General features: G+C 46.7%; 3 protein-coding genes across 15 annotated transcripts; 2 read left to right on the top strand and 1 right to left on the bottom strand.

Annotated features, from left to right (window-relative positions):
- Positions 1–3,384: 3,384 nt before the first annotated feature.
- RAB15 (RAB15, member RAS oncogene family) lies at positions 3,385–26,232 on the top strand. 3 transcript variants are annotated; one of them, XM_036843763.1, is made up of 7 exons: positions 3,385–3,721; positions 19,681–19,741; positions 20,678–20,738; positions 21,236–21,313; positions 21,992–22,081; positions 23,313–23,378; positions 23,537–23,724. In XM_036843763.1, the coding sequence occupies exons 2-7, from the start codon at positions 19,695–19,697 to the stop codon at positions 23,693–23,695; spliced, it is 501 nt and encodes a 166-aa protein (XP_036699658.1). In that variant the 5' UTR covers positions 3,385–3,721; positions 19,681–19,694; the 3' UTR covers positions 23,696–23,724. The 3 variants fall into 3 exon arrangements, with proteins under 3 accessions (XP_036699658.1, XP_036699656.1, XP_036699657.1); XM_036843761.1 differs by lacking the exon at positions 3,385–3,721 and adding an exon at positions 3,728–4,274 and having other exon boundaries at positions 23,537–26,232; XM_036843762.1 differs by lacking the exons at positions 3,385–3,721; positions 21,236–21,313 and adding an exon at positions 3,728–4,274.
- On the bottom strand, positions 7,258–55,406 carry CHURC1 (churchill domain containing 1). Of its 10 annotated transcripts, none has more exons than XM_036843774.1 (5): positions 55,281–55,402; positions 45,035–45,170; positions 43,410–43,483; positions 28,313–28,368; positions 7,258–7,291 (listed from the first exon to the last, which is right to left on the bottom strand). In XM_036843774.1, the coding sequence occupies exons 1-5, from the start codon at positions 55,398–55,400 to the stop codon at positions 7,273–7,275; spliced, it is 405 nt and encodes a 134-aa protein (XP_036699669.1). In that variant the 5' UTR covers positions 55,401–55,402; the 3' UTR covers positions 7,258–7,272. The 10 variants fall into 10 exon arrangements, 8 of the variants coding, with proteins under 8 accessions (XP_036699669.1, XP_036699661.1, XP_036699662.1 ...); XM_036843766.1 differs by lacking the exon at positions 7,258–7,291 and adding an exon at positions 10,392–10,566; XM_036843767.1 differs by lacking the exon at positions 7,258–7,291 and adding an exon at positions 10,392–10,566 and having other exon boundaries at positions 43,410–43,480.
- Positions 28,384–32,425, top strand: GPX2 (glutathione peroxidase 2). Of its 2 annotated transcripts, XM_036843765.1 has the most exons (3): positions 28,384–28,996; positions 29,092–29,362; positions 31,750–32,425. In XM_036843765.1, the coding sequence occupies exons 2-3, from the start codon at positions 29,141–29,143 to the stop codon at positions 32,098–32,100; spliced, it is 573 nt and encodes a 190-aa protein (XP_036699660.1). In that variant the 5' UTR covers positions 28,384–28,996; positions 29,092–29,140; the 3' UTR covers positions 32,101–32,425. The 2 variants fall into 2 exon arrangements, with proteins under 2 accessions (XP_036699660.1, XP_036699659.1); XM_036843764.1 differs by having other exon boundaries at positions 28,992–29,362.
- Positions 55,407–56,312: the final 906 nt, after the last annotated feature.

Genomic DNA, 56,312 nt, shown 5'->3' with positions numbered 1-56,312 from the left:
TTTCTTTTAATTAATTAATTTATTTGTTTTTATTTTTGGCTGTGTTGGGTCTTCGTTGCTGTGCACGGGCTTTCTCTAGTTGTGGCGAGCGGGGGCTACTCTTTGTTGCGGTGCACGGGCTTCTCATTGCGGTGGCTTCTCTTGCTGCGGAGCATGGGATCTAGGCACATGGCCTTCAGTAGTTGTGTCACGCGGGCTCTAGGCGCACGGGCTCAGTAGCTGTGGCACACGGGCTCAGCAGTTGTGCCTCACGGGCTCTAGAGCACAGGCTCCGTAGTTGATGGCACATGGGCTTAGCTGCTCCGCGGCACGTGGGATCTTCCCAGGCCAGGGATCAAAACCATGTCCCCTGCATTGGCAGGCGGGTTCTTAACCACTGCGCCACCAGGGAAGCCCAGGAGAAATGATTTTTAAAACTGTTGAGAGGCAATGCTAGACGTGTACACTCCAGAGCCAACCAGTGACTCTCAAACTAGTCTGTGCCTTTAAAAATACAGATTCTCCTGGGTGTCAGTGCAGGCCTACCCAATCAGAATCTCTGGGGCTGGATCCCAGGCACGTGTATTTTTTAAAGCTGTGATGGTGATACACAGTCAGGGTTGGAAGCCACCCCAGCCTTCTTTTTATGTGGCAGAAATGCTGGCTGTTCACTAGAAGTCTGATCCCTTTCCATAGGGGGCATTGCAGCTGGGAAGTGACAGCCCATCAGTCCCCCTTGCATGTAGGCAAGGCCTCCTGACTGAGTTCTGGCCAATGTAACGTGGGCAAAAGTGATGTCCACCACATGCAGGCCTGGCCCTCTGCAACCTTCTACTCACCCTCTATTTCCTCTCTTCCCCTCCCTGCCAGCAGGCGGTTGATGCCTAGGGCAGCCCTCCCTAGGCTGTAGAAATTGAGATTTTTAACTTTTTAGGTCCTCCCTAGAAAGTTAAAAGTCTCAATTAACATAGAGATCTTCAGTGTTTTACTCCACTGGACAAATGGTAAAATAGATTCAAAACGATTTTCTGGACAAATGTTTCAACATCTTCCAAATGTGTATTATTACCACTCTTTCCAAACAGTATTTTTGAAGTTTGCTAACTTATCACTACAGGGTCAACTTTCCCCACCCCTGCTGAGTGTCCCAAAGTTTCATCTTCCCTACCCCAGTGTCACAGAGCCCCTCCTTCCCTGCTGTCTACAAGGCAACCTCAGAGGGGGTATAGGTGTATATGCACTTGGCTCAAAAGCTTGCCCTCTCCCCTCTTTCCTCGTCATTTCAGAGTCTCTTCCTTTATTTATCAGAGATAGAAAAGAAAAAGGATGTGAATGGAAGACAATACTGTATTGACATAATCAGGGCATGCGGGGTTCCATCTGTTTCTCCTAATCCTGAGATAAGGAAGAAATCCTTCTGCTAGGTGAGCACAGTACTTACAGTCACCCAGAGTTGGAAACCCAAGTGAGAGTCTGGAAGAAGCATAGCGTTTTGCTAATGAGGAGTCCCACGGTCCAACTGTGCTGAGTCTTGGCAGTGGGCTGCCTGTTGGCGCATTTCTCCAGTTAATTTAGCTGTTGTTACAGTAGATCCCACAGTTGTGCCCTTGCTGGCTGTTTAAACAGGGAGCATGCTCAGTGTGGCTAGGCTGTGGGTGGCAGGGAGCAGGGCAGGCACTTGTCTCCCTGGTAAAAGAATCAGTATAACATACTGGAGAGACTGATTCTTGGAGCCTTCTTGTGGGAGAGACATCCAGCAACCATTCCTCGGATGGCTCCCAGCTCTACTAAAGACTGCCCCAGTCCAAGCTGACCTCCACTGGGGAGGATGCCAAAATGTCCCACTGAGTGAGTAAGGTAAGGGGACGAAATTAAGTATTTCCTTTACAGAGACGCTGGTTAAAGCAAACTCTGTTGTCTCCACTAGTTTATGTGGTTCTTTTGCTAACATTGTCCCCAAATCTCTGCTTCTCAGGGGCACGCGCACACACACACACACACACACACACACACACACACACACACACACGGAAAAGGAAAGAGAGAATATCTCCCTATGATGGCTCTGAAAGTAGCCAAGCCAGGATGAAAAAACTAGAAGCTTGGGCTTCTAGACTATTTCGTTTTTGCTTTTGTTTTGGTTTTTTAAGCAATGTAAGCTACTGAATTTGAAGTCTAGTATGATGAAATCTCTTCCATTTTTTATACGTCTGAGCACTCATTTCCCTGGATTTGTTCAGGAAACCGCACTCCCTTTCCTGTCTTACCTAGGGAAAGTCATTTCCTTTAAAGCGAAGTTCCTTCTTGGACTAGGAACTTACCTCAGGTTGCATCTTCTTTCCTGTTCCCCTGACAGAAGCAAGCAGAGAGCCACTAATGGTCCCAGTAAGGAGGCCTGTGGAGAGTATTGACCATTACAGTGCTGACCGATGGTAAAGCAGCTGCAGTGCCCAAAGCGGGGCAGGCTGAGCTGAACCTGCACCCTGGCCAGCCGTGTATGGAGGTGTGGATGAAAATCACAGCAGGACGGCGGGAGTCCCTTGAAAACACCCCTGACCATCTGTGGGAAATACTTACCACCCACATACGCATAGGGAAATCACTGTGGGGTGATTTCTGTCCCTCAGCACTGAGTACTGGGGCTCAGTAACATGCTCAAGACTGCACAGCTGGTGAGTGGAGGAGCTGGGACTGGAACCCAAGTGGGCCTGACTCCAGAGCCTGCGGCATGCACCTGAAACCCAGTGTAAAGCCGTGAGCAGAAACACACCTGGAAATCTTAGTGGAATCCACAGGATCGTTTTCCTTGGCTTTTAATGCCATCAAAGTAACTATCAGGTTCAGGATTTTCCCCTCTTTATTATAAATTTATACACTTTGCCTGAAATATAGCTCTTCAAGCAAAGTAAATGGACTTACTGCTTTCCTTGACCTACTACTGAAAAATACATTCTCCATCAAATACTCAGCCTGAAAACAAACACACACACTTTTTCATCACTTTTTAAAGATTTAATGGGCTAGACTTGTTCTCCCTTAAAACTTATTCTCAGGAATAGGCAATTTTCTAGACTCCAGAGAGCATTTATTTGCCTCTCTCTTGTGCTAACACGTTCAGTGATAGTAAATTAGGTCTTGAAAGAGGCCCATTCATTGTTTGGTGCCACTGGTGTGCACCAGCAGAAATACTCAGTGGGCTGAAATAATGTATTGGCATCCTGAGCACCAATCCTAAGCAGCTTAGATCCAAAACAGAGACTTGCTTGCACAACACTTCCAAAGGATTGTGCATCTGGAAACGTTTTTATGATCAGCTATCTTTTCAGCCTGGTGAAGGAGGTTAGTAGACATTTTCCCTGTTTAAATGGGATGGGGGGGGGCGCGGTTGGAGGGAGGCCACAGTCACACAAGGTTATGGAGAAGCCAGATGGCAGAGACGGATAATTCTAGCAATAACTCCTCAGGGTTCCTGGAGACCGCGACTTCCAGAGTAGACCGGTGCTTGAATCGCGATTCAGATCAAGGCCTTCCGACCCAGGGGTGAGCCTAGGTGAGGACCAACCACTGCCCCCTCCCCCGCCCAGTAGGCTTCCTCAGGGGCGGGGTGCTCCGCTGGGTTGGAGCTGGCAGGGCCAGGTTCGGCATGCGATTTGGAGAGAAGGGACGAGACCCGAAAGCCGAGTTTGGTAGAGGTGAGCTGGGTGGGAGCTCATCCCAACTCCCCCATTCAGAAGGTCTGCAGGTAAACAAAAACGTTCCCCACCCCCCTCACCGCTCTGTCCCGGGTCCCGGCGTAAAGAGGGCGGGTCCCGGGGCGGGTCCCTGTCCGGGCTGCGCACCCTGGGGGCGGGGAGCGCGCACCGCCCTCGCCCCACCCCGGCCGAGGGGTCTCCTCCCCAGCGCGCGCTCCCCGCCCCCTCTCCGGGCGGCGGCGACGGCGGCGCAGGGGAAGGGGCGGTCGGGGGCCGGCTCTCTCCTCCCACCGCGCTCCCGCCGCACACGCTTCCCGGCACCGAGCGAGCGGCGGCGAGGCGGCGCGGGCCGGCCCCGCTTCCTTCTCGCCGCCGGCGCAGTTCTCGGGCGGGCGCGCGCCGCGATGGCCCGGGCCGAGCGGGGCTGAGCCCGCCGCCCGCCCGCCCGCCCGCCGGCCCGCCGGCCCGCCGGCCCAGCCATGGCGAAGCAGTACGATGTGCTGTTCCGGCTGCTGCTGATCGGGGACTCCGGGGTAGGCAAGACCTGCCTGCTGTGCCGCTTCACCGACAACGAGTTCCACTCCTCGCACATCTCCACCATCGGTAAGGGGCGGTGGCCGGGGGCGCCCCGGGCGCCCCACCCTCCCCGCCGCCGCCCCTTGTCGGGGCGGCCCCTGCCCCTTCCCCAGCCCGGGAACAAGGGTCCGCCCCTCCGCCTAGAGGCGGTGTCGTGGGAGGCGAGAACGAGGGGATGAGTCCCGGGGTGAGGGGCCACCGGCTGGGGATTTAAGCCTGGGTTCCTGGAGGTGACAGGCTCCCTGCTGCTGTCCGTGACTATGGAAGCCGCTCGGGCCTCACGCTGGGGAGCCTCCCCGTGGAAGCCGAGACAACAGGGTGGCGTAGGCCTGGGTACCCCAAGCTGGGGCAGTGAGAATCAAAGCCACCGATATGACATCCCCCCACCCTCAGGTGCAGAGGGGGAGGGGAAAAAAAAGCTTGTGCTCGGGGAGAGGGGTTCGCTGTGTGGGGAGCCGAGTTACTGAGTCACTGGGTACCCTCAGTCCAGGGGCGACCCAGTGTGGAGCCAGGAGGGGGAAGAGAGGAGGAAGGGAGGAGCCAAAGGGATTGAGTTGACAGGGCACAGTTGTGGAGGGAAGCCACAAGGTGGGACACCTGGGAGGAGGGCATGGCTAAGGTGAGAGCCAATGTGCCGGTGAAGGGGGCCTTTACTAGCCAGCTTCAGAAAAGCAGTCAGCTGAAGCATCTGTTTTGAAGGCGGATGAGGACCAGGAGGATTACTTGCCAGGCAAGGGGGTCAGAAGGCAGGCAGGACTCACCTTAGAATAGATCTCTTTGCTCTGGCAATGCTGGAGCCTGTGCTTATAGGGACGAGGCCTTGTGGCATCCCGGACAGGACTGTTATGGGCTCACTCGTTCTGGGAAGGAGTGGGTGGCCTCCCCTCTGAGAGTCCCCTCTTGGACCCTGAGTGGCCTCCTCCTCTGAGAGGTCTGAGTGGAGGGCATTCCACTCACATCTAACGGGTTCCCTGAGTGATGTCCTGGAGTGGCTTCAGCACCGCCCAGGTCCCCTCTCCTGTCAGGAAGGGCCCCAGACTAGGCTTCCACTTGAGACTTCCGCCCTCCCCCCCCCCCACAGACTCCTTGCCAAGAGGAAAGAGGGAGCAGGTAGAGCCAGGAGGACCAGAGCCTCATGGTTCAGAGGCAGGCTTTGTTGTCAGACAGACCTGGAAACCTCACTTTGGGGCAGCGTGACCTTGAATATCACTTAAGCTTCCGAGCTTTAGTTTCTCATCTGTAGAATGGGAATGATAACAGTTCCTACCTGCCCAGCTGTTGTAAGGATTAAATGAGATAATGTTTGTAAAACACTGCTGCTATTACCGTTGTCATCATCACTGAGCTCCTAGGGTCTCATTCTCTTTTTGCTTCACTATCTTCAAGGGGCTCAGGATCAGGGGACAGATAGATGCATTCATCTTCCTCAGGGGAGCTGGAAAGCTAGCTCCTAGGAGGCTCTGGAGCTTGGGCTGAGCTGCTGTTTGAATGAGACACATCTCAGGGATGGGACAGGTCTGGAGACCAAGGGAGGGCTGCGGGCCTCTGGAGAAGGCTCAGGGAAGAGGAGATGTTGGGGAAACGCCTGGGAATGGCTGAGGAACCAGATGGGATATGAGGACAGGTTGCAGGCTTGAGGACAAAGGGCAGCAGGTTAGCACTTTCTCTGCACTGATGGCTGGGTCCACCTTTCCCCAGGATAGAGAGGACTTTTTAGGAGTTTAGATTCCATGGAAGAGAGAGAAACCTGCCTTTCTTCACAACAGCCTTTTAAAATCTGCCCCACTGGGTTTCTTAAATGCTTTCCAGTTTAAAGCTTTCCACAGCACTTGTGACTCTGCCTTGTCTTAGGCGTGTTTTTTGGCTGCAACTAAGACTTAGGAGAAGAGTTGGATGGTCAAGAAAAGCTTTCCCTTCTGGGATACAAAAAGTTCCCCAGGGAGATGGAAGGGGCAGCCAGGAGACAAATCAAGGAGCCAGGAAAATGGGTACTACCAAGTCCTATTCATTAATTTATCTATTCCAAAAAAAAAAAAAAGTATGTCCTGTATCTGGGCTTGCGACCTGAAGATTCCCAGAAGAATAAAACCCAGGGTCACCTCTCCCAAGCTGCTCCTTATCTGAGACACATTCTTTTACCATCATGGACATCGATCTCTGCACCTTTCCCAGAGCTGCTTCTGTGGAATAGGGAAAACAGGGCAATTCACCAGTTACTACCAAGACAGAGCTCAGATTCTTGGATCATGTCAATTTGTGATTCACTGTTTAGGCCACTTACTGTAAGAGCATGTGACATTCCAGAAATGGGCCTGCAGGGGGCAGTGAGGAGACCTCCCAGGTAGGTGGAGGCACTGACCGCCCCTCTTCTTTCTGGTCAGCAGGTGGGCAGGTGGCCCTGAGCTGGGTCCGTGCCACCGGCATTTATTTCCCATGCAGCTGTGCTGACCCTGAAGGGGCCCATGCAGAGGCGGGCAGTCAGCGCTGTGATGTTTTCTGCTGTTTCTTCAGCTGTTAAGCCAATTAATTAAGCATTCACTACAAAGTACCGTGCCAGGCATGTTAGAGACAGATTGCAGTCCACCTTTTCCTGCCCACAGAAGCCTGTGATCTAGTTGGGGAAGCAACACAGGCGAAAAAGAGCCTTGGCCACAATGAGAGAATCTCTTTGCGAGCACTTTGTGAAGCACTCTTCAAATGTAGGGGATGGATGATGATCCTTAGTGTTCCTAGTAATGAAGGTATTACATTCGGTATCAGCAGCTAAATAACCACGCAAGACTGGTCTGAGGCAGCCCGTGAGTGGTGAGGGGCCCGTGCACGTGTGCTAACGCTACACAAAGCGCTAGATGGGGGAGGTCGCAGAAGGAGAGGGGCCCTGTGGCCGGAAGCGGCAGGGAGGCTCAGCGAGGAGGGCAGGCTGGAGAGAGGGCTTGCAGTGTGGGCTGCATCTCAGTTCCTGTAGGGGAAGGAGCAGATGGAGCGACGGGAGCAGAGCCGACAGAGGTGGGAATTCAGTGGGTGTTCATGGAACTCTGGGCAGTCTGGCTGGAACAGAAGGGAGTTTTTAGGGGAGGAGAACATTCCTCTGTTTATCTCTCTGTCTCCCAAACTATACTTCACGTGCCTTGAGGGTCAGACCAAACCTCATTCCTCTTTGTTTTCATAGTCCTAGAACAGGGCCGGGCATGCTCTCCATAAATGTTAAACTAATGAACAAATGAAGGCAGAGGGCACTGAGGGCCTGGCTGAGGAGCTGGAACTCCAGCCTTCGCAATGGTGTCAAGGGTTTCTTGAGCAGGGGGATGAAGATGGCACTTAGGATGTTGGCTGGGAGAGGGGCTTAGGCCTTGGGGCAGGGAGACCAGTCAGGGGAGACCAGTGGTAGTATGTGGGCACGTAGGACCCACTCAGCTCGTCCCTTCTCTATCTTCCACCCCTCGCCCTCCTGTGACACCAACACCAAACTCCACGCAATCACCTGTTCTGGTTTCCCTCCAGAAGCAGCGAGTAGTTCAAATCTGAGAGGGCCTCACGTGGCTGGCGCTGCCTGCCCAGCAGGGAGATGATGTCCCATCCTAGTGGACATCTACGTGCAGGGGACCTTTGATTTCCTTTCTGTGTGGCGACCACGTGTCAGCCGTTCATGCAAGCTGTAGGGACTGCCCGTGAGTTGGTTTTCTCCCCCCAGTCCTTGGTCTTCCCTGAGACCCTGTCATCTCTGTCCCTGTTCTGGGGACCTTTTTGTCTTAAAGGCCACCTTCTGGGCTTCTAGGAGGCTTCGGCCTATAATTTTCTGGCTTGACTGGTTGAACGGCTGTGGCTTCAGGCTTGGTTCCTCAGGCTGGGTTTGCTGCTGCAGTAGCATCTTTCTCAGGAAGTTCTGTTTGAACTGGCTCTCCTTGCCTGGGGAAAGGGCTTGTGAGTAACTGAAGATGGGGGAGTGGGCTGGGGAAGGACCAGCGGGGAGAGATCAATAGCCTGCAATCAAGTGGCCTAACAAACATGGGGGCCAATGCTTGGGCACCGTGGTCCTGAGGTCTGCGGGCCCCCAGACCGTAAGGCACTGTGTATACATGCTGTGTACCCTGCGGGAGGGTCAGGTGGGTCTGTGTTCCCCACCGTGTTGGGAGGCCTGCAGAAAGGAAGGGGAGGTGAGAAGCTGAGTAGAATAGAAGGAGCGCAGACCACAGGCCTAAGATTCGCCGTGGCCTTACAGACACTTAACGTCTCTGCCCTTAATTTCCACATCTGTAAATGGAAGATAGTAACAGAATCTTCCTTAATGGTCTTTGTGAAGATTACAGAGGCTAACAGATACAAAGCACTTGGCAGAGCTCTCAAAAGAAAAAAAGGCAGCTGCTCTCATTGTATTATGATTATCCCTAGCTCATAAGAAAGCTGGAGATGAACAAACTGTCGATATGTGCTTTGAGGTCATCCCGACCATCACTCGTGCATTCGGTCGTTGGGGCACTCTGCAGAGCACCCGCCGCTCTGAGCCGGGCAAGGAGCTGGGGGGACAGCAGTGAACAACATGGGAACCGGGGTGCCAGCTGCCCTTCCTGGGGAGCACATGAGTAGACTCTGGGTTTCATTTCCGCTTTGGTGCTATTCCCCCCCCTTGCCCTGACAGTGCGGGGGCTGAGAAGGAAGAGTGAGTTGGCGAGGCTGTGCAGAGGCGGAGGAGTGGGGAGAGACGTGACCCCCCGAGAGGACAGCTCTGCCTCAAGGCTCCGACCTCAGCCAGGTGTCACTCTGCCTCCAGCCCTGCTGAGCACATCCCCCCCCCCCCCGCACCGAGGACATGATCCCTGAGAATGGCTCAGAAGCCCTCATTTCAGCTGCTCTGTGCACCTGTGCCACCTGCACAACTGCAGATTCACCCACAGCTTCGAGCGCCCTGGTTCCTGCTTCTTCCTCCTCCTCTTCTCCTCCTCCCTGCTTCCCAGACAGCTTGGTGATGAGCTTTATAACAAGAAAGTCGATATTTGGCTATTACTCTTCTACCCTGATTGCCACCTCTTCTCAGAGTGCCTTTTTCTGTAATCTAATATTTGCGCCTGTTTCCCTGTACAAGTGCCAATTTTCTGCACAGGCCTCTGACCTCTCCTTGGCTATTCTGCCCTGGGTAATGTGCTTTGTCAAAGGGACCACAGAGTTTCCTGGACATTTAATCCCTCCCACTGAGGAGGAAAGAACTAATCATTGGCCCTATTTTATAACTAGGAAAACTGAGGCCCGAGGGAAGTGATGCTCACGTCTTGCACACAGGTGACCCCAACTTGAACTATCTCCTCTCCTCCACTTTCCCCAACTGCATTGGGCATGCCCTTGCTCACCCCAGAAGGCCCATCCAAGGCTGCCAAGCAGAACCTCTCTCCTGGGAGCCAAAGCAGAGAGGACGTGTGCCTCCCTCACCCCATCTGAGGGCTCTGGGCTGGAGGGACAGTTGCACCACTGCTGTTGGCTGAGTCTGCTTCCTTGACATGACCCTCTGGGGGACAGTCTGGGGTCGTGATTGAGGAGTCTGGCCGGGGCACCTTTGAGGATGAGATCTGAGTGTTGCCCGCATGTTACTATTTTGATAACATATTTACGGAGAACTCTGTGACTGGGGCCCCATGTTCCAAAGAGAGAGCCGACAGTTGGCTTCAAAATATGGGTCATTCTCTGATCCCTCTTCTCTGATTACAATTTTCTCTCCACTGATCTTTTCTCCTGGAATGTACTGACTTCATTCATTCACTCATTTATTCCCTCACACACCTACTCATTCATTTTTTTTCTTTCATTGATTCAGTTTTGTTGAATAATATACACTGAGTATCTGCCTTCTGCCAGGTAATGAGACTACGAAGTGAGCAAGATGCTGTTGTGCCCTCACAGAGCTGTTGAGGAGTCAGGCATCCAAACAGACAAGCAGAATTTATGCAGAAGCCATGTCAGAATGCTTTGGAATCACACAGGAGTGATAAATTCCTCCTGCATCGGTTGGTGAAGGCTTCACGGAGGAAGTGACATTTGAGTGAGGCCTTGAAGACTAAGCAGGGTGCCCCAGGGGACGGGGCTGGGGGCGGGGTGTGTGGAAAAAGCGCCTCACGACTCGGGGCTGCTACTCTTATGCCTGGCCGTGGTCGCACCAGCTTAAGTTCAGCTGGAGCCTTGCTGGGAGTTTGTTCTGTGGGCTCCGTGTGAGGGCAGACGCATCGAGAGGGCCTGTTCCCTCCAAGATGTTTGCTCCTGAGGCTCCGGGCTCCAGTCTCTTCCTCCTGGAACCTTCTGCCGCCTGTCAACACGGCCCAGCCCAGAAGAGGCTCTGCGGAGGGCGGAGGAGTGAGTGGTCAGAAGCCTGGCGGGTCTCGGCTGCCTCAGCGGTACCCATGGACCACTCAGCAGCCGGCTGAGGGAGCAAGGCCCAGGTCAAGGGTCTGCTGGAGGGGAGCAGGACGGGGTTAGCTGGAGCGCGTGGCACACGGCCCGGAGGCCCTGTGGAGGTCTGTGCATGCAGCAGTGGGAAGGGCAAGGGGACCGATGTTTCCCGAACACCTACTCTGCACAGGGATGGTGTGCTTTACACACGTGAGCCAGTCTCTGTAGAGACCTCATCGTAAAGTGGGGGGCGAGGAGTCTCCAAGTTGGCCTTGCAAGTGTTTGAGAAGTTTCTTGGCACATTCTTCAGTTAGAGCCTCCAGACAAGTTTCTGTGTCCATGAATGTGTGTTTCTATGTCCATGAATGTGTACGCACACGTGCGTGATACTGGTGGGTCCCCAGGAGAGCCCAGAGAAGGGCAGGGCCTTGCTGAGCTTTCCCTCTTTTATCATAGAGGAAAGAATAATGTGGCCCCTCTTTTTTTTCTCTTCTGAGGAACTGCAAGTTTGACTGAAATGTGTTCCTGCCTGGGGCCCTGATCCTTCAGATCTTCCCCCTGCTGGTAGCTTCTTGTCATTTAGTCCTCAGCTCAGATGTCACCTCCTTTAAAAGATCTTCTCTGACCAGCCATTCTAAAGCAGCTTGTGCCCGGGCGCCCTCATCCTCTACTCCATTATTCTGCTTTTGCCTCAACACTTATCACTCTCTGAAATTACTAGTTTACTTATTTATTATCTGTCTTCCGCACTAGAATAGAAGCTCTCTGAAGACAAGGATCTTTCTGTATTATTTGCAGCTGTGTCTTCAAGTACCTAGCTTAGTTCCTGGCACATGGTAGGCATTCAATAATAGTTTGTTATGAATGAATGGATGAATGCATGCGTACATTTCCTAGAGAACTTTTGCTCTTCCCTGAGGGAAGTTGCAAGTAGTATTGGTTTCTTGGGACTCACAGACAATGAGAAACTCATTATGTACTCATGTACAGTTTGGAACTGTGTGAAGAGGGGAGAAGAAGGGGAGCATTTTGTAAAGGGTGAACAGTTTCCAGTAGCTTTTACCTTTTCTGCTCAGATACATGCTATAGGAGAAGCTCAGACATAGCAAGGAGCAAGAAAGTGGCTCCCGTGATCCCTGTGCAAGTGGGGTCCTCTTTGGTGAATGCAGAGATGACAGGTCAGTGTCTTACACTAAGGTCAATATTGCCTGTTGCTCAGGGTCACTGCTGGTGTCAGATGATGCCCATCAGCTCAGCCAGGCTGCTGGAGTGACCCTCCAGGACTCTGGAGTAGGAGATCCTAGGGCTCAGGCACTGGGGCATGCATTCCTCTCCGCATCACAGGGAGTCCATGTTTGACTGGGAAACCCTTCTGCGTGATAATAGCCCCGGGGTTCCTGGGTCCAGGGTCTCCAAAGACTCTCCCTTCAAGAGAGAGCCTGGGGGCATCTTTTCCCCTGAACGAGGCCAGCATGAGGGACAGTCATTCCGGAGCTAGGTAAGAGGAAGTCAGTGGCATGCAGCCCCACAGACAGTGAGGCTAAGAGTTCCCAGACAGAAGGGAGGAAGGGTGATGCATTAAGTGGCAGGCTTGGGGCAAAGACACTCTCCCCCGCCCCTCACCTGACTGGTGTGAGGCACACTTGTGCCTGGAATCTTCTCTTAAGCTTTGTCTCTTAGCTCTCCTTCTGTCTTCTTCCTCTCCCTGTTCTTCCCCTCCCTTGTCCCTCAGCTGGCAGGGAAATGGTTTCCTCTCTTGCTGAGGGCAAGGGATTACGCTGGTGCCTTGTTTGGGGTGGCAAAGTCAGGCAGCCACCTCCCCGCAGGGTCTGCCTTCCCCGACAGTTTGTTTTGGGATTTCTCGGGGTGACCTCCTGCCACATCCCACGTGAGCTCCACACATCCTGTCCCTTACATCCTGGTTTCCTGCAGGGGGAGGGGCTGGGGTCCTTCCTGGGACTTGAGCTTGGTAACCAGAGCCAACATGGCTCCAGGGATTGGGTATCTGCCTTGGGTTTCAGATGTATTAAGTTGTTCCTGTGGTGGCGTCTCATTGCTGATGAAAAGGCTCAGGTCACACTGGCTGCCGGGCCTCTGGGCTGCGGTTGATCACGGTGATAACATTTGGCACCCAGAAGAGTCCTGTTTCCACTTGAAGCATGTGGCACTGGGCGGGCAGGCAAGCTGGCACCTGACATTAACCCATGAGGTGCTGGCTCACCAACAGGCACACCTAGCTTTGCCAGAATTTAGGGTGTAGCCAGACTCTGGGGGCCATGGGGCTCCCAAGGTGGGTGGCATTTTCACTTTTTGTTGAAACACTCCAGCTTAGTGTGGCTGTCTCCCCTCTCTGCACCACTCTGCTTCCTCTTCCTGACATGAGCTCCCTCCTACTTTCTAGAGCTCTTTCTATTCCCTAAGCCATGACCCTAATCTCATCCCCCCCATAGGAGATAGCTTTTTCAGCTAAGATTTAATGAAGCTCTTTGTGCCAGGCTCTGTGTTATGGGTTTTGTAGCTTATCTCATAATCCTCACAAAAATTCTCTGACATCAGGGATTGCCATCCCCATTTTACAAGTGAGGAAACTAAGGCAAAGAGAAGTTAAGTAGCTTTCCCAAGACCACACAGGCAATTAGTGGTAAAGGCAGGATTGGAACCAAACTCTGACCTCACAATTGTGTTGTTAATGACCTCGCCACTCTGTTTCTTCTTTTTTTTTTTAAACATCCTTATTGGAGTATAACTGCTCTACAATGGTGCGCTAGCTTCTGCTGTATAACAAAGTGAATCAGCCATATGTATACACATGTCCCCATATCCCCTCCCTCTTGCGTCTCTCTCCCACCCTCCCTATCCCACCCCTCTAGGTGGTCACAAAGCACGGAGCTGATCTCCCTGTGCTATGCAGCTGCTTCCTACCACCCATCCATTCTACATTTGGTAGTGTATATATGGCCGTGCCACTCTCTCACCTTGTCCCAGCCCACCCCTCCCCCACCCCCTCCCCGTGTCCTCAAGCCACTCTGTTTCTTGAGCTGCACTCCCTCCATGCTTTCCAGGGTTTTCTTTGGAGGCAGACAGTGATGGGAAGCAGTGCCGTTCCCCTGGATGTGCCCTGTTCCCTTCTTTCCATGGTCTTCACAGGCCCTCCACTGTGGACTGGGGCAGTAGCTAGGAGCTGAGGGAGTGCCAGTGCCGTCTCCCCTGCCCTGTCCCTCTGTCCCCAGCCCCAGTACCTAAGGCCTCGTCTTCTTGACTTTCTGCTCCCGGGGCTCTAAGGTCTCCAAGAACCTCTACCGGAGCAATGTGGAGGTAGCTGCTTGTTCCTTCACACCTGGGTGTCCCCTGTGCCTGGGAAAAGAAGCCGGTCCTCCTGAAGGGATGCTGACGTGGCGCTGTGCAAGGCGATGCATCTGGGCTTAGTGAAATCATGAGCTCTCAGGGAGCAAGGGGCTCCCTGATAATAGGTTATGGTGGGCTTGCTCCATGTGTACCCACTACTAGACGCCTTGTTATACCAGAACAGGGGTGGGGAAGGCAGGGGCGGGACACAAAAGGCAGTAAGAGTCTGCAGCCTCGGAGGGTTGGGAAGCCACTGATCAAGTGAGGTGCCCTGGGTAGGTTTTAAGAAACCTGTTTGCAGTTCTGGCTGAGCCATAGGGTGTGGGAAGGGAGTAAGTTACTTGGCTTCTCTGTACCTCACGGTAATAATCCCTGCCCCTACCTCCTTCATAGGGCTGGCATGAGAACCAAGGGCTCTGGATCCCCTAGCCAGGGCGTGTGCTATAATGCTTAGCAGTATCATGAGCCATGCGTGTGTTCTACCTAGAGATGGGCTAGACAGTGATTTTCAAACGTTAGTGTGCCTTAGATGTAGTAGGTCTGGGTGGGCCCATTTGAATTTTCTAACAGGCTCCCCGGTGACGTGGATGCTGCCGGTCTCCGGATGAGCAAGGGTAGTAGAGTAGCAAGGGACTAGACTGTGCAATCCTTCCCACATCAAGGGTGCTCTGGGTTTGTTTTCCTGGCTCCTCCCCAGGGAGCCTTTATTTAGCAAAGGGAAGGTAGGAGTGAGAGGACTATCTTCTACCTATGAGGAGCTGCACATATATTATCTAATTTATATCCCACACCAACCCTTAGGAGGCCACTGGTATTCTCATTCTATGGACAAGCAAACTGAGGCTCAGAGAAGTTGAGAGTTCCCCAAAGCCACACAGCAAGTACCAGAATCAGGATTCAGACCCGGGTCTTTCTGACTCCAGTGCCAATGGATAGCTCTTCCACTAAATTAAACCCTCAAACTTTCCTCTATCTAAAAAATCACCCGTGGTCCTGTTAAAAATACAGGTTTCAGGGCCTCACTCTCAAATTCTGATTCATTAGGTCTAGAAAGTAGAAAGTCAAAGTAGTATCTTTTTTTTTTTTTTTTTAAATCACCCCAGGTGATTCTAAAGCTGAGCATCTGCCAAGTACACCTTGAGAATCGGAGAACTCCCATGCTGCCTCACTTGACACTTCACATGCAAAGTCTCAGTCCAGATGGAACTCCCAAACTTCGGCATGTACTAGAATCACCTGGAGAACTTGTTAAAATACAGATTCCTAGCCACCTCCACCCCCACCCCTGCCCAGAGTTTTGGATTCTGTAGATCTGAGGCGAGGCCCAATAATTGGCATTTCTAACAAGCCCTGACTGATGCCGGTGCTGATGCTGCAGGTCCGGGGACCACACTTTGAGAACCACTGTCCTTAGAAGCCTGCTGTCAAAAGTGTGATCCAGGGACCAGTAATATCAGCCTCACCCAGAGGCTTGTGCAGCATCTTAGGCCGCATCTCACACTGACTCAATCAGAATCTGCATTTTAACATGGTCCCCACATGATTTGCATCCACTTTAAAGTTTGAGAAGTGCTGCCTTAGAGGAGCCAGGATGAGAACACACCAGGGGTGGAGACAGATGAAGAATCTCTCTTCTCCCTGAAGAGTCTGAAGGTGCAACAGAGAGGGGCGAAACTATTAGGATAGGATGTACACCTAGAGGGGGCTGATGACAGCTGAGAGGTGAGACTTGGAAAGGATAGAGGACTCTGCCCCGGGGAAGGTGGAGACGACAGGACGTTCTGAGGAAATGAGGTGGGCCTCACAGCAAGGCTTCATCAGGCAGCTGTCACTTTGCCCTTAAGACAGTGGGCAGGGTGTTCTCTTTCAGTGGTAGTGGTAGGGAGAGGGTGGACCGGGACTGAGCCCTTCAGCAGGGAAGACAGTGGCTGTGAGGAACGTGGTGGGTGAACCACCTGGAATAAACAGTTTCTGAGCAGCGGTGAGGGCCGGCAGAGGTGAGAAAGCATGTCTCTAGGCGACTAAACAAGGCCAGTCTTTTGACTTTGCCCTGCAGTGCTCAGCAGTGGAAAAAAACCAACAGCCACGCAGGGACAGGGAAGGGGCCACGGATGGGCACAGGTCACGGCAGGCCAGGGCTGACTGGTAGATGGACACCGTGGAAGGTGCAGGGTGTATGGGAGCAGAGTAGAGCAATAGATTCAACTAGAAGATCTTTGGGCTGTTAATCTTTCAATTTAAAAAGGAGGGGAGGGCTTCCCTGGTGGCACAGTGGTTGAGAATCTGCCTGCCAATGCAGGGGACACGGGTTCGAGCCCTGGTCTGGGAAGATCCCACATGCCGCGGAGCAACTAGGCCCGTGAGCCACAACTACTGAGCCTGCGCGTCTGGAGCCCGTGCTCTGCAACAAGAGAGGCCGTGACAGTGAGAGGCCCGCGCACCGCGATGAAGAGTGGCCCCCGCTTGCCGCAACTAGAGAAAGCCCTCGCACAGAAACGAAGACCCAACACAGCCAAAAATAAATAAATAAATTAATTAATTAAAAAAAAAAAAAAAAAAGGAGGGGAGTGGGTGGGAGAGGAAGATCCCTCAGAAGGCATAGACTTTCTATGTTTCTTCCTTAGTGCCGGTGAAGAGCCAATACTGATGCATTTTATTTCTCAGAGATGTTACAACAAATTTTATCGGTGGTCAGGAGGGTCTAGGTTGCAAGACGGTGGTGGGGAGGTGCCATGAGCTGCCAGAATTCCCCAGCCTTGGTCCCTGGCCACACAGCTAAGAAGCAAGGGAAGAGGGGAGAAGGAATCCAAGCCCAGCGCTCACTCCCAGGGCGGCTCCCTGTCTTCTTGTCAGCCCTGCCTCTCCTAAGACCTGCCTTCATTGTCAGGGAAAGCTCCCTGGTGTTGGGGGCTCCTCCCCCAGCTGAGCCCTTCTCCAGAGAGAAACAGAAAAGCGTAGGTAAGGCCTCTCTGCCTGGTTAACACACTATTCTCCTGTCATTCCCCCAAGAAACAGTGCAAGGGCTCTGCCATCAAACAGGCCTCTGCTACTTGCTGTGCCAACCTTGGGCTAGTTATCTTACCTCCCTGGGCCTTTGTTTCCTGTCTAATAAGCTCTGTAAGGGCAAGGACCATCTGTTTTTTTGGCCACTTAGTCTGCATCTAGCACTGTGCAGGGCACAAAGTAAGTTCCCATAGAAGTTTGTGGAATAAAGGATATAGATTCCTCTCTCTCACCAGCTCCCCACCCTTGTGACCACTTTGCACAAGGTGCTGTCCTTTGACTGGGCTTGCTGGGCTGGTACGAGGATGAGCTGGCTTTATTATAAAATGAACAGAATCACTGATTCTCCTGGGAAGAAGGCACTGTACCAGGAAAGAACAAAGGTTTCTTGATTCCCTTCTATGCTGGGTGTTGGGGAGAAGCAAATTTTTTTTTTTAATATTTATTTATTTAGGCTGCACCAAGTCTTAGTTGTGGCATGCGGGATCTTTAGTTGTGGCATGCGAACTCTTAGCTTTGGCGTGCGGGATCTAGTTCCCTAACCAGGGATCGAACCCAGGCCCCCTGCATTGGGAGCGTGGAGTCTTACCCACCGGGCCACCAGGGAAGTCCCGAGAAGCAAATTCTTGACAACTGCTTGTCTAGGGAGGGGGTGAGCACGCTACTGCCCCCCACCAAGGCCAGGGGCCCCTCTCCTTCTTTCTCCCTCCTCTTTTTTTTACTTTCTTGGCACCCTCGGTAGAATGGCTGCCAGACGTTACCCATTTGGAAAAGTACAGCTCAATAGATATGAATCAGCTTGGGCAGGTGAAAAATGATTCACTTCCAAGCAAGTTGATTTAGTTCAGGTTGTCCCATCTGAATCTTTTTCTCCCTTTTAATTAAATGATGATTGGTCTCAGTGGTGAGAGGGAAGAGCCTGAATTTAATGTCTGTGTTTGTGGAAAGCTGGGGACAATGTGGATAAGGGGGGAAGTATTCCTGTTGGCAAAGAACTAATGCCGGCGTGGAATGGCAGGGGCGCTGGGGATTCTGGCACCTTTGGGGCTGTGCTGTGCAGCCTGGGGACTACGGGCCAGAACTCTGCCTTCACCCTGTTTCTCACCTGAACACTGGTTAATGGTGCCCATTCCTGACTTGTCTCCAGGGAGTGCACGAGGACTGCAGCTTAATTAACTTCCTAGACACAGCTCTTGAATCACTGGGCACAGTGCCTGGCACAGTTAGGGCTGGGGAGAGGTGCCTCATCACTGCTGTCACTCAGATTCAAGCCTGCATGCTGCTGGTGGTGCTGACTTCTGCTGCAAAATTCCCCAGATACGTTTCTGCACTGGACTGGTTTGCCAAATCCCTTACGTTTCCTGTGTCTTGTGGCAGCTTAGCTCCTCAAGCCCCTGGGCAGATGAGCCTGAGAACCCTGATTGTCTACCCTCCCTCCCCCAACGACATGCTGTGCCACTGCCTCTTCATGTGGTCACTGGCAGTGACCCAGGAGCACCCATGTAGACCAGGGCTGTACTTGGTATAGTGATAGCTGCGACCGACTGAATGTCCACCAGGTGCCAGGCACTGTGTCTCATTTGGTTTTCTCAGTGACCCACTGAAATGATTGGTAATGTCCCCATTTTACTGATGAGAAAATGGAGGCTCAGAGAAGCCAGGTGCCCAAGGTCATAGCTATGAGTTAAGTGGCCAGAGTTAGGATTCAAGCACAGGCCTGACATCGAAGCCCATGCTCCTTCTAGTAAACAACAATGCCTCCTCTGGTAAAAGGGCCTAGTCAGCAACAGATGCACTAGGCCGTCTCCTTGGTGGGCCTTTGCTAGGTGCCGAGGGCTTAATACACACTGTGGGGCTGAAACAGTCCTCCTCTCTCGCCAGGGTCTCTGTGCCTTCCCCACATTCACGACGGCACCATAACCCCCCTCCTGGTTGCTAATAAGGCAGAGAGAGAATAAACCCAGGCAAATGAGGTGGACTGCTATTCCTAGGGATTAGAGTTCCAGGAGGGATAAATACAAGTGGTTCTCTGCAGAAGTATAAATAAGGAAGACTTTACATGGGAGTAGAGTGAGACACGTTTTGGGGCTAAGTAAGGCAGCAACTGAGCGGATTCCCCCATATTCACTTCCCGTGTGCCACAGGCCCTTTACTCCTGGCAACTTGCAGCTCAAGGAGGAAGGGAAGTCCCATTCAAAGCCCTGGACACTCCCTGAGGGTCAGTTTTTGGTTCAAGAAGGCCTTTACCTTGTGCCATCTTTCTGCCAAATTAAACCAAAAGGAGACCCTCAGGTATGAGTGCCCTGGGCCATACTTCAGTTCTCAGCGGGTATCTTTCCTTTCTTTTTTTTAAAATTTATTTATTTTATTTTTTGTTGCTGAGCACGGGCTTTCTCTAGTTGTGGCGAGCGGGGGCTACTCTTCGTTGCGGTGCACGGGCTTCTCATTGCGGTGGCTTCTCTTGTTGCGAAGCACGGGCTCTAGGCGCGTGGGCTTCAGTAGTTGTGGCATGCGGGCTCGGTAGTTGTGGCTCACGGGCTCTAGAGCGCAGGCTCAGTAGTTGTGCCGCACGGGCTTAGTTGCTCTGCGGCATGTGGTATCTTCCTGGGCCAGGGCTCGAACCCGTGTCCCCTGCATTAGCAGGCGGATTCTTAACCACTGTGCCACCAGGGAAGCCCCCTTCCTAACTTTCTTGCTCACTTCCTTTCCCCAGGTGTTGACTTTAAGATGAAGACCATAGAGGTAGATGGCATCAAAGTGCGGATACAGATTTGGTGAGTTGGGTAGGAGGAGAGGACCTGGGGCTCTCCCTAGCTGCCACTGCCATGTGTAAAATCCCAAGGCTTCATCTGGAGTAACTGGCCACCTCTTCAAAGGAGAGAAGCAGAAGTCTCAAAGCCCACCTCCTGCTCCCATGAGCCTTAATCTCTCATCTCTGCGGCTCTCGAGATCTTAGTTCCCCGACCAGGGATTAAATCCAGGCCCTTGGCACTGAAAGCGCGGAGTCCTAACCACCGAACCGCCAGGGAGTTCCCTCTCATCTCTTTCTTAAGAAACTTATGGGACTGACTGCAAGTCACCAAAAAGCAAGAATTAGAAGGAATTGGCAAACTAAGCACTGCGGGTTTGTCCTCGAATAAAACTTTTCCCTTGGGCCGTGCTGCCCTGCATAGCACTGAGGTAGGATTCCAAGGAGGGAGGGCTACGCCCCATCATTACGGTGGGAGTTCCTGGTCGGAGTTCCTCACTACAGCACAGTGCAGTTCCCATAAGTAGCCACAGGGGGCCGCTATGGCTCTCTGGCCTGTTGCTCCTGGAAGCATTGCCTTTCCAGCATTTGGAGCGGCCTCCCAATTTCAGAGTGGTATGGGCATTGCCTGCAGAGGTCCCAGAGGGACTGGAGATGGAGCAGTCCCACCAGTCTGGCCACAATGGCCAAATCCTAGAGACAGTTATCCAAGACCCAGTTATGGTTGTGGCAGATACAGTTGACAAGGACCCACAAGCCCTGTCAGCACCTATGACCAGCCCTCTCTGCTGCAGAGTCAGATACGTTTGGATGCCCTTGGGAACCAAAGCTCCACTGATTTTTCACCCTGCAGCTCTCCAGTTTCTCCTGCAAAGGCACAGGGTCTCCCAGCTCCCGTTCCTCCCCTCCCCACCTGCTTCCATGGTCCCTGCTCTTCTGAAGGGCTGGCTTTCTATTGCAGGGACACAGCGGGGCAGGAGAGATATCAGACCATCACAAAGCAGTACTATCGACGGGCCCAGGTGAGCCGCTATTTTCAGGGTTTAGAGGTGGGATGCTGCCACCCACACTCCTGGCTCTGGGCGTTTGAGATATTTGTGCCACTCATCCCCAAATGGGCCCTCGGATTGCCTGCTGGGGAGTGAGGGGGGTGGGCTCAGGGCGGTCTTTCAGTCGTTCGCTGATCATTCATTCATCAGCTACTCTCTGAGCACTCACTACTGGCAGTTCCCCACCCTCACCCTCAACTTCCACCCTCCTCCCCGGGCCAAAGACCACATCAAAGTCTTGGTGCCTTTCTGCCTCAGAGAGCTCTGTGATGAGCCTAGGAAGCAACAGCTTTGGGGGTCTGAGAGAGAAGGAGACTTTTCTGGGTGCTGAGGGATCTTCATTGTGCTAAGCAGGAGAAGGGAGATTGGGACCCAGCATTTAAGGTACCACACCCAATTCTGACCCCATGACTGTGCACTGTCTCTGTGTGCATGTACCTGCCCCATCTCTCTCTCCTTCTCTCTCTCAGGGAATATTTTTAGTCTACGACATTAGCAGCGAGCACTCTTACCAGCACATCATGAAGTGGGTCAGTGATGTGGATGAGGTAGGATGTGCTGCCTCACTCTTGGGGGTGGGGAAGGGCACCTCAGGGGGGAAAGCAAAGTGAAGGCCACATGGGAAGGGCTGAAGCTGTCAGGGTTGGCGAGCAAACACTACCAGAAACCCTTGCCTTCTACAGCCCCGGATCAAGACCTCTGGGTAAGACATGAGGAAGAAGCCCAAGCAGCCATGCCCTCCATGCTCTGTACCCTGCCAGGCCTCCATGGCTGTGTCTTCCCCTGAAATGAATTAGGACAGAGCCTACGCTGGGAACAGCTTCCTTCCTGAAATGTCAGGACCAGGTGGAATTGCGAGACTGGAGTTCCAGTCCTGGCTTTGCCACCACAGTTGTGGAGCCCTGGGCAAGCCATTTGAACTCTGAGTCCCCAGTTCTTCATCTGTGGAGTGAGGGGCTGGACTTAAGTCCAATGTCCTTTCCAGTTGCCCAACCCGAGGAAGCATCAGTGTCTTCTACCCTAAACAGTCCCCGTGACATCCCTCTGGGACCCCTGGGGTCAGCCATGGTACTTGGGGAAGCCTGGCACCTGCACCCAGTCAGCCCACTCTGTCCCTAGGGCTCTTAACTTTGCTGCTGGTGTGGAAGCCAGTGTAGGCTATATGGGTGGGGAGATTGGGGGAAAGGCAGCACTCACTGGCAGTTCTGTCTGTCCTTTGTCCCTAGTATGCACCAGAAGGTGTCCAGAAGATCCTTATAGGGAATAAGGCTGATGAAGAGCAGAAACGGCAGGTGGGAAGAGAGCAAGGGCAGCAGGTAAGTGGGAGTGAGCTGGCTGAATCCATCCCTTGGGTTTTTGGCTGGCTTCCTGGGCCAGGCCTGAGAACTGGGACCCAGGGTTCTATCACCATCATCAGACACCCCCCTACCTCCACAGTAGCCTAAGGCACTGGCTGAATTGCCATCCTTGAGAGTTTGTTTTCTGTCCTTTAGGACAGTGAGTTGGGGTCCATCCTGAAACAAAGACCTCTCCCAGCTCCAAGGCCCCCAAAGCAGGATTACCTCTGCCTAAGAGCCCACCCTGGTTAGTGCGGAGGAGGGACTTCAAGTCGCTCCCTTCTCCTCTAGCAGTATCCAGGCATAGCTTCTGTCCTACAGTCATCCCACCCCTCCATACCCACCCCCTGTCCTCCTTACACTTGAAAAGAGGTAGGAAGGGAAATGAAGGCATGAAGGGCCCACATTCGGAGAAGCCATGGCGGCAGAGAGGGTAGGAGGATGGTTTTGAGGGAATGTCCAAGCACACAGGGAGACCGTCCTCCCAGAGAACAGAAAGAAAGATGGGTACCACTGAGGCCAGAGTCACCCACTTACTCTGAAGGCCTCAAGAGTTTTTCTCTCCCTCTTCAGTCAATAGCATCCCATTAGCACTTGAAATAAAATTGTTTTTTAGTATAAAAAATAATACATGGTCATTGAAAATTTTGAAAATAGAGGCCAACTCCTACTAGAATATTCGTATTTGTTGAGTACTGTATGTGTGGCCCTGTGCTAAGCAAGTGCTTACAGATGCATGACCCCATTTAACCCTTCCACAGCCTTGGTTGATAGATGCTGTCATCCCCTTTGAACAGATGACGAAGCTGGGGCTTAGAGGGAAGAAGTAACTTGTCTAAGGTCATACGCTCTTAAGTGACAGCACTGGTATTCCAGCCTGGGTCTGTTTGACCTCAAAGCCCATGTTTTTCATTAGTTTGTCACAATAATTTTGTGTCTCTGGCTCCTGACACGTGATGTGTGTGTGTTGGGTGTATATGTGTGCCTGTGTGTAGGTGGGGAGGGGTGGTGCATTTGTGGAGCATCTTCTCCCATTCTCTGCTAGCCTGTGTCTTAGGAAGTCCTAGTCTCATCTGAGAAGTTGTCTACTCTGAGAAACTGTCACGACACAGCACGGGCCCTGAGTGCAGTGGCAGGAAGGATGCACCAGGTGCTGCGGGCACCTCCCTTCCCTTAGCGACTCCCTTTCAGGAATGTTCTTCTCTTGCAGCTGGCTAAAGAGTATGGCATGGACTTCTATGAAACAAGTGCCTGCACCAACCTCAACATTAAAGAGGTGAGTCCCGTCTCTTGAGCTGAGTCCAGCGAGGCAGGGAGGCGAGAGGACGAGGCAGCAGAGCAGCTGACAGCAGATGAGCCCCACCCAGGGCGGGCAGCCACAGGGGTGCCGGGAAGAGGGGAGACCTGGACTAACTGCGCTCCTTGCTCTCCCAGTCCTTCACGCGCCTGACCGAGCTGGTGCTGCAGGCCCACAGGAAGGAGCTGGAAGGTCTGCGGACACCCGCCAGCAATGAGCTGGCCCTGGCGGAGCTGGAGGAGGATGAGGGCAAACCTGAGGGCCCGGAGAACTCTTCGAAAACCTGCTGGTGCTGAGCATCTTGCGTGGAGCGCCCCCGCCCCGCACAGTCCCCTCTCCCCGCAGGAGGGCTGCGGGCACACAGGGAGCCTGGGCTTTGCCCCGCTTCTCTTCTCCTTTGGGTGACCCTGTGGAATCTCGGCCGCTGCTCCTCCCCCTGCCTGGCTCCAGGGAGCAGCTCCTCTGTCCTGTCCGAGCAGCCTCGCCCCCCTTCTCCCGCCCTCCCCACCGGGATGGCCCCCTCCAGCCTGTTTCCCCAGCCACAGGCCTGCCTCGAGCCCCTGATGTGCTACGAGCACCGCCTCACTACCCTGAGGTCCCAGACGATGGCCCAGTCTGGAGTCAAGGCCACTGGAGGTTCCTTCTCTCTCAGTGCATCTGGTCTCCTCTCCGCTTCTCCTCGCTTCTTCCCACCTCTCTTTCTGTCCCTTCCCCTCAGCTGTGTTCCTATCAGAGCCCTCCCCCCACCCCCCACGTGTCCCGTGTGGCTGCTGGTACAGCACCTTTCAATTCCTCCCTCTTTGCCGGGCCGAGGGAGTGGACTCAGGCTCAGGGGCATGTTCCCTGCTCTGCTCCGGGAGAAGCCCCACCCCGCTTTGTGGGAAATCCTCCCCGTCCTCTCCTCCCCACCGCCCCTTCTTGTGCCATGGGCCTGCCTCCCCGGTGACCGGGGAAAGAGGAATGGCAAGAGAGGAAGGAAGGCCCAAACTGGTGGTCCCCACGACTGGGGCTGTCCTTCCCCCCGTCCCCAGCTTCCGCTGCACTTGGCTGCCTGCCCTCCTGCCTCTTGGGGGAACTGAGCTTCAGAGAAGAAAAAAAAATGATGAGGGGTGGCAGGGATAAAAAGCCACCTCCATTCTCTACCTGCCGTGCAGCGTGTGCACTATTTCTCCCTGCCCCCGGGCTTCCGAATTTAAAGATGTGGACCAAGGCCTGAGGGCACTGCAGGGCAAGGAGAGCCCTGGGGCCAACCACACACTCTGGGAAGGGGAGTGTTTGGAAGTGAAGGACCAGCTCCTATATATCAGGTTAAGAGCCGGGACAGCAGTTTGCAAACCAGAGGGGAATTCGGCAGCAGCAGGGATTCCTGGGCCCCATCTTCCATTTCTTATGTAAGATGGGCATCTCTCCACCACCCTGGCAGGAGAGAGGTGACAGAACCACGATGGTGGTCTTTCACCGAGCCCAGCCTTCCGCTCTCAAGGTTTTCCCGAGACCCAAAGTTTGTGGGAGAAGGGCAGGGAGCTCATGAGCAAAAAGCAGGCAAGCCCTGGGTAGGAACGCTCGGTGCTGTTCCCTTCAGCCTTCAAGACCAAGTGCTCATCTTGTTCCTCTAGCTCCTGACTCAGAGGCTTGAGGGTTTGCCAACGGCACTGTGGCTACAGGTGGAGGGAATCGGACTCCCTCCTCCAGGGCCCTTTGTTTCAGGAAGAAGTTTCTTTAACCCCATATGGTCCAAGAGTCGTTTGCAGGAGGCCCTTTAAGGAGGAAACAAGTCAGTTACCAGCCCTAGTAGGGTTCCTCCCCACCTTCCCAAGATGGGAGAAGCCTAGGGAGGAAGATCGGTCTTAAGCTGCGTTGCATGGCTGGCACTGGAGTGAAAACAAAACTGGGCATCGAACATTCACTAATTAAGGACTAAAATCCAGGACACACACACGTGAAGGATTAAGAACCCCACTTCCTTACTCCTCTGAAAAAATGGGTGGGGGATGAAATCGCCAAACCTTTCCTCTGACTCTTATCAAATCAGGAGAGGGCGGGAGAGGGTAGCTCAGGATGAAGGAATGGGGGATGGGTTATCATAGTGGAAGGAAAAGGAAGGCAGGAATAGTTATAAATCGTCGGCTAATGAGAAATGTAAAGAGCTGACTCTTTAGGACGAAGTCACGACCACAGCTGAGGATGTTTCCTTGAGGACTAACTCCTCAGGTGTTAAAACATGCAGCATCACTCTGGGGTGGGGAGGTCAGCAGTGCCAACCCTCGGTGTGCCCTTAGCCAGGGACTCGAGGGAGGGGAAGTTATACTGGCCATTGGCTCCAACCTGTGGTCAGTGTTGCTGCTTTCCCTGAAGATCTGGCCGAGCACCATTGCCTTTCTCTCCTAGCCCCCTTGGGGAAGAGGGACTATATTTTTACTGTACCCTAGGGGTTCTGGAAGGGAAAACTTGGGATTAGGATTCTATGGCCTGAGAAGCCCCATCCATAAGGGCCACAGCTGGGGAGAGGTATGGGGCAGGAGGGGGGGTTGGGATTTTAGGGTGCAGCTATGCTCATGAGGTACCAGAATCAGCCTCTCACCCCTAAACTTCTCCAGTCCCGGAGGTAGCCTGGGACCTGGCCTTAGACTGTTGAGCAGGTGCGCCTGCCTGTTGGCTCCTCACCACCTTTGCACCTGTCGTCTTGAGGCTCGGCACAGCCCCAGGCTCTCCACCTGCTCCTGAGCCCCACCATCTCCCTGTGACGGGTAAACTTCGTGTGCTGTGTCTCGGGTCCAGGATATGAATTGTGAGCAGGGTTCATCTATTTTAAACACAGATGTTTACAAAATAAAGAATATTTCAAGTCACAGGTGTGACTGCCTGTGTGAATCCCTGGGAGTAGATCTCACTGGGACCCTGGCAGTTCAGGGGGAGGGAGAGAGGCAGTGCTGGTAGAAGAGGTTACAGAATCCTAAAGCAACAGCAGAAGAATGACAATGGAAACAGCAAACGTCTTCCGTTTGGTGCCCCTCCTAATGCCACCTGCAGGGGAGCCCCAAGCAAAGCCCCCATTGTTCGGCAGTGGGCTCCCATTGCGGAAATAAGATTGAGTAGAGTCATTGGGGAGATGCTGAATATCTATGTCTGAGGGTGTCTTTAAAACCAAGAAGGTTCTCATCTGCTTGGAACGTAACAGAAACAGGTCTTCCTGAAGGCATGAGGTGGGATTAAGTAATCTTTCAGAAGTTCATCCTAGCCCTGTGCTTGGATACCCCAAGGGAACAAGGCAGTCTAGAATCTTGGGGTCTGGGGACTGTTGAATACTATACTCTGGGGTCCGGAGTTGATGGAAGAGGCAGAGAATGTTTGGAAGTAAAGATAAAATGAAGAAGGAAGGAGTAAAACAAGGCAGGGCAACGGTAGCCTAAGATCTTAACCTGCATTTTCCAATTTACAGAGAACTTGTAATGCTTTATCTCCTTTATTGGAACAATCAGACAATCACGGCTGTGTGAGATAAGGAGGGTGATTATCTTTATCCAAGTTCGACAGATAAGGAAACAGGTGCCTAGGGGCCCCAAGGAACAGTGGCAGAGTCAAGGCTTAAAAGGAACAACCAGAATTGAAATCTCCAGAAGGGAAAGCTTGGCATCTCTATTTAGAAAAATCTCTACATGCAATTCTCATTTGCAGCCAGAATTGAGAACCATTGACCTAGGCTTTCTGGCTACTAAGCCAGTGAAGTTTCCAGAACATCTACTGTCCCTGTGGAAAGCCATGTTAGTGCATGTACAAAGTTACAAGCTTCTGGAAAGTAGGCCAGTTTGAGGTAAAGCTGGAAACAGGTATTTTAGGAGAGCTTCATCAATTGTATTCAATCGTGAAAGGGGAGAAGCTGGGTGACTCAAGGTGTCCTAGGTTGCCCCTGGAGAAAAGGGATGTTGTGTACCTAAGGAAGACGGCACCTCCACTCCTCAGTTCAGGAACTTCCATGGTTTTCCTGGAGAGGGGTCCCAGAGGGCAGCCAGTAAGAGGCATCTGGAAGCCCAGAGAGTACTAGGGACGTTGTAGGCATGCAGGTGAATCTGGCAAGTTCATGTTAAGAGTTTAGCCCATTATCAAGGCCAAGTTCTTGACTCAGTGGCTTAGGAGGCGTTTATTTGCTTTTTCTAGCAACTCCACCCAGCCTCAGCAGGGGACACACTTCTCTCTGCGTTTCCTGCCACCTCTTCTAGTGGCAAAAGATTCCATTCCCACTTAGGTAATGGAGGCTTTTTTGTAGGGAACAGCCAGTTAAGATGTATGGATTCCCGTGTTGCTATAAACAGCCATGAACAGGCTACAGAACAGAAAACCTGGGTACTTCCTGGAAAGTACTTCCTCCACCTCCTCAACAAATCAGATTCTCAAGACCAGCTGCTCCCCAACCTGGCTCATTCTTTGTTCTAGGAGACAGTTCCCAATGGACACATACCTGTGAAAACCTCTCTAGTAAACAACTGCATTGTTATTGAAATTTCGCTCTAAAATCCCAAAGCCAGGTAAAGCCTGATAGCCAGCTTTAATGATGGAGAAATCCAGGCATTAAAAACAAAAAACAAAAAAAACAAAGAAAACCCCCCTGATTTCTTGCATTGGTGGGTGTTTGGAAGAATGAAGTGAAGCATTAGGTCTTTTTAGTTTCTGTGGGCTTCCAGTGCTGTGCTCCCATGATAGCTCTTAGCAGGTCCCCAGATGTCCTGCAACACACTGCATGCTGGTGTTGAAAACATCGCGAGTGGCCTAGCTGGGTCTAGAACCGTAGCAGCTTTGACCCCCTGCACACTTCCTTCTGTGGGGAACGACCAGCGCGAGCCCCCCTGAGGAGCCTCTGGGACTCAGTCTTCGTCTGATGAGAGGTAGGGGCATCCATCCCCTCTGAGTTTACCCACCTGCTCTGTGACTCCGCTCTGTTATCCCAGCCACAACCAACGGCATCCTCATGCCCCTGTGGAGGTGGGGGGTGGGCTATTAGAGGAGATGGTACAGCACAGCGGCAAGGGCAGATGTGCTCTCCAGGACAAGTACCATCACCCACTGAGAGACTTTTCAAGACAAACACAGCTTCCCCTCTTCAGACTGGTGCAAGCTGAGGCACTGAAAGCCATTATTTTAGAAAACCACACACCGTCCTCCTAACGGTCCCTTTGATTTTGTGCTTGTGGAAAGTAACAGCCAAAGAGAGAAATGTGAACAGTAACATGTATATTTTAGTTGTAGTCTGAGTCAAGGGGACATGCGCCCAATCCTCTTCCTCATCCTTCAGCCCTCGGCAGACCCTGACCTCTCAATTGCACAATTCAGAGCTCGGCACTCAGCAGGCACTCAATAACTGTCTGTGCCAAGTGAGAACAATTTCCTGGGGCAAGTAGGAGTCAATCTTGCATCCCTCCCTGCCTTTTTTCCTCCCCGTCCAACCTTTGGGGCTCTGGTTTCCTGCAAGCAGTGAATTATTAATGTCTGCTCAGAGATATCACATTGGCCCTTCCTAGGTTGCCAACCGGGTGGAGCAGGGAGGTGGCTTTGTTCAGAGTCTGTAAATAGGAGCGACCTTCTTGTTCAAACAGCACTTACAGGTAGGTGACTGTTTTTGCTAAGTCATCCTGGGGATGCTCAAAGTCCCACTGTGATATCCTTCCTGGCTCCTCCTTCCTCCCCGCCCCTTTAATAGACCCTTAAGTGGGCTCACACTGCTCTGCCGCTCACTCTGCACTCCCACCATGGCTTACATTGCCAAGTCCTTCTACGACCTCAGTGCTATCAGCCTGGATGGGGAGAAGGTAGATTTCAATACATTCCGAGGCAGGGCAGTGCTGATTGAGAACGTGGCCTCGCTCTGAGGCACAACCACCCGGGACTTCACCCAACTCAACGAGCTGCAATGCCGCTTTCCCAGACGCCTGGTGGTTCTTGGCTTCCCTTGCAACCAATTTGGACATCAGGTGAGACGTCCCTGGTATTGTACCCAAGGAGTTGGGTTGCTGCAGCTCCAGTGGGCTAAAGAGAGGGGGAGGACGACTCTGTGTGTTGGAGTGTCTTGAATCATGGGGTATGTTTTGTTAATCTAGGTTTTTAGGTGCATGCGAGTACCAGGGAGAAGTCAGTATGATTCTGTCTGTGATAGAACACCAAACGTATGGATTTTTATGGTTTCTTGTCTTCCCACTACACTCCATGAGGGCTGGTACCAGGTCTGTTTTTCTCTCCATTGTGTCCTCAGTGCCTGGGTATAGAAGGCACTCATTAAATGTTTGTTGAATGAATGACTGGAGGAAATAGAAGATCAAGAATCAAACTAGGATTGAACTGACTCAGGAGACCTTCATTTTCACTAGATTTGATTCTGCTATCTAATACCTCTGTGCCCCAGGAAGAGTCACTCAATTTTTCTGTTTTGGTTTCCTCTTCTATAAACTAGGGATAATACCACTTATCTGATAGGATTATTATGAGGTTGTGGGGATAAGAGCTACAAAAGTAACTTGAAAAGTATAGAGTAATATGCAAATGCAAGCAACTTTACTATTTAGATTGAAAGGTTTTGTTTGTTTGTTTAAAATCAGCCAAGTGGAGAGTGAATTTGGGGGAAGGCAAAAGGGTTTGCAAAGTGTACGTGTCTCCTCTGGGCATCACACGTACCTCTCTGTCCCTGATTAATGGGTCAAGTTGTTATAGATCTTCAGCCCGCACACCTCAAGTTATCTTTTAGGGATTCTTATATTTTCACTTAGGATTTTAATAGCACAAGCAGGCAGAATGTCCTCCAATTATAATCCCTTGGGTTCAGTTCACAGCGGCATGAAGGCAAGGAAGAGATTATCAGAGATATAGGCAGGAAGGCTAAAATGTTTTTGGCTGTGACAAACCTGAGCCCAAACCATGAGTGCTCTCACTGTTCCTTCCCTGCCTCAGTTCTGTTTCTAGGCTTGGCCAGGGCAAGAGAGACAGAAAGGGTAAAACTTCTTCAGAGGTGTCTCTCTGGCCCTAGAGATGCCTCCTTCCATCACTTCAGGCCAGCCAGTTGCTGGAGGGAATCTGTAACCTACCAGTAGCCAGCAGGCCTTTTGATTAGGAGATAAGATGTCTAATAGCCATCAACCCTGGGCTCAAGATGTCTTGATGGCCTGGAACTGACTGTACTAATTGGTTCTAGTAGGTCAGAGGCACGAACTTCTTCCCCTGAGGGAGATATATGACTCTTAGACTTGGCGGATGGGGGTGGAAAATAAGGGTTTCCATGGGTCTTTGCGGGCTGTCAGGGGTGGGGAATGCTAAGTGGGGATAGGACAGTGCTGGCAGCGGGGAGGAAAGACAGGCAACAGGTTGAGATCTAAAGCATCCTAGCTGAGTACAGCAAGTGAGCGTGAGGTGCAGGAAGCTAAGTGAAAGGAACGATAATTACACATTCACAACTTTTGGTCCTTAAGCACTTATTTCCGTAACTTCCCCTTCCCCTGGCCTATTCCAGAACACTAAACCTTCAATCCTATTTAATTCATGCCTGTTGGTCACGAAGTAATTCCGTTTACAGTATGTTCATTGTTGTCTCTAACCTACTTTGCCTTTATGGCACCTGAAAACTAGTCTTCCTTGGATGGGGTTTTCCTTCATCAAAGCTTCCTCCTACTTGTACTGCAGATCTAGGACAAGATGAAAGGAAGAAGCTATAAATCCCATTCTTCTAGACCTCAATTTCACCTTTAGTTTGAGGAGCTGAGGAGGGCAGAGGCCAAGGCTAGATTCAACACTCAGAGGTAATTAGAAGAAAGACAGGCAAGACCAGGGCAAAAGGAAAGGGAAGGTGGTGGCAGGGTGTGTGTGTGTGTGTGTGTGTGTGTGTGTATGTGGGTGTGTGTGGTGTGTGTGTGTGTGTGTGTGTAGGCATGTATGTGTGGGTGCGTAAGTGGAAGGAGGGTTCTAGGCAGTATGACCTGAGCCTCCTTTCCCTTTCTTTCTACTGCCCAGAACTCGTTTCCTTGAAGCTTCAGACAGATACCCTAAGCATTGCTCAGGGTAGATCGGGGAGAGAAGTGACAGCTCAAAAGTGCTAAATCTTTCAGTACAAGAACAGCCAAGCTAGGGTCTGTGAGAACTTTCAGAAATGGCCTAGCAATAGAAATGGCCATCAGACAATAGCTGTGAGAGGGAAAACTCCGAGTCAAGAGTAGGGCAAAGCGAATGAAGAAGGAAAGAGAAGCAAGCTGGGGGTGGGGGTACGCGGGGCGGATATACATAATAGAAAGAATGATCCTGGGGAGTACAGGAGGGTGACTTTGTAGATCCTTCATCTCTTGCGTTTCCCAAGCTCTTTGTCTCTTTCCTCCCCCAGGAGAACTGTCAGAATGAGGAGATCCTGAACAGCCTCAAGTACGTCCGCCCTGGGGGTGGTTTCCAGCCCACCTTTACCCTTATCCAAAAGTGTGACGTGAATGGTCAGAATGAGCATCCTGTCTTCACCTACCTGAAGGATAAGCTCCCCTACCCTTACGATGACCCGTTTTCCCTCATGACCGATCCCAAGTTCATCATTTGGAGCCCTGTGCACCGCTCAGACGTGTCTTGGAACTTTGAGAAGTTCCTCATCGGGCCAGAGGGGGAACCCTTTCGGCGCTACAGCCGCACCTTCCCAACCATCAACATCGAGCCCGACATCAAGCGCCTCCTCAAAGTTGCCATATAAACACCAGCAGATCTCCTACTTCCTCCTGCCCCTGAGTGTCTTTCCTGAGCATTCAGTGTGCCCTCAGGAGACTCTGCTGGGCCCAGGCTTTCCCTTCAGATCAGTTCCCTTCATTGAATAGCCTTGCCTTTCTGGTCTGCCTGTTTCCTTTCCTTCCCCCCAAACTTCTGGTTGGTGATTCAACCTGGGGCTCCAAGACGGGTGGGCTCTGAGCTTTCACAGAATGATGGCACCTTCCTAAATCTGTATGGGAGGTGTCTGAGAAGTGTGAGGGTCCGGAGCCAGCCTGCTGGCTGAGTCCAATAAAGGGCGGGTGTGGAAACGGCCAGACTCTCTGTGTCTCTTCCTTGACCGAGGTGGGAGGGACGGCATAAAACTGCAGGTGGGACTGAGGGGCTGGCAGCACACAAAGGCTGAGGAGAGGGAGGCTCTGATCGAGGGGACACTCCAATTACTGTCTGGAAAGCAGGCTCAGGTCAAGGTCTGGGTGGCAGGCGGAGTTTTGGGAAATGTGAATTGTATTATTACTTTATGGCTCTTCTTCAGAACTGGGGAAAGGAGGTGATAACGAGGAGAAAGGGGAAGAAAAGTGGAGGAAGCACTGGGAAGTTAGTTAGAGGATTCCAGTCAGGAAGATGTCACTCTCACTGTGGGTACTGGGCTGACTAAATGTTACCTGCACCTTGAGAAGCTGAATTTGGTCCACTTTAATGACAGCAAGGGCGTAGAGGATACAGTTAATGGGAACACAAAGAGTACTTTACCCATTTCCTGATCACCTTGTGGAGTAACGTTTGTTTTGGATCCTTTGTTAGACTGACTCTCCCTCTTTTTTAAAGTTCACATTCCACCCTTGTCTTTCTCACACTCACAAATTCACAAATGCAGGAACAAGACAGACAAGTTTAGGCATGAATGACTGGTTTCACTTCTTTTTCCATGAGGGTGGGGATGTGAGAGGGCCTCCCTTCAGACAGTCAGACTGTTTATAACCCGCCAACACGACAGATGTTCTCTGTGAGAACAGAGTTCTGCCGAATGGCTTTGAAGGACGGTGCCCCAGAATCCTCACCTAGTACAGGCATACTCAAAAGCACCACCAAGACAAGGTCCTATCATGCTCTAGAAAAGACACCAGCTGACAGGCCACTGCCCTTTGACTTTGTCCCACAAACCTCTTCCTGGAAACTTCTCATTTTGCCCTTCCTTCTTTGACCACTAGATGGAATATTTTACTTCTCTTCATTGAAGCCCTGAAGGGACAGTTCTCCAAACTGGACACACAGCTTGACAACCCCAATGCTGAGGGGAAAATGCTGAGGGATGTTCCCCGTAACTGTTTTCTAAGCACTTGCATCATTTGAGAAGTAAATGTGGAACAGAGGTTAAGGGTCCCTACTGTCTGACCGTCTACTAAAGCTATGTCATCAGTGGTGCTTTATTTCAAAACGGTAACCTGAGTGGTATAGTGGGAATCCCCTGGCATCCTTCTGCAGACTCTCTGCTAAATTAAGGTCATCCTTAATTTGACTCTTGAGAACTCAAACCCTTCAAGATTCCTACTGTCAGAGCCAAGAGCTGGGGTATGGGTTTGTGGGCAGGACCAAGCATTGATTTTAGAGCAATAACTGCAGAGACAAACTGCTTCCCTGAAGAAATAAAATCAGAATTCATGTGGGATGCTAGCATGATTTGTTCATCATCTTTACAGTGCTATTGCCTGTTATGATGTCTAACAGCAGTGCCAGCTATCCTGGATGCTGGTATTATGGCACAGGCAACTTAGGGCCTGATATGCCAGAACAATGTGTTGGGTCTTCCCCATGAGGCTCAAGTTGAGAGAATTATTTAGAGACTCCCAAAGGAATGGGAATTACAGTATAAGTGACTCTGCAGAGAGAGTCAGAAAGGGCCTTAATGCTAGGAAGAGGGCTCGTCACTTGGTCAGGGAAATGCTGTTTGCTTCAGAAATGAGAAATTGTTTCCTTTTCTTTATTCCTCATCTTGTTGGTCCCCTTTACCTCCTCAGAAATATCAGCTTATGGTCATAAACAGACAAGGCAAAGCTTCATATAATCACCTACTTTCCTAGATAAACAATCTTTTAATCAAATTTCCCTAGGGGCACTCAGGAAGTAAGGAGAAGTCCCATAAACAAGCTTTCCCAGAAGTGCTGAGATAATGCTACTCGATTTAGAGGAGGGACAGAAGGAATCATTCCTCTGAGGGCTCTTACAAAAAATATGGCTTGGAGTAAGTGATTTAGGGGGCCAAGATACAAACAAGACTGAAACTGATGATTATTTCCATGACTATGTTCCCACCGTTGCATCTCCTTAGTTTAAGGAACACTGAGCCAAACCCTTATTGGTGATTTCAAATCTGGTGATTTCTTATAATCACCATTACAACCATCATCCAAATTACCATATACTATACGCCCACACTGCATTAAGTACTTTCTATATGCTAGGTTATTTAATCCTCATACTGACCCTGAGGAATTTTCATCTCTATTTAAAGAGAAGGTAATTGAGCAAGACACTTTTCAGGGACAAAGGGCTAGTGAGGGGCAGAGTTGAAAGTTAAACCCAGGTCAGTCTGACTCCAAAGCTTCTACTATTAACCACAACACAATAGTGCTTCCTTCTGTCTCAGAGTTTCTGCATTAAGACCGCTGACAGCTGCCTGTCCACAGCACTGTATGACCTAATGACATTTTCACTTACATTTTATCATTTGATTTTAAAACTCCGTGAAGGAGGCATGATTATGTCTGTTTTTCCATTGAAGAAAACAAGGTACTGATAGAATGACTTGCCCAATGTCCCACCATGAGAAGGTGGCAAAGCTAATTTCAGACCCAGGTCTCTTGATTTCCTTTCTACCCAACCATAGCATATCTCACAATAGAGACTTGTACTACAGTCAAGAAACATACATTTTAAAACTAAGAGCCTCAAATTCAGTCAAGTAACTTAGCTTTGCTCAGGAAACAGAAGAATGAAACCGAAAGGATTCTTGTTACACTGAAATAAAGAACAGTGAATGTATACTTCTTACTGATGACTTATAAGTAACAAACCATATCTGGCTCTTCCTAGACTATATCATATGTCAATTAATTAGTACTGGGAGAACCCAAGATCATTTGAGGAAGACAGAGCTAGCTAAAACAACACAACAGCAAACAGGCTGAGCTTTGAACTCCAAGAGCCTAACCAGGTCGACCCCAGACCTGCACATCATGGAGCAGGTAGAGAAAGAATGAGGTGCTAGGACAAGTTCACGTTCCCCACTACACCTACAGGTGATTTCTTCTTGTATCTCAGAAAGGGAAGCAAAGAAGACCAATGCCTTTGCCTGGTTCCCCTTTACTTAAACAGAGAAATATAGATGCAGTAGAACTGAGTTCAAGAGGTCTTTATTCTATTAGATCCATAAAAGAATTCTAGAAGATGATAAAGTATCGCAAAACACAGTACAATGCTGGTTTAATAATAATGAAATATATGGATAGGACCTTATGTTTAAAATTTTTGTAATATATTGTCTAAAACAGATAATTACACATACTGCAAGAGATGAGGATATCAGGAGGGGCATATAAAATCATACTCTTGAGCTCCAAATGACTAAGTTGGAAGCATTAGCAAACTCCATGAAGGGACAATTCAGAAGCTATAATGGGCTTAGTGCTGCTATTTAAAGTAATGAAACATTTTCTCTGCTTTCTGGATTCATTTCACCAAACGATTTCCTCAGCAGGTCAGATATAGATTTGCAGAAAGTGGAAAGCATTTTCCAGGAATAAAACAACTGATGCTTAAGGAACAGCTGCCTTAACTTTTCTGAATAATAAATCTTGGTCTGACATGCCTAGATTCCTCAGAGTGCTGTCACTGATATCCTCAACCTCTTCCTAACCTTGCTAGACTCTGATACTTCATGTGTACTGAACACTATTACTGAGGGCATCACTGTACTAACTACGTAACCTGGACTAAGTTACTTAACTTCTTTGTGCCTCAGTTTCTCTGGCTCTAAAACTGGGATAACAATAGTACCTACCCTCATGGAATTGTTAATGAGGATTAAACAACTGCTTAAAAAGGCCTTGGCACATAGTAAGTACTCAATAAACCTCAGCTATTATCATTATTCCTGTTACAAAACAAAGCTTTTCCCTGATGTCAACAACTTTGCTCACTCAGTTCAGAATGTCTGAGATATGAATAGGAAAAAATTCTGTTTTAATGCCTGACCCTTAAGTTTTGATTTCATAATGAGAAGAACTAACTGAAACCATCTCGTTCTGTCTAGAACTTTATATGCCTTCCAAAGCATTTTATATTCATTGTTCATTTGGATCTAATAATACTGTGAAAGAAGTATAACATCAATTTATACTAGTCCAGTTTTATAGAAAGGGGACAATAAAGTCCAGAATGACACTTTGCTTAATGGTTATACTGCTACCAAATGGCAGAGGCCTACATGCCAGGTTTTATGACACCCAAGCCAGAATTCTTTCAACTATGCAAGGTAAGATATTCTAAGATCCCTTTGGAGCAATTGAAACCATTCTATTTATATTAACTAAAGTCCACACTTTATTCAGATTTCCCTAGTTTTACCAAATGTTCTCTTTCTGGTGCAGGATCTCATTCAGGATACCACATTACATTTAATAGTCATGCTCTTTTTTGGCTGTGAGAGTTCCTCAGACTTCCTTGTCTGTGATGACCTTGACAGTTTTGAGGAGTATTGGTCAGGTATTTTCCTCCACTGGGATTCCTCTCTCAACTGGGATTTGTCTGAAGTTTTTCTCATGATTAGACTGGGGTTACGGGTTTTGGGGAGGAAGACCACAAAGGCAAAGTGTCATTCTCATCACATCATATCAAGAGTAATGCTATCAACGTGGCTCATCATCAATGATGATAATCTTGATCACCAGGCTAGTGTTTGTCAGGTTTCTCAGTGAACTAAAAGTTAAAGTTACTTTTCCCCCTTTCCATACTACACTCTTTGGAAGGAAGTCACTATGCAAACCCATACTTAAGGAGTGAGGAGTATCTACATACATTATTTGAAATTTTTCTGTGTGGGGGATTTGTCTATTCTCTCCAGTATATGTATTTATTTATTCAGTCATTCATTTATATCAGTATGGACTCATGAATGTTTATAGTTTGGTTTATAATCCAATACTACTTTATGTTGTTGCTCAAACTGTTCCAACTTTGGTCTCTGGGAGCTCCTTCAGCTGGCTCTTCTGTCCCTTTGACATACTCCCAATCATTGTGATTTTTCGTTTCAGCACTTCGCTTTTTTGTGGCTCAAGATGCTCCAAGCTCACCCTGTGTATTTACTGCCCCAGTCCTAGACTCAGTCATTTCCCCAAGGAGTCCTAATTCCTTTTATTGGAACCAAGATCTGGGCACTAGATGTGCTTTCCATCCTAGTTATTTTTCAGCCACATAGCTGCTAACAAAGATGCTTCATTCTGGCTGCACTGATGTGCACTGGGAACTTTAGCAGAAGAGCTCAGCTCTAGAGAACAGCAATCCCCTAAATTACTTTTTCTTTCTTACTTTTTTTTTTTTTTTTGGCTGTGCCACTCGATTAATGGGATCTTAGTTTCCGGACCAGGGATTGAACCTGGGCCATGGCAGTGAAAGCGCCAAGTCCTAACCGCTGGACCGCCAGGGAAGTCCCACTTTTTCTTTCAGAGAATAGGTAAGCCTAAGCAGAAAAAAATAATATGCAAATAACTTCCATTATAAACTAAGTCAGACAAACCATCAGGCTTGCTGTATTGTAAACCAACACAACATTGTGATTACAGAGCTGCAGAAGGATCCTTAGAATAACAGAGTCATTTGTCGGGGGTCGTCAGGGAGAATACTGATCGTATCTTCAGCTTTACCACATAACAGACACAGCATGGTATACTCCTAGAACAAGATAAAGTGCACAATTACCTTGAGGAACTGGGAGAAAGATGCTTCATAACTTTCTCTGGTAAAACTGTTCTCTGTAAATTGTCATGGATATGGTGTCTGTACATTAGATCAAGTTCTTCAACACCTATAAGCAATATCTTAGGTTTAGTCTGTGTATCCCAGAGCCTTTTGTTTATATAAATTGAATACATGCTGACGCTCTATTTACTATGTATACAAGAATGTCATCTTGGAAATGCATGGCTATTTCCTGGACTTAGAAAACACACATACTGGGCTTACTTAGTGCTGCTATTTAAAGTAATGAAGCAATTTGACTGTGGGCCCCTGAGGACAAATTCCTGTTCTTAGAGCTGTTCCTTTCTAGAATATTCAACACTAATAAGCAACAGAAATGATTTTTAAAACAACAAAAAAGGAAAAAAATTTCCAAACCCAAAAAGCTATTTTTATCTACCCCAGAAAAAATAAACAATTATGTTAAATCCATTAGTATGTCATGTCTCATATTTAGATAGCTAGTTGTCTAGAATTTGATCTATTTAAGGAGTTTTTTGTTTCTTGGGTTTAACAAATGTCCAGACTGGTGACAGAAGTTATTTTGTTTTAGGCAAAAATCCTTAGCGCAAAGTCCTGTTCTTACAGCTGTTCCTTTCTAGAATATTTAATATGGTCATAAACTACAGAAACATATTTCTTTCAAAACTTTTACTCTAAAACTTTTTATCTTCTTTAGGAAAACAAGCATCTATACTAAATCTATTAGCATTTCCACATCTGACTTTGAGATTGTTGGCTGCCTGGAAATTGATCAGTCAAGGCAGTTTGTGTTTCATGGGTCTCTCACTAGAGAGAGGGTCACAGAGATAAACAGTGACTACAGTACAAAGACTCAGAACCAGGCAACTGCCTTTCCATTTCCTACTAGAGAGTTCAGCAGGGAGACCTAGTTGTAGGAGTGGAAAGACTGTTTCTTAAAGACCACATTTAATTTTAAAGTCTATTCTACACACACAGTAGAAACAAAGGCTAGAGCTCAGCAAACAAATATGAGTCTCATGAATCAAAAACAAAATTAAATCTACTCTCTCCAAGGTTTTACTGCTTTCAAATCTTACTTTCACCTACCAGACATTACTAGTAGGATGTCAACCTTTCACTGGAAATGAAGAAAAAAGTAATAAAGTCAAAATGGGAAAATGTGTCAAGCTAGACAACTATTTGAGTTTTCAACCAATCTATCCATTGACAAGTTTTTATTAAGTGCCTAAAGGCTCTGCAATGTGCCAGGTGCACCGGTAGACATGAGAGAAGGCAAGGACAAAGTCTGACCTTGCAAAACTTACAGTCTAACTTGGGAGAAAGGAAAAACCTAATACATGGTATAATCTGGAAAGGCTGCTAAATCAGTAAGACTGATTACACCTGTAATCTTTAATTTATAGGCAGTCTGGAATCCAAATTTCATTGTAGGTCAATTATTTGGAATTCAGAAGCAGTTTCCCACAGAAGTAACATTGCACATGGCAGTTAGGTTCCCAGGGAAATCCAGGGAGTCTTTTAAATTTATACTGCACAAGTACTATAGAATCTAACCACATATAGCAGAGCTTCTGTGGGAAAATATGTCTAGAATTCTCTCTTGGGATGCCAGGAACACATTCTCACTTGGGATGCCAGGAATATGGTTGGATCAGGACACCCTTCACCCAAACTGGCCAAGTTAGGAGAATCAGAATTCCCCCCAGTCATTCATGGAGACCTTCAAAGGCTCCACCTGGGCAAAGCCTGAGGGTAGAGATTTGGAAGGAAAGGTGGAGTGGGTGGAATCACCTTTGGGCAAGATCAGATCCTTGTTTTATGCTGAGGGTCCCATGGGCCTTTTCCCTCTATTATTACCTGCTAATTCTGACCCTTAGTCCTCTCCTTCCCTGGTCCACAGAGGAACAGAGTGCAGTCTCACAGTTTCCCTCTTGTTTCCTGAGGCAAATATATAGTCCTTTTAATGGATTTTAGGGTGATATAAAAAATACCGGATACCTGTAATCATTTATAATTTATTTTCTGTTTAAACTCTGTACTTATGTCTCTATTTCCCCTCTACTCTTGCCATCAGAAAATCTTACTTTGTTTAACAATGGTTTTGTTAAAAATGAATTTGTTTAAAAACAGAATCCTTATCTTTTAGAGATTCATATTGAAATATTTACAGAAGTAGTAATATGCTTGGGATTTACTTCAAAGTAATCCTGTGGGGAGATGTGGAAATAGTGGTACAAATAAAGCAAACTGAAGCTGGGGACTGGAGATGAGTACACTATTCTGCCTACTTTTGATTATGTTTAAATTTCCCATAAGACATTTAAAACAAAACAAAATATTACCAATGGTGGGAATCCCATCTTGAACCTGAACGGCTGCTGGGATAAGATGGGGGCTGGAGTGGGGTGGGGCTGAGGAAAGTAAGTCACAGCAGCTGAGCATGAAGAGTTCTTGGGGTCATCAGACTAAGATGGAAGTTACCAGCAGGCCAGTCACAGGAGTCGGGGCCTCCTGTGGGTACAAGAAGAGCTCAGAAAAGCGAGAAAGCAGTATGGGCTGAACTATTAAGAATAAGGAGGAGATAGAATTTAAGTTCAGCTTGAAAGAGGTAAGATTTAGTTGGCTTGAAGGTAGCGAAAGGGACACGTTAAGTCAAGGAAAAAGCACGAATAAAGACAGTGATATGGAACAGAGCAAGCACATCGCGTATGGAGTAGCAGAGGAGTGACAGGATGATGTGTTTCCAGAAGATTAATTTGAGGGCAGTGCGCACAACTATACTGTGGGGACTGCTGCAGTAATTTAGGTTTCAGCAGTGTGGTCCCTGACACGGGGTGGGTGGCAGTGGAGACAGACAAAAGCAAGAGAAACTAAGGAAGAAAGGAGGGCAGGGAGGGCATTAGGGTTAAAGAAGGAGATCCGGGAGATATCCGATAGGTTTCATCAGACACTGAGGGTGTGTGTGCTCAATGTCTGAGGGAGTACAGAGAAGGTTCCTAGACCAGAGACCAAAGCTCAGGGGAAAAGCAGTTAGGGAGAAACAGGAGAGGAAACCAGAGAGTAAGCAAAGGAACAGTCAAAATGATTTAAAAAGAAAGAAAAAAGTCTAGATCTATGGACCCCAGGGGAAGAAATGCTTCAAAAAGACAATGGTTATCAAAACCAGATCCAGAAGAGATGTTAAGAGAGATGAGAACTGAGGCAAGGTCACAGGATTTGGCCACCTTATAGGAAATCTATGAGAGAACAGTTTTAGTAAAGTGAAAATGAAAACCAGTTTGTAGGTTGTTAGGAGGAGCACAGGGAAATAAGGAAAATAGGGTAAAGAGCTATTCAAGTAAAGAAGCAAAAGGAGAGATGATCAGAGGATGAATCAAAGAGGGAGCTGAGTGAAACAAAAGGATTTTATTTTTAACAAATAAAGAAGAACTAAATATATTTAATGTAAAAATGCTTTAAATCTCACGGAGAAAAGAGGATGCTAGGAAGAGAGAAGATAACATGAGATTCCTGAGGAAATGCAGCAGGGTAGCCATAGAGAGGAGGAAATAAAAATCTCTACTACAGGAGGGAAGGAAGAGAGTCTAAAGTTGGGGCAATGCTATGAATGGTGTGCAAAAGGAGAGTAGTGAGAAATGAGGGAAAGGGAGGCTGGCCAGCCCAGCAAGAACCTTGGGATGGGGAGCTTGGATATTATACTGTAGCTGAAGGTGAGCTACGGAAAGGCCAATGAGGTAGTCTGAAAGCATTATTTTAAGAAAAATATGCTGGTGGCAGAATATAGAATATGGGGGAGGTGGGGAGTGGATGTGGGGAGAGAAAGGACTGGCGGTGGAGAGTCTAGTTTAAGAGTTTTTTCCAAGAGAATTCCACACTATCTAGGGGTTGTGACTATAGCCATCTTCCTTTACCTTCTTTCTACCCCAAAGGAACTTCTGGGGAGCTTTGAAAATGGCTGTGCTCAGTCATAAAGGAAAATCAGCTAGACTTTGGTCTCAAGGCAGTGACACACAATGGCTCAATTAGGATATAAACAGGCAATCTCAATATCCACTTACAGACTCTAAAAAGCTCACAGAAGCTTCAGGAACTGCTGCAAAATAGCTATAAGCACTCTTTTCCTCCCGTGAATGGACAGAGCTGCTTCTTTAAGCCCCCGACATGTTCATTCCCCTATTTGGCCACTATTCATTCACTGAGATCTCGATTTTGCCCTAAGTGATATCTATCATATAAGTATCTTTGAGGCATAATTTTTGGATCCTGGGGAGACGTGGTCAGGATGTTAAGATAGACCACAAGATATTAGACCAGATTCTGACAGGTGACTAAGTACCTTCTTCCACACTGAAATAAGAATGAATGAAAGTGGTTATACTATTTTATAAGATTCTGCTGTAGAAGATTTTTTTCCCCTAATTATATAGTACCACCCAAATTTAAAGGATTAAAAAAAATTCCCTTGCCTGTTAAAACTCTTACCTCACATTCATATCCTCTGGATGAACATGTAGTTCACACTAAATAAGTAACTCAATCTGAGGGCTTGAAAGCGGAGGCAGTGAGGGGCAGATACAGGTAAGTGTGTCCTCATGCTTTCCAGTTTGTCCTTGGCTCTCCCTCACTGTCCAGCTTTTCTTCCTGACCATTAGACCTGTGAATCTTCAGCAACTTCAGGCCTACACCAGCCTGCAGAATTCTGTAGAATTCTTCACATGCTCTCACAATTGTATAAGGACTAATCCTTATACTACATCCCTATTCTCTATCCTTATATGATTCAGCTTCTCTCTTCCAACCATGATACACCTATCTTGTCATTTTACTTATCAAATAATATTAAAATATCGCAATTGAGACTACAGAGTTGCTTGACTCTACATGCCTATAAGGGAAACAAAGATAATTTCGTTAGCATGATTTCCATGCTCAGCAAGTATGGTGGCAGTGGGCAGGCCAACACTTAAAGCCAAGAATTGTGCAATCATGTAACTGGGTAGAGAAAAAAGAGGCACAATAGTAACCTCATATGAAGCCATAATGTGCTGTTCTTTATAAGCAAAATGACAGGACTGAGATATCATTTGTAAGGCATGTGTTTTGCTTTGTGACTGTTGTGAAGACAGGTTTGAACAGATCCACCCACATCTGAAGTGTCTCTCAACTTACACAAGTGGAAGAGAGGGTCTCCTCTAAGATTCACTAGTACTTCATTTATGAAGACTATACCTAGATTCTTCAAGGGTACTCTTATTGTTCCCCTCCCCCGCAATAACATACCGACATTTATACATTTACCTGAAATTCATCCATGATACTGAACGTATACTCATGCCTGGCTATTACGTGATGACAATTCTTACAAAGATCTGCTGAAACAGAGAGAGACTTAATTAAGTCTTAGAAGGTATCCTAAGACAGTAAAATTTCTAGTCTTAGCATGGTATTGCTTTGAAAGAATCTTAACTCTGTCATATTTAACATAGCAGGAAACCCATTATAATATCTACCTTGATAAAAAATCCAGACTCTGTCACACAGCAACACTATATAATTAAGAGCCTGCACTCAGAGATTTAATGTGCATATATTCATTCCTATTGAAAGCTCTCTAAGGTAATCAATTAATGGATATGTAAGTGTGTTTTTGAAACTAGCTGGACCTGTCTAACTATGTAGGAGCTTTTATTCTCAGGAATGAAAGAAATTGTGCTACTAACCAATCATAAACAAAAAGCTAACACTAGACTTTAAAGTGAATTTAGCAGTAACAAAAGGCTCTAGTAAAAACAATATAGTAATAATAACTATGATACATTGAGTGCTTAATGTGTGCCAGATACTGTTTTAAATACTTTGTATCTGTTTTTCACTTAATCTTCTCAAAAACCCAATGAGGTAGATAACTATTGTTATCATGTTTGTAGGGATAAGGAAACAAAGGCACACTATGGATAAGAACTAGGAAGACCACAGCTGAGCTAGGAAGTGTTGGAACCAGAATTCAAACCCAAGCTTTCTTGCTCCAGAGCCCTTGCTTTTGACCACTATCCTCTATTACCTGGAAAAAAATAGAGTTTAAAGGGGTACATGCTACAAAGAAAGAAAAAGATTCTTCTAATTTAGAACATTTTTCCATAGTCTGACTCTATTCTAAAGGCTTAGTGTCTTTTGCACCTTTCTTTCAAAATATCATTATTTGCACATTTAATCCTCATATAGTCAGAACATACCAAAAAATCAGGAGACAAGCAAAAAGGAAATGTGAACAATTTAAATAGTTGCCATAATATCTGGGCACGAAAGTGCACATATACTTAATTTATTTGTAGAGATTCTTAATGCCAACCTCAGAACTTATTTATTTTTATTATAGTTATTTATTTGATTTCCCAGTATCAAGGATGAGGAATAGCATATGAAAGTAGCATACTTACAGTAGCAAAAGAAACTATAAACTGACAGTAACAAAAGAGACAAAAGCTATAAAAGCAGAAACAAGACTAAAAAAACCACAGCATCCCAGAGCCATTTAGTATAAGGGCAAACAGCCCTAAACACTTTAATAGCTGTTGGAGTGCATCACTGTATTATATTATAGTAGAAAGTGAAAATTCACATGGATGACCCTAAGTTAAAAAAAAAAAGTCCCTGTATCTTGTTTCAGAAGACACAGTCTTTAAAGATAAACAAAAGAAAATTGGTGCCTGAATCATAAGCTTCAGTTGTCTGCAAAAGTCATTTATGTGGAATATCTGATGATGCTACATAAATGAGATGTTACCAACATTTTCCTCTTCAAAAACTAACTAGTGATTTTGTGTTGCAATACGATAGTGAAATAGGCCTCATAAGACTGCGCAACCTAACTCCCAAAAGCTGATACCTGCTAACGGACTCAGATGGAAAAAAAGTCTACTTACGATCATAGGTAACTATTTCTTCTCCATCTTCCTCTTTCAAAGATTTGTTTGTGATCAGCATAAAATCCCGCTTACTGCACACTGCACAGCCTATAAAGTTCAGCAAGAAAGATCCATTCTCCAGGCAGATGTTACCCTAAAATAAGAAAAACAGGAATTTAATTTTCTTTTTTGAGGGGATTTTAATTTTCTTATATTTCAAAATCCTTGGTGAAAATGATTAATAGACTTAAAGTCTCTAAAGGCAAAAAACATGGCCAGAATTTACTTGCTTGAAGTGTACACCAAGTAATTTTTGAAATTACTAGCTTTCCTCTAGAAGTATTATTCATAGTAAATAAAACTGAAGAAGTGTTAGAGCTTAGGACTGCAACTGTGTTTAAGAGGACTAAATGCAAATGGATATTTAGAAACAGCTTAATGAAGTCTTAATATAACATGTGGAAAGGAAAAATCAGAAAAATCTAATAGCCAACACTATTAAATGAGGTATCATATTATAAAGCTAGAATGAAAATTCAATCAAAATGGAAACACTGAGCCAATGATAAAAATGATCTTATCCACTGTGATGCTCAGTTGACTGCTGAAACAGCATTTTTTCAAGCCTTAAAAATACCACAAAATAAACAAAGAGAAATAAACTCTCAGCTCTATAGATGTCAGTCCCTAGGACATGTGTGATTCAGGCAGAAAAGGTAAGTTCTGCAATTCATCAGATTGACACCATGGCATTTAAAAGAGAAAGGGTTTTACTTGTCATTAAGAAACTGTAAACAACATATGCTCCTGGCTCAAGGGAGGTCTTTGCTAAAGGCTTACTAATAATTGTTCAGAACTTAAAGTCACTTCATAAACTACCTAGTTCTACTCATTTTTTAAAAAATTTTTATACTGGCGTATAGTTGATTAACAATGTTGTGTTAGTTTCAGGTGTACAGCAAAGTGATTCAGTTATACATGTATCTATTCTTTTTCAAGTTCTTTTCCCATTTAAGTTATTACAGAATGTTATTTCTTTTTTTAAAATTAAAGTATAGTTGACTTAAAATATTATAATTAGTTTCAGGCATGCAACATACTGATTCAATATTTTTATAGATTACACTCCATATGAAGTTATTATATAATATGGGTTATATTCCTTCTGCTGTACATTACATCTTTGTAACTTATTCATTTTATACCTAGTAGTTTGTACCTCTTAATCTCCTTTACATCCTCCCACCCCTCGCCCCTCTGGTAACCACTAGTTTGTTCCATGAATCTGTGAGTTTGTTTCTGTTTTGTTTTGTTCATTCGTTTGAATAAACAAATTTATTTATTTATTTTTAGATTATTTCAATAGAACAAATTTATTTATCTATTTTAATATTTATTTATTTATTTAAATAGTTATTAATTTATTTTGGTTGCACTGGGTCTTAGTTGAGGCACATGGGATCTGCGTTGCAGCATGTGGGATCTTTAGTTGTGGCATGTGGGCTTCTCAGCGGTAGCATGCGGACTCTTAGTTGCGGCATGCATGTGCGATCGCCAACCAGGGATGGAGCCTGGGCCCCCTGTATTGGCAGTGCGGAGTCTTAGCCACTGGGCCACCAGGGAAGCCCCTGCTTGATTTTTTAGATTCCACATATAAGTGAAAACATACAGTATCTGTCCTTCTCGGACTTATTTTGCTAAGCATAGTACTCTCCAGGTCCATCCATGTTGTCGCAAATGGCAAAATTTCATTCTTTTTTATGGATGAGCAATATATATTGTATATATATACTACATCTTCTTTATCCATTCATCTGTGATGGACACTTAGGTTGCTTTCACATCTTGGTTATTGTAAATAATGCTGCTATGAATACTGGGGTGTATATATCTTTTTGAATTAGTGTTTTCATTTTCTTCAGATATATACCCAGGAGTGGACCTGCTGGATCATACTGTAGTTGTATTTTTAATTTTTTGAGGAACCTCCACACTGTTTTCCATAGTGGCTGTACCAATTTACATTCTCACCAACAGTGTACTGGGGTTTCCTTTTCTTCACATCCTGGCCAACACTTTATTTTTTAAGTGGCATGGGTCACATCTGGGCTTCCACCATGCTTCTATCAGCCAGACTTACATTTAATTTAATTAATTAATTTATTGGCCGCACCACACGGCATGTGGGATCTTAGTTCCCCGACCAGGGATTGAACCCATGCCCCCTGCAGTGGAAGCATGGAGTCTTAAGCACTGGACCGCCAGGGAAGTCCCACCAACACTTATTATTTGTTGTCTTTTTGATAATAGCCATTCTGACAGGTGTGATGCGATATCTCGTGGTTTTGATTTGCATTTCCCTGATGATTAGTGATGCTGAGCATCTTTTCATGTGCCTGTTGGCCATGTCTGCTTTGGAAAAATGCCTATTCGGGTCCTCTACCAATTTTTTAATTGGGTTATTTTTTTTTGATAGTAGTTCAACCTCATTTCTGACCAACAAAAAAACTGAGGTATTTTTAATAGTTAATGTGACTAAAAACCATTCAAACTAACGCATTTCTCCAATGCAGCTATGTGCCTGATACTGTGCAAAGCATGGCAGAGGATTCCGAGGACTCCAGGATGAGTCACATACGTTTCTACCTTCAAGGAGCTTATGAAGTATGAGGGAGTTAAGACCCATCTTAACCAATGCCACAGTGAAGCCTTCCTGGATTCCCAGCACCACCATTAACTAAGTGCCTTCGTAGTGCTATGTATTAAGAGGTTAACTCTGGTGGGGGGAAATCAAATTAACTATGCAGTTTGGAGATACTAAAACATAGGCACATCAACATAACTACTAAAGGGGAAAAAAAGCCTTGGGATTAAAGTATAAATTTCCAGCTATTAAGAACAAGTGCTTTGATTTTTTAAAAAAATAAACTTTACTGAGGTATAATTTACATACAATAAAATCCACACATTGTAAGGGTATACATGAAAGAATTTTAACAAATGTATATACCAATGTAATCACTACCCCAATCAAGATACAAAAATTTCTGTCTTCCCAGGAACTCCTTCCTGCTTTGCAGTCTATCTCCAACCCCTATCTCACCTCAGGCACCCACTGACCTGATTTCTATCTCCAGAGATTACTTTTGCCTGTTCTAAAGTTTTACATAAATAGAATCATACAGTATACTCTTTTACACCCAGCTTCTTTTGCCTAAAATGATGTCCATGTTAATTATCTATGTTGTTGTATGTATTGGTAGTTCATTGCTTTTTTAATGCCAAGTAGTATCCCATTGCATGGATCTATATGTTGATAAGACATTTGGGTTCTTCCCAGTTTTTGGTTGTTATGAATAAAGTAGCTATAAAGATTCGTGTATAAGTCTTGTGTAGACATATGCCTTTCTCTTGAGTAAATATCTAGAAGTGGAATTGCTGAGTCATACAGTAAAAATATGGTATATATATATAAACTTTATAAGAAACTGCCAATTAGTTTCCATTTTCTATTCCCACCAGCAATGTGTGAGTTCCAGATTTCCCACATTCTCATCAACACTAGGTATTATGTCTTCTTTATTTTAGCCATTCTAATGATGTAAAGTGTTGTATCATTGTAGTTTTAATTCATATTTCCCTGATGACTAGTGATGTTGAGCATCTTTTCATGGTGCTTATTAATATATCTTATTTTGTGAAATATCTAGTCAAGTCTTTTGCCCATTTTTTGAAAAGTTAAATTGTTTATCCTCTTATTGAGTTATAAAAGTTCTTTATGTATCTTAGGTAGAAACCCTTTGTCAGATATATGTATTACAAATATTTCTGTCTTTGGTTTGTCATTTTTTAAATGGTGTCTCTTGAAGAGCAAACAGTTTTGATTTCTATGAAGTCCAGTTTATTAAATTTCTTTCATTGTTTGTGCTTTTCTTCTAAAACATCTTGCCTACCCCAAGGTTGCAAAGATTTTCTTTGTTTTCTTCTAGAAATTTTATAGTTTTAGCTGGTAGGTTTAGGTTTATGATCCATTTTGAAATAACTTTTATATATGGTCTGAGGTAAGGACCAAGTTTCATTTATTTCTATATGAATATCCAGTTGTTCCATCAACATTTGTTGAAAAGACTATCCTTTCCCCACTGCATTACATTGGCAACTTTGTGGAAAACTCAAATCATCCTATAAATGTGGGTCTACTTTTGACTATTCTCTTCCCTTGATTTATATGTCTATCTTTTGCACTAATCTCACACTCTTTTGATTTTTGTAGCTCTATAGTAGTTTTTAAATTAGGTAGTTTACATCCTATAATTTGGCTAGTCTAGGTTCTTTTCATTTCCATATAAATTTTAGAATCAGCTTATAAACTTTTACAAAAAAGCCTGCTGGGTTTGTTTTTTGTTTTTTTAAAATTTATTTATTTGTCTATTTTTGGCTGCACTGGGTCTTTGTTGCTGTGCGTGGGTTACTCTTCGTTGTGGCGCGCGGGCTTTTCACTGCGGTGACTTCTCTTGTTGCGGAGCACGGGCTCTAGGCACGCAGGCTTCAGTAGTTGTGGCACGCAGGCTCAGTAGTTGTGGCTCACAGGCTCTAGAGCACAGGCTCAGTAGTTGTGGCGCACGGGCTTAGTTGCTCCGTGGCATGTGGGATCTCCCCGGACCAGGGCTTGAACCCGTGTCCCCTCCATTGCCAGGAGGATTCTTAACCACTGCGCCACCAGGGAAGCCCCTCCTGCTGGGGTTTGAACTGGGACTGCCTTGAATCTATAAAAGCTGACTGCCAAAGACTCCAAGATATTAAGTAATTTTTAAAAAAGTCTTACAAGAATAAAGATCTAAATACCATTTTCAAATAAACAGAACTCTCAACAGAACTGCACACATAAACACAGGCACCTTATACAATATGCTCTAACCTCTGTAATCTGACCATATAAGCAGGCAGAATGTAAACTCTAAACACTGAGGGAAGAGAAAAGGGATCTATGTTATCAGTTGTGAGGTAGGGAAATAAATTCTTGAAATGGCAAATGCAAGTACAGTAAATAAGAAACTGATGGGGCTTCCTCTAAGGGACTTGGTCATTTGAAAGTGAGGATAACCTTCATCAGTGAGGCATGATTCTTTTATTAGATGAAACAAGATTATTAATGTCCAAATTTGGGAAAGTAAATTAAAGCACACAATATTCAGAGAAGCTTTTGAGGCTCTCACAATGGGAGGAAAAAGAAGAATAAAATCTAAATCAATTCCACAGTAATAACAGTAAACTATAACAGTTTCGAGAAGACAGGAAAAAAGGCAAACATTAAATATCCTTAGAAAATGTGATTCAGCTAAATCCTGGTTGAGGATCTATAAAGGTATACAAATGTGCAAGAAGAAATGGTTGAGGGACTTCCTTGGTGATTCAGTGGTTAAGAATCTGCCTGACAATGCAGGGGACACGGGTTCGAGCCCTGGTCCGGGAAGATCCCACATGCTGTGGAGCAACTAAGCCCGTGAGCCACAACTACTGAGCCGGCACTCTAGAGCCCGTGAGCCACAACTACTGAAGCCTGCGTGCCTAGAGCCCGTTCTCCACAACGAGAAGTCACCGCAATGAGAAGCCTGCGCACCGCAACGAAGAGTAGCCCCCGCTCGCTGCAACTAGAGAAAGCCCGCGCACAGCAACGAAGATCCAATGCAGTCAAAAATAAATAAATAAATTTATTTAAAAAAAAAAAAGAATAGTTGAATACTATGATGATAATTAGTATGAAAGTATATTATGATAAACTCTTACAAATTTGAGAAATCCGCAACTATACTGACAATGATTGGGCCAATTTGCTTCTTCCAAAAAACTATTATTTCAGATGGTATAACTTAACAGTGCATATATTTTGTCAGGGAGTACTTAAAATTGAAAATAGAAAATACAGTTTTTAAAGAACCAAATTCTAGTTTTGCTGATTTTCTCTATTGTTTTTCTATTTCCTAGTTCATAATTTCTACTCTAGTCTTTATTATTTCCTTTCTTCTGCTCGCTTTGGGTTTACTCTGCTCTTGTTTTTTTCACTGTCTTAAAGTGGAAAGTTAGGTTATTGATTCCAGATTGTTTTTTTTTAATATAGGCATTTTAAAATGCATCATTTTAAAGCATCCATTTCCATACAATTGTTTTACCAATTATATATCAGACCCAGCATTTAATTAAATATGGTTTAATGCTAAGCAACAATTTGAGTACGTGAACTTTTACAGTTTAATTTTAAGTGAGGTATATAAAACATAATTTCTAATTTAAACATATAACTAATTTACACTCATTACTTCCTTCTGATTAACCTAAGTTTAAGCTATATTTCTGTATTGCTGCTGAATTACTAAGAATTTTAGAGCTGAAACTTGAACTATATGAAATATAGCCTTCATTTCCAGTTTGATGTGGAAATGTTTTATTACAATTTTGGGCCTGATCAGTTATTTTAGAAAATGCAGTAGAGTTCTAGTTCCAACTGGTTTGCTAAATGCTTTTCTGAATGAAAAAAAATAGTTTGGTTCACAGTTGAGTAAAAAAATTTGAGTTCAGAAAATTATTATGGTTCATTTCCAATCTGATTCATGCTTGAGTTCAAGTTCTTGGCATAATTTTACAAGCAAGTGGGCCAGAGCTCTGTTAGAAATTTTCCAGCCTGTGGAAAACATCCACCACAAAACTCCAGAAATTTTATGAAACCAAAGATAAATAATCAAACATTTATTACCTCCTCATTCTGCACTTAGACCTACCCAACATGCTAATCCATTATTTTCCTCTGCCAAACTTTCTGAATGAGTGAACTATACTTGCTACCACCACCTGAGTACCTTTTCCTTTGCTAGGCTCAAGCAGAGTGGCTTCTGCTCTTACCGCCCTTAAAAATATCTCATGACTTAAAAAAATCCCAGAGTTGGAAGGATCCTTGAGATTTCAAGTAGTCACTTAGTCTCTACAGAACAACAGGAAGAGAGTTCAATTCCTCTAAGGTTACCCATTCTATTAAAAAAAAAAAAATCTGTTAGAAAATTCTTTTTTCTGATTCAAAGCCTACAACCCCCTAACATCCACCCACTAATTATTTCTAAATCTGCCTTCTGAAATTTCAAAGAAAAGCTCAGTTCCTCCTTATGACAGCCCTTTATTTATTTGAGAACAGAATAAAATCAGAGAAAACTGCTTCAGGTACTTTCCTGGTTTTCCAGTCACCTCAGTGCTTTTCTCTACTCTTCTTCCTATACTTTTATTTTCACTTCCTAAATTAATTTATTCCCTGAAGCTCAGTTCTTGATTCTGGTTGATTCTCTACATTTTTTTCCTAAGAGAACAAATTATTTCTATTTTGACTCCTTTATTTGGCTGACTCATCTGTTTGAATCTCTTACCCAAACTGCCATCCTATATTTTCACTTGACTCCTGGCATGTTACATTCTCAACCTCGGATGAAACATGATTAAAAAAAAATCTGATCATTTGCTCCCCCAATTTTGGTTCTCCCTCCCTCCCAGATGGCTCCAATTTCTGTAATACTTCCAAATTTCCCAGCTGCCTAGATTGAGAACCCTTAGATCATCGACAGCTCTTCTCTTCTTCCTTCCTACATTAAATTGGTTGAGTCCTGTTAATTCTTTCTTTGAAATGAGGACTGGTACTTCCCTGGTGGTGCAGTGGTTAAGAATCCACCTGCCAATGCAGGGGACACAGGTTCAAGCCCTGGTCCGGGAAGATTCCACATGCCGTGGAGCAACTAAGCCCCTATGCCACAACTACTGAGCCTGCGCTCTAGAGCCCTCGAGCCACAGCTACTGAGCCGGCGTGCTGCAACTACTGAAGCCCACGCTCCTAGAGCCCGTGCTCCGCAACACAAGCCACCGTAATGAGAAGCCCGCATACCGCAAGGAAGAGTAGTCCCCGCTCGACGCAAGACGCAACTAGATAAAGTCCCCGCAGAGCAACGAAAACCCAACGCAGCAATCAATCAATCAATCAATCAATCAATAAATGAGGTCTTCATTATCTCATGCCTATACTACTGTTGCCATTGGGTTCCCCAAATGCTCCGTAGGGCTGTCCTTTTACATTTTCCCCCATCCCATAATCTCAACATACAACCATAAGATTAATTTTCCTAAATAGAAGATTTCAGAATCATTTCCCTATTCAATTTTTTTTTAATTTTTTTTTAAATTTTTTATTATTTTTTTTAATGCTATTCTTGTCTGCTTACATTCTTTTTATGTATGTATGTATGTATGGCTGTGTTGGGTCTTCGTTTCTGTGCGAGGGCTTTCTCCAGTTGCGGCAAGCGGGGGCCACTCTTCATCGCGGTGCGCGGGCCTCTCACCATCACGGCCTCTCGTTGCTGAGCACAGGCTCCAGACGCGCAGGCTCAGCAATTGTGGCTCACGGGCCGAGTTGCTCCGCGGCATGTGGGATCTTCCCAGACCAGGGCTCGAACCCGCGTCTCCTGCATTGGCAGGCAGATTCTCAACCACTGCGCCACCAGGGAAGCCCTCAATTTTTTTTTATAGTTGCCCAATGCCTAAACTTCTCAATATAATTTTTGTCTTTTGATTAGCTCAACTCTTAAAAATCCAACCTAATATCCTTTTTTTTTTTTTTGCCACACCGCAGCATGTGGGATCTTAGTTCCCCGACCTGGGATCAAACCTGTTTCCCCAGCAGTGGAAGCATGGAGCCAGGGAATTCCCCAACCTAATATCTTTAACACTATCCACGGCAAACATCTGCCTCATGGTGCCTATAATGTGCAGTTTTCGTTATTGGATTCACAAAGATCTCTTTTTAAACTTAAAAAAAAAAAAGTATGAAGTAGAACACAACACAGAAATGTGAAACGTAAAGGTACAGCATAATGCCTCTACCTATTAAATATCAGTAGTACCCCAGTGTGACAACCAAAAATGTCTCCAGATATTGTCAAATGTCCCTTGGGAGGCAAAATCACTCCCAGTTGAGAGCCACTGCTCCATTCACTTTCATTACTCATTCACTCATGGTGTTCCATGCTATGGCTATATCACATTTTTCCAGTCTACTACCAGAAACAATGCTGTTATGAACATTCTTATACCAGTCTCCAGGAACACACTAGGCGCATGCATTTATCTGTCTAAAATGGGAACTGCTGGGTCATTCAGCAGGCATACCTTTAACTTTTTTTTTTCTTCTGATAATGCTAGACCTTTTTCAAAGAGGTTGTACCATATGAGTGCTCATGTTGTTATAAAACCTTCCCAAAAGACTAAGTATTATTCAAAATATTAAGAGACAGAACCAACTATAAAGATTTTCTACCTCCCAACCAATATGAGAATCCTTGTTCTTGTTATTTTCCCCCAGCCTCAGCTCCTCCTTTCCTTTTCTACCCTAGTCACAACTATCCTTCAAGTCCTAACTGAAGTCCACCTTTCTGTTGGGAGAACAGCGCTGTCCCCTATTGCTCTCCCCTTTCTCTAAACCGGAATAGCATTTATGGACCGTACTAGTCATTTTTTGTTAATAACCTGCTCCCGTAAAATGTAAGCTCTTTGGCAGCACGGAAGCTGCCTTTTATTTCTTCTTGGGTATCCCTTTCTGGCCTAGCAAAGTAATCTAGTTACACGCATACAAACGTTCAGTAAGTATACCTTGAATGAATGAGAGTAAACAAACTTCTCAATCTCCTGAGCTTTAAAGGAACTGAGATTTAAAAGAAAGTAACAGCCAGGAAACCTGAGTTCTAGTCTTGGCTCTCACACAAACTAGAATGTGAACTTCGCCAAGTGTTTTCTCCCCCTCTAGGCATTAGTTTCATCTGCAAAATTGGGTTAGAACAGATGACCTAAGAGGTCCCTTCCAGCGCTAGAATTCAGGAAGAGCACTGAACGTTATCAAATGAAGCTTGAGGATGAGACCAGGGTAGAGATGGGGGTGTCCCTCTGTTGTCGACTGGGTTGCTGGTGGTGGTAGGGTTTCACTTGTTTTCCCCTTGGAGCTCAAGAGAAATGGGGTGACGGCTGATATCAGTCGCCAGGACGGGGATCAGCAGGAACCGATGGCTGCAGGCCATCCCCGCTGTCAGGTGCCTACATACAGCTGCCGCATCACTGGATGGGGCGGAGCGGCTGAGTCCGCCCCGCGCCCGGCCTCCCAGAGAAGGCCGGCCGGGGATATGAGAAGCCTCAGGGGCGGCCATGGGCCAAGGGAGAGGGAAGTTCTCGACGCCCACTCGCTCACCCGGTTGGGATATTCCTTCTCCACACAGTCCCCACACATCGCGACGCAGTTAACGGGGAAGTCCCTCCGCTGCTTCCGGCAAGAGGAAACCTCGCGAGAGCTCAGAGAAAGTCGCCGCATGCGTCCAGAGACTCACCTTGGAGTGTTGGGTCTTGGGAACTAATTCCAAGTCTCCGCCCCTTAGCAACTATTGTTAGGGTAGGGTCTGGTCTCCCAGACAACAACCGACAGCAAAGGGAGGACTTTAGAAACCTTCCGAGAGAGAGGAAGGAACCATATGGCAGGAAGGGGAAAGGGATCTTGGACCGAGCAAAGTTCCAATAGGCGCCTTCCTGAGGCTAGGCTGACAGAAAGCCAAGTCACAATACACAAGAAAGGGAATTGTTTTTTGCTGATTCAGCTTACTCCGTATATAAAGCTGAAATTACAATTTGGGTACCTTTCCATACCATTTCTTAGGGCAGTGAGAGTGATAGTTCACATCTTGGCAGGGGAATAAGCAATAAATGAAGTGTTTGGGAAGAGGCACTTATAGTTCTGCAGACAATCTCCTGAAAACACAAAATGTTAATAATAAATGACCATTCCAGAGGCCTCTGGAGGACAAAGCAATGGGAAACGTGTTTCTATCTCTCTGTGTGTCTTCCTTTTCAGATGAGGAAACCAAGGAAACAGTGGTTAAAGGTCTTGTCTAGGGTAACAAAATTACTCAGTAGTCAGCCAGGACTAGACTCGGTTCCTACCCTGGGCTCAGCACCTTTTTAATACAGTAGCCAGTAGCCACGTGTGGCTATGAAGCACTTTTAATGTGGCAGATTGAACTGAGATGTGTTGTAAGTACATCCTACACACTAGATTTGGAGGAGTTAGTATAAACAAGGTAAACTATTTCATCAGTAATTTTTATATTGATACATGTTGAAATAATTGGGCTAAAATATATTATTAAAGTGAATTTCACCTGTTCCCTTTCATTAATCTGGCTACCAGAAAATTGAAAATTACACAAATTATATTTCTACTGGATGGGGC

The sequence above is a fragment of the Balaenoptera musculus genome, chromosome 2 (assembly GCF_009873245.2).
Source record: "Balaenoptera musculus isolate JJ_BM4_2016_0621 chromosome 2, mBalMus1.pri.v3, whole genome shotgun sequence".
In the NCBI taxonomy this organism is placed as follows: Eukaryota; Metazoa; Chordata; class Mammalia; order Artiodactyla; family Balaenopteridae; genus Balaenoptera; species Balaenoptera musculus.
This window is presented reverse-complemented; position numbering and strand designations above follow the sequence as displayed.

Bases quoted from the DNA above. Each gene is read 5' to 3' on its own strand.
- RAB15 (XM_036843761.1), top strand. From the start codon at position 4,151: ATGGCGAAGCAGTACGATGTGCTGTTCCGGCTGCTGCTGATCGGGGAC. The intron at 19,742-20,677 runs GTGAGTTGGGTA...TTTCTATTGCAG, and splicing joins AAAGTGCGGATACAGATTTG to GGACACAGCGGGGCAGGAGA. The intron at 21,314-21,991 runs GTAGGATGTGCT...CTTTGTCCCTAG, and splicing joins GGGTCAGTGATGTGGATGAG to TATGCACCAGAAGGTGTCCA.
- CHURC1 (XM_036843766.1), bottom strand. From the start codon at position 55,400: ATGCGGCGACTTTCTCTGAGCTCTCGCGAGGTTTCCTCTTGCCGGAAG. The intron at 43,484-45,034 runs GTAAGTAGACTT...TCTCTGTTTCAG, and splicing joins AGAAATAGTTACCTATGATC to CAGATCTTTGTAAGAATTGT. The intron at 10,567-28,312 runs GTGGGTAAACTC...CGCCCTCCGCAG, and splicing joins AGAGCGGAGTCACAGAGCAG to AGCCTCTTCTGGGCTGGGCC.